General features: G+C 39.0%; 1 protein-coding gene and 2 pseudogenes across 2 annotated transcripts; 1 reads left to right on the forward strand and 2 right to left on the reverse strand.

Annotated features, from left to right (window-relative positions):
• Nucleotides 1-3431, reverse strand: part of LOC110288874 (vomeronasal type-2 receptor 116-like) — a 17284-nt pseudogene extending 13853 nt beyond the window's left edge.
• A 17427-nt stretch (nt 3432-20858) lies between these two features.
• On the forward strand, nt 20859-23965 carry LOC110287935 (coiled-coil domain-containing protein 77 pseudogene; annotated as a pseudogene).
• A 12117-nt stretch (nt 23966-36082) lies between these two features.
• On the reverse strand, nt 36083-54770 carry LOC110287934 (vomeronasal type-2 receptor 116-like). Of its 2 annotated transcripts, XR_015046967.1 has the most exons (7): nt 54481-54770; nt 51496-51778; nt 50139-50942; nt 47673-47897; nt 46432-46555; nt 42007-45272; nt 36083-36412 (listed from the first exon to the last, which is right to left on the reverse strand). XR_015046967.1 is itself a non-coding variant. In XM_085836998.1 (6 exons), exons 1-6 carry the CDS (start codon nt 54678-54680, stop codon nt 44368-44370), a joined length of 2541 nt encoding a protein of 846 aa, XP_085693124.1. In that variant the 5' UTR covers nt 54681-54770; the 3' UTR covers nt 41962-44367. The 2 variants fall into 2 exon arrangements, 1 of the variants encoding a protein (XP_085693124.1); XM_085836998.1 differs by lacking the exon at nt 36083-36412 and having other exon boundaries at nt 41962-45272.
• Between the last annotated feature and the right edge of the window lie 17319 nt (nt 54771-72089).

A 72089-nucleotide genomic window follows, 5' to 3' on the forward strand; every position in this document is an offset into this window, starting at 1 on the left:
AAACTTTATATGACCCAGTACAGGGGAAAGCAGAACCAAGAAGGAGTGAGAGGGTAGTAGAGCAGGGTTGGGGGAGGGTATAGGGGACTTTTGGAGTAGCATTTGAAATGTAAATGAAGAAAATATCTAATAAAAATATATTAGCCCAGAAACCTAGAATACCCAAGATACAACTTCCAAAACACAGGAAAATCAAGAAGGAAGACCAACTCTTGGATACTTCATTCCTCTCTAGAATAGGGAATAAAATATCCATGGAAAGAGTTGCAGAGACAAAGTTTGGAGCTAAGATGAAAGGATGGACCATTCATAGACTGCCCCACTCAGGGATCCATCCCATAATCAGCCACAAAACACAGACACTATTGCATATGGCAGCATGTTTTTGCTGTAATTACCCTGATATAGCTATCTCTTGTGAGGCAAGAAGGGCGAAGAAGTGGGAGTGGGTGGGTAGGGGAGCAGGGCTGGGGGAGGGTATAGGGGACTTTTGGGGTAGCATTTGAAATGTAAATGAAGAAAATTTCTAATAAAAAAATAGAAAATATTTTTTGCGAATTAAGCATAGTAAAAGAGCATGAAACATTTAGAGATTAACACTAAAAATATATTCAAAAGCCCTTATATGATACTATCTGATATAGTGTGAGAGTTTTCAACAACACATTATATACCTGTGTATATTGTCTACTAATCAGCTTACTTAAAAAAGATTATCAGTGTTTCTAGGAGAGAAATTATTTTATCAATAAATATTTTACAAATTTCATAATAGGAAAAACTCTTTGAAGTTGAACATGGTAGTTACAAGAGCAGTAAGAAATATTATCAATAACATTTTGATTGTGTTTGTAGAACATGATTTTAATATTCTCAACTATTAATATTCAATAAACAGAGTATTTTAAGATAAATTTCATTTAATTTTATTTGTCCATTTTAAAATATACATGATGATACAATATACCACATAAGCAGAATATTATCCTTTAGGCTCTTTTATACATCAATTCAATGTTAACTTTTAGTGTGTCGCTATTATATTAGTTTTGTAAAGGTATCAGATTTCTGTTAACATCACAGTCTCCTAATTATTTGAGATCCTTTAAGTGATGTCTAAGTATGGAAATCTTCTCTCCATATGAAATGTGTTCATCTGCCCCAACACAGTTGAAAGTTTATCTGTTACTATTAGCAATTACCTCTCATTAGAAGTAAAAACACCAAACATGCTCATTTGCATTTTTCAATTGAGGGTTTGGAGCTAAGTTATTTTTCTCTAAACCTGAAACATGTATTGACATGTTTTAAACCTTATTATGGCTTACAAAAAGGTCACCAATGAGAATTTTCACTATTTTTCCGATGAGGTATGGGGTAATACAGGATACATCAGAATTGAAATTCCTACTGAACTAACACAAAAGTATAATAATGTGAAGCAACCATCACTTTCAAAGTGTACACAGTTTACTGTGCCTAACAATTGGAAAATGTATTCTTTAAATCCCAAAGACATGAAAATTGAATAAGAGATGGGATGCGAGTCAGAGATGAAAAAGCACAGGAAACCTCGGTTCCTGAAAAAAGAAAAAAAGTCCCAGGCACATTGATTATCTAAAAGGTCAGTGATTTCAACAATCCTTTCTTCATGATCTGCAGCCACCAATGATGACAGCTCACATTTCAGATCTCAGAATTAAGTTGCCCTCTTTTTTTTTTTTACGTATTTTCCTAAATTACATTTCCAATGCTGTCCCAAAAGTCCCCCATACGCCCCCCCCCACTTCCCTACCCACCCATTCCCATTCCCCTGGCCCTGGCATTCCCCTGTACTGGGGCATATAAAGTTTGCAAGTCCAATGGGCCTCTCTTTCCAGTGATGGCCAAGTAGGCCATCTTTAGATACATATGCAGCTAGAGACAAGAACTCCGGGGTACTGGTTAGTTCATCATGTTGTTCCCCTTATAGGGTTGCAGATCCCTTTAACTCCTTGGGTACTTTCTTTAGCTTCTCCATTGGGAACACTGTGATCCATCCAATAGCTGACTGTGAGCATCCACTTCTGTGTTTGCTAGGCCCCGGCATAGTCTCACAAGAGACAGCTATATCTGGGTCCTTTCAGCAAAATCTTGCTAGTGTATGCAATGGTGTCAGCGTTTGGAAGCTGATTATGGGATGGATCCCTGGATATGGCAGTCTCTAGATGGTCCATCCTTTCATCACAGCTCCAAACTTTGTCTCTGTAACTCCTTCCGTGGGTGTCTAAGTTGCCCTCTTGAGAACAGCTTCTCATCCACATGAAGTTCATTTGTTCTCCTAGATTTTTCTCTAATGTTATTTCAAAATTTATTCAATAATTAAAAGAAATATTGGCCATTAATCTGACACCGATAATAAGCCTAACATGTGACTGAACATTTGTATAATCAGATGAAAATATTATTCTGATAAAAGAATATGAAGCCTTGAAGTCTTTTTCTACATTCAGTGTCAACTCCAGAATGGAAGGAGGGGCTCATTTGAAGACTATTTTTAAAAAGTCAAAGTATATATACATATATATATATTCACAAGTATATATAGAGAGCATAAGTATATATATATATGTATGTATATATGTATATGTATATACTTGTGTGTGTTCATAAGTATATAGAGAGAGTATAAGTGTATATATGTATGTATGTGTATATATGTATATATGTATATATATATATATATATATAATGTTATATATGTAATCAGATATAGTAGACTAACACATACACAAATATTTCAATCATGTATTTATGTCCACCTGGTTTGGAGACCAAAATAAGATAACCTTTTTTATAAAGGCATTTAGATGCATGCTCATAAAGTAATCATTGGCACACAATAGAATACAGGCAATGATGCAGTCTCTTTATATATAGCTCTTGCCACAGGTGGTAATTGTGAATTTAAGGCAGATGATGAGACTTCTTTCAACAGATGATATCCACAAAAACTTAAGATTGACTCCAGTCCCTCTCATTGTCTAGCATTGTGAACTGGAGTCTGATGTAGTAAAGCTAAACTAAACTGTGACACATTTGAAATTATTAAAATAGTGATTGGCACTATAATTAATTTTCAGTAGTTCTTAATGTTACAGGGGGAAGAATAGGATACAACCCCACAGTTTGTGTACACAGCTAAATACATCTAATATATAACTTTGGAGCAGGTATTAAAGTTAATGACTTACCTAAAATCAGAAATATTATAAATTTGGTCAATAGGTCCCTCAACTGCTGCAAGGAAAAAGACAGTCAATTCTCAAATCTCCATCATTATCTTCATTATTCTTTATCTTCCAAAAGCAAATGGGTTCAGTTAAATGGCACAAGATGAGAGAAAACTTCAGGAGCAAAAAGGATAGAATGAAAACACATAGCTTCTTCATGTTTGCTAGGATCTAAGATGGAGGAGTTGTGAAATCCGTTTCTTCTGCAGACAAACATCACACACACACATACAACTATGTGTTTGTTTTATGGCTACTGCTCTCTGAAGATCCACTTACTTATATTCAACAGTTCCTTTCTATTCATTCAATGTCATTTTCCCTGGATACATTGGAAAAAATCTGGCCTCAAGCTCTACATCTGAGGTCTGAAAACTTTTGATCAAAACTTTTCTGAAAACATGTCATGAAGATCATGTTTTCCATCCTCAGGTGCCATGATTTCATTCATATCCATGACATAATTCTTCCCAGGGATAATCTTCCCTGGACAGCTTGGAGCAGACCATGTGTCAACAGCCATATGTATAAACACAATGGATTTTATCAGAAACTCCATAGTAAGAAAAGAGTTGTGAAGGTCATAAATGTTCCATATCATTCAGACTTTGAGTTGAATCATGGGACATCATGCCTTCCATTTTACAGTGTAGGGAAGGGCAGTCTGACATGCAGCATTGAGGAAGGAGTTGAGTGTTCTCACTGCTATTCATATACTATTATATACTAGTCATGTTTACAAAATCTCCTTAACCTTCCTGTGATTCTTGTCATCTGGAGAACACGTCATTATGCTAAATCCAATAATGCCTGGAATTATAGACTCAACACCCATCCTGTCCTACATCAGTACCTGTGTGGACATTCACTGTGTTCCTTTGCTGATTTCTTGCCTGATAATTGGTCCCTGACACTCAGTGCCATTTGATGAAACATTTCTTTAGTTGATGTTTTTTCACACTTTATTAATATGATTAAGAACAATTTTATGCATTTACTCAAAGGAATGAAAGAATTTAGGTGTCATTTAGGAGAGTGAATTTTATTGCTAATGTTAGTATATACCTTATATTTTTCATTCATGTCTATTTGGTATTTGTTTTGAAATAGTTCTGTTTTGGCTTGCCCATTATGCTAATTTATATAAGTTGGATAGATTAATATGAGTGAAATGGATGATGCATTGAATTTGACTTGTATTTTTTGGACTACCTTATATTTTTTTCCCATGATATCCACACTGAATTAACTGGAGTTTTAAACTCCACTTTTGAAATGGTTGCTTTATCACTGGTTTATAATAAAACCTTGCTATGGACTTTATTTTACTAACTTACTTACTATGAATAAGAATTTGCTTCATAGTTTGGATAAATTATGACTGTCGGTTTAAAGAGTTTTCAGTAGTTTTTCAGACCTACAGATTGGGTAAATTGAGTATCTTGTTGTGATAGTCTCTACTTTTTGTATACTTGGTGGTAATTCGAACGTCTATCTGATTTAAGGCTCCTGAAACAAACAGAACTGGAGGTCTGTAAACAGACATCCTAAGCATACCCATCAGATTATGATCCACACCAGGATCAACAATTTACACGTCCCCCACAATACCCATTACTATAAGGACATCCATGGACAAAACATTCCAGATGGGTAAAGATCATCAAAAGAACAAAATTAACAATAGGCAAGAATAGATAACACCTCCAAAGAGACCTGAGCTAATACAGTAAGCTTTGGATATCATGAAATATAGGAAAATGACTTTAATGCAATATTGTAAAGGTGATAGAGGCCAGTAAATAGGAAATGAATAAATCTCTTAAAGAAATAAAGGAAAATACAACCAAACAGATAGAGGTCTTTAAAGAGGAAACAAATGATCCCTAAAGCTATACAGAAACAATACAACTAAACACGGGGAGGAAGTGAATAAATCTCTTCAGGACCTGAATGTCAAAATCCTGGGGACTGAAAACCCCAGTAATAGAACAGGAACAACAGAAGCTGCCATCACCAACAGAATACATTATATGGAAGACAGAGTCTTAGGCATAGAATATACAATAGAAGGAATTGATCCTTTCTGGTTTCTGTCTTGGCCTGGTGCTGATCCTTTGCCACAGCACTCCTTACCAAAATACCACTGGGAGGCAGCATGTTTTCCAGGAGTGCTGACAAGCTGTGAATAAAGGTAAGACTGCTACTTCCATTCAGACCTGCCTGGGGCCCTCAGGTCACAAGAACCAAGGAGCAGCCTTGGACAGGATTCTTCACGTTTCCATCTGTGCCAGGAACTGATCCTGTGCCACAGTGCATGGATCAGTGATTTGTGTATGGATCATACACAAATACCATAGGTAGAGAGCTGGTCTCTAAGGAGTGCTGACTCACCTGTGAGCACAGGTAAGACCACTACTTCTGCTCAAATTCCTGGCCTAATAGAGACCCACCTAGAGTCATCAGGAACCAAGGTACAGCCCAGGACAGGATCCTTGTTGTTTCAGTCTGCATCAGAGCTGACCCTCTGCCACAGCTGTCCATACTCAAAATCCTCTGAGAGAGAACTGGTCTCCCAAGAGTTGTGACACACAGGCTTACAGAAGGGACAAGCCACACCCAGAGTCAGCAAGACCAGCTATCACCAGAGATTACCAGATGGCAAGAGGCAAGGGCAAGAACCTAAGCAACAGAAACCAAGGCTACTTGGCATTATCAGACCCCAGTTCTCCCACCACAGTAAGTCTTGGAAACCCGAGCACACAAGAAACATAACAAACTGATTTAAAATTATATTTCATGATGATGATGATAAAGGACTATAAGTAGGATATAATAATTCTCTTGGAAAAATACAGTTGAACACAGGGATTGAACTCGTTAAAGAGGAAACACACAAAAAAAAAATCCTTAAAGTATTGCAGTTAATCACAATGAAACAGGTAAAGGAAATGAACAAAACCATCCAGAATCTAAAATTGGAGATAGAAACACTAAAGACATCACAAAGGGAAGACTTAGAAAACCTAGGAAAGAGATGAGGGGTCATAGATGCAAGCATCTACAGCAAAATACAAGAGATAGAAGAGAGAATTTCAGGTGCAAAAGATAGCATAGAAAACATTGATATGACTGTCAAAGAAAATGCAAAATGCAAAAAGCTCCTAATTCAAAACATCCAGGAACTCCAGGACACATTGAGAAGACCAAACTTAAGGATAAGAGGTATACAAGAGAGTGAAGATTCCCAACATTATAGGTCAGTACTCACCTTCAACAATATTATAGAAGAAAACTTCCCTAACCTAATGAAAGAGATGCCTATAAACATAAATCGATTTTTCTGGTTCACCACTGAACCAGAAAAGAAATTCTTTCTGTCACATAATAATCAAAACACCCAATGCACAAAACAAAGAGGAATGTTAAAAGCAGTATAGGAAAAAAAATCAAGTTACATAGAAAGGCAGACCTATCATTATTAAACCAGACTTCTCACCAGAGACTATGAAAGTTTGAAGATCTTGGGCAGGTGTCATAGAGAGCCTAAGAGAACTCAAATGCCAGCCCAGGCTACTATACCCAGCAAAACTCTCAATTTCCATAGACGGAGAAACCAAGATATTCCATGATAAAACCAAATTTACACAACATCTTTCCACAAATCCAGCCCTACAAAGGATAATAAGTGGAAAATACCAAAACAAGGAGGAGGGAAACTGTACCCTAGAAAAAGCAAGAAAGTAATCTTTTTCAACAAACCCAAAAGAAGATAGTCATACACCACACAAACATAAATTTGAAATTAAATGTAACAGGAAGCAACAATCACTATTCCTTAATATCTCTTAATCTCAATGGATTCAGCTCCCCAATAAAAAGACATAGACTAAGAGACTGGATACATAAACAGGGCTCAACATTTTACTGCATACAGGAAACACATTTCAGTGTCAACGAAAGACACCATCTCAGAGTAAAGGGTTATAAAAGAATTTTCCAAGCAGATGGTCCCAAGAATCAAGTTGGAGTAGCCATTCTAATATCAAATAAAAGCAACTTTCAATGAAAGTTATCAAAAAGGGTAAAAAAGGACAATTTGTACTCATCAAATTAAAGGTTTACAAAGAACTCTCAGTTTTGAACATCTCTGCTCTACATGGAAGGGAACCACCATTCACAGAAGAAACTTGACTAAAGCTCCAAGCACATATTATACCTCACACAATAATAGTGGGAGACTTCAACAGTCTATTCAGAGAAATGGTCAGATCATGGAAACACAAACTAAACCGAGACACATTGAAACTAATAGAAGTCATTGACCACATGGATTTAACTAATATATATGGAACATTTCATTCTAAAACAGAATATAACTTTTTCACAGCACCTTATGGTACCTTATGGTCACAAAACAGGCCCCAACAGATACAAGATTGAAGTAATCCCATGCCTCCTATCAGATGAACACTGACTAAGGCTGGTCTTCAATAGCAACAAAAACAACAGAAAGGCCACATCCACGTCGAAGCTGAACAACACCCTACTCATTGATAATTTGGTCAAGGAAGAAATAAAGAAATTAAAAACTTTTTAGAATTTAATAAAAATGAAGGTGCAACATACCCAAACTTATGGGACACAATGAAAGCAGTGCCAAGAGGAAATGCATAGCTCTTAGTGCCTCCAAAAGAGAGCATACACTAGCAAAAGTCAACATAAACTTATGATTTATATCTATATTTTCTTAAATACTGGTTAGCATTAAACTTTTTAGAGTTTTGTCACTACATGTTCATATGCTGCTTGTTATTATGATTTGCATTTTAAATGGAAAAGTATCACTTCATTTACTTCATTATTTACATTTTATAAACTATCGGACCAATTATTGTGTGCATTTTTCTATAGTAGCATTTTTATTGATTTATTGAAATAATTTGTGCCTAAGTCATCCTGTATGCTTCTAAATTTTTTATTTTGTTATTTACAATAAACATTGTAAATCAAAGAAAATAAATTGATATTTCAGTTAAAGAAAATGGTAAATCTAAAATATTCCTGATATAAATCTAAAATATTCCTGATCCAAACCATACATGAATTCTGGGGTATCATGAAAAGACCTAACCTAAGAATAACAGAAATAAAAATTGTTGAAGAGATCCAGTTCCAAGGCTCAGCTAATATTCTCAACAAAAAATATAAAGAAAGAGATGGCTATAAAAACAAAAGAAGCTCACAGACCACCATTTAGAAAATACTCAGGGAACATAATAATAAAAATACAAATTCTATAGAACATAGAAAGAATATTAAAAGTGGCAATGGGAAAAGGCCATGTAACATCCAACCTATGATAGGTCTGATAAGCAGATTGATCAGAATTACACCAAACTTCAGGAGTCATACTTTAAATCCTAGAGCAGCCAGGTCAGATATCTTGCAACCTCTAAAAAAACACAGTTGCCAACCTACACTACTATATGCCCTCTCAAAAATGCTCAGTTAGCACCATACAGGGCGAAAACAAGATATTTCAAGACAAATCCAAAATCAAACAGTATCTATCCTCAAACGGAGCTCTATGGAAAGTACTAGAAGAAAACCCAACCCAAGAAAAATAAAGACATCCACAAAAAGGACAGAAGATAAGTAATTCTATACAGTCAAAAAGAGAAAAGAAATGGAGGAAAATACACATGCCCTCATTACCACAACCACCACTACCACCACCACCATCACCACCACCACTACCACCACTAAGAACAATAACAGTATCATTAATCATTAATGATTAATTGATCATTAATATCTCTTAATATCAATGGACTCAATTCCCAAATAAAAAGACATAGGCTATCAGATTGGATGCTAAAACAGGATACATCATTTTTTAAAATTTATTTATTTATTATATGTATGTACACTGTAGCTGTCTTCAGACACACCAGAAGAGGGAGTCAGATCTTGTTACGGATGGTTGTAAGCCACCATGTGGTTGCTGGGATTTGAACTAAGGACCTTTGGAAGAGCAGTCAGGTGCTCTAACCTGCTGAGCCATCTCACCAGCCCAGGATACATCATTCTGATGCATACAAGAAACACTCCTCGGCGAATTGTGCGGGACCTGAGACTGCATTAGTTAGGGAAGCAGAAACCGGCCTGAGTAGGGCCACAGGCCTCATCCAGCCGGATCAGTGCCAGGGTAGCAGGAGCTCGCAGGGTTGCCTGACACCCGCCAGCTACCCACGACCCCCGCCGCAGGATTTTGGGACTGCTGGTGAGTGGAACACAGCTTCTGCTCCAATCCAATTGCGCGGGACCTGAGACTGCATTAGTTAGGGAAGCAGAAACCGGCCTGAGTAGGGCCACAGGCCTCATCCGGCCGGATCAGCGCCAGGGTAGCAGGAGCACAGGGTTGCCTGACACCCGCCAGCTACCCACGACCCCCGCCGCAGGATTTTGGGACTGCTGGTGAGTGGAACACAGCTTCTGCTCCAATCCAATTGCGCGGGACCTGAGACTGCATTAGTTAGGGAAGCAGAAACCGGCCTGAGTAGGGCCACAGGCCTCATCCGGCCGGATCAGTGCTGGGGTAGTGGGAGCGCAGGGTTGCCTGACACCCGCCAGCCACCCACGACCCCCGCCGCAGGATTTTGGGACTGCTGGTGAGTGGAACACAGCTTCTGCTCCAATCCAATTGCGCGGGACCTGAGACTGCATTAGTTAGGGAAGCAGAAACCGGCCTGAGTAGGGCCACAGGCCTCATCCGGCCGGATCAGTGCCTGGGTAGTGGGAGCGCAGGGTTGCCTGACACCCGCCAGCTACCCACGACCCCCGCCACAGGATTTTGGGACTGCTGGTGAGTGGAACACAGCTTCTGCTCCAATCCAATTGCGCGGGACCTGAGACTGCATTAGTTAGGGAAGCAGAAACCGGCCTGAGTAGGGCCACAGGCCTCATCCGGCCGGATCAGTGCCTGGGTAGCGGGAGCGCAGGGTTGCCTGACACCCGCCAGCTACCCACGACCCCCGCCGCAGGATTTTGGGACTGCTGGTGAGTGGAACACAGCTTCTGCTCCAATCCAATTGCGCGGGACCTGAGACTGCATTAGTTAGGGAAGCAGAAACCGGCCTGAGTAGGGCCACAGGCCTCATCCTGCCAGATCAGTGCCGGGGTAGCGGGAGCGCAGGGTTGCCTGAAACCCGCCAGCTACCCACGACCCCCGCCGCAGGATTTTGGGACTGCTGGTGAGTGGAACACAGCTTCTGCTCCAATCCAATTGCGCGGGACCTGAGACTGCATTAGTTAGGGAAGCAGAAACCGGTCTGAGTAGGGCCACAGGCCACATCCGGCCGGATCAGTGCCGGGGTAGCAGGAGCGCGCAGGGTTGCCTGACACCCGCCAGCTACCCACGACCCTCGCCGCAGGATTTTGGGACTGCTGGTGAGTGGAACACAGCTTCTGCTCCAGTCCAATTGCGCGGGACCTGAGACTGCATTAGTTAGGGAAGCAGAAACCGGCCTGAGTAGGGCCACAGGCCTCATCCGGCCGGATCAGTGCCGGGGTAGCAGGAGCGCAGGGTTGCCTGACACCCGCCAGCTACCCACGACCCCCGCCGCAGGATTTTGGGACTGCTGGTGAGTGGAACACAGCTTCTGCTCCAAGCCAATTGCGCGGGACCTGAGACTGCATTAGTTAGGGAAGCAGAAACCGGCCTGAGTAGGGCCACAGGCCTCATCCGGCCGGATCAGTGCAGGGGTAGCAGGAGCGCAGGGTTGCCTGACACCCGCCAGCTACCCACGACCCCCGCCGCAGGATTTTGGGACTGCTGGTGAGTGGAACACAGCTTCTGCTCCAATCCAATTGCGCGGGACCTGAGACTGCATTAGTTAGGGAAGCAGAAACCGGCCTGAGTAGGGCCACAGGCCTCATCCGGCCGGATCAGCGCCAGGGTAGCGCATTAGTTAGGGAAGCAGAAACCGGCCTGAGTAGGGCCACAGGCCTCATCCGGCCGGATCAGCGCCAGGGTAGCGGGAGCGCAGGGTTGCCTGACACCCGCCAGCTACCCACGACCCCCGCCGCAGGATTTTGGGACTGCTGGTGAGTGGAACACAGCTTCTGCTCCAATCCAATTGCGCGGGACCTGAGACTGCATTAGTTAGGGAAGCAGAAACCGGCCTGAGTAGGGCCACAGGTCTCATCCAGCCGGATCAGTGCCGGGGTAGCAGGAGCGCAGGGTTGCCTGACACCTGCCAGCTACCCACGACCCCCGCCGCAGGATTTTGGGACTGCTGGTGAGTGGAACACAGCTTCTGCTCCAAGCCAATTGCGCGGGACCTGAGACTGCATTAGTTAGGGAAGCAGAAACCGGCCTGAGTAGGGCCACAGGCCTCATCCGGCCGGATCAGTGCAGGGGTAGCAGGAGCGCAGGGTTGCCTGACACCCGCCAGCTACCCACGACCCCCGCCGCAGGATTTTGGGACTGCTGGTGAGTGGAACACAGCTTCTGCTCCAATCCAATTGCGCGGGACCTGAGACTGCATTAGTTAGGGAAGCAGAAACCGGCCTGAGTAGGGCCACAGGCCTCATCCGGCCGGATCAGCGCCAGGGTAGCGCATTAGTTAGGGAAGCAGAAACCGGCCTGAGTAGGGCCACAGGCCTCATCCGGCCGGATCAGCGCCAGGGTAGCGGGAGCGCAGGGTTGCCTGACACCCGCCAGCTACCCACGACCCCCGCCGCAGGATTTTGGGACTGCTGGTGAGTGGAACACAGCTTCTGCTCCAATCCAATTGCGCGGGACCTGAGACTGCATTAGTTAGGGAAGCAGAAACCGGCCTGAGTAGGGCCACAGGTCTCATCCAGCCGGATCAGTGCCGGGGTAGCAGGAGCGCAGGGTTGCCTGACACCTGCCAGCTACCCACGACCCCCGCCACAGGATTTTGGGACTGCTGGTGAGTGGAACACAGCTTCTGCTCCAGTCCAATCACGCGGGACCTGAGACTGCTCTGGTTGGGGAGAGAGAAATCCGGCCTACATAGGGCCACAACCCTCTTCCGGTCAGAAAAGCACCTGGGCAGCTGGGGCCCAGGGTCGGCTGACACTCACCAGCTACCCACAACACCCACCACAGGATCTTAAGACTTCTGGAGAGTGGAACACAGCTTCTGCTCCAATCCAATTGCACGCGGGACCAGAGACTGCATTAGTTAGGGAAGCAGAAAAACGGCCTGAGTAGGACCACAGGCCTCTTCCGGCTGGACCAGCACCTGGGTACCATCAGCTACCCACGACCCCCGCCGCAGGATTTAGAGACTGCTGGTGAGTGGAACACAGCTTCTGCTCCAATCTTTAAACAGTGACAACGATAACAACTAACCCCAGAGATTACCAGATGGCGAAAGGTAAACGTAATATTCTTACTAACAGAAACCAAGACCACCCACCATCATCAGAACCCAGCACCCCCACTTTGCCCAGTCCAGGGCACCCCAACACACCGGAAAAGTTAGACACGGATTTAAAAGCATATCTCCTGATGATGATAGAGGACTTCAAGAAGGACGTTAATAACACACTTAAAGAAATGCAGGAGAACACTGCTAAACAGGCAGAAGACAATAAAGAGGAAGCACAAAAATCCCTTAAAGAATTTCAGGAGAACACTGCTAAAGAGTTACAAATCCTTAAAGAAAAACACGATAACATAATCAAACAGGTAGAAGTCCTTACAGAAAAACAAGAAAACACATCCAAACAGATGATGGAAATGAACAAAACCATACTAGACCTAAAAAGGGAAGTAGACACAATAAAGAAAACCCAAAATGAGGCAACACTGGAGATAGAAACCCTAGGAAAGAAATCTGGAACCATAGATACCAGCATCAGCAACAGAATACAAGAGATGGAAGAGAGAATCTCAGGTGCAGAAGATTCCATAGAGAACATCGGCACAACAATCAAGGAAAATGTAAAATGCAAAAAGATCCTAACTCAAAACATCCAAGAAATACAGGACACAATGAGAAGACCAAACCTACGGATAATAGGAGTGGATGAGAATGAAGATTTTCAACTCAAAGGACCAGCAAACATCTTCAACAAAATTATAGAAGAAAACTTCCCAAATTTAAAGAAAGAGATGCCCATGAACATACAAGAAGCCTACAGAACTCCAAATAGACTGGACCAGAAAAGAAATACCTCCCGACACATTATAATCAGAGCAACAAATGCTCTAAATAAAGATAGAATACTAAAAGCAGTAAGAGAAAAAGGCCAAGTAACATATAAAGGCAAGCCTATCAGAATTACACCAGATTTTTCACCAGAGACTATGAAAGCCAGAAGATCCTGGACGGATGTTATACAGACACTAAAAGAACACAAATTCCAGCCCAGGCTACTATTCCCAGCCAAACTCTCAATTAACATAGATGGAGAAACCAAAGTATTCCACGACAAAACCAAATTCACACATTATCTCTCCAGGAATCCAGCCCTTCAAAGGATAATAACAGAAAAAAACCAATACAAGGACGGGAACCACGCCCTAGAAAAAACAAGGAGGTAATCCCTCAACAAACCTAAAAGAAGACAGCCACAAGAACAGAATGCCAACTTTAACAACAAAAATAACAGGAAACAACAATTACTTTTCCTTAATATCTCTTAATATCAATGGACTCAACTCCCCGATAAAAAGACATAGACTAACAAACTGGCTACACAAACAAGACCCAACATTTTGCTGCTTACAGGAAACTCATCTCAGAGAAAAGGATAGACACTACCTCAGAATGAAAGGCTGGAAAACAATTTTCCAAGCAAATGGCATGAAGAAACAAGCTGGAGTAGCCATTCTAATATCTGATAAGATTGACTTCCAACCCAAAGTCATTAAAAAAGACAGGGAGGGACACTTCATACTCATCAAAGGTAAAATCCTCCAAGAGGAACTATCAATCCTGAATATCTATGCTCCAAATACAAAGGCAGCCACATTCATTAAAGAAACTTTAGTAAAGCTCAAAGCACACATTGCACCTCATACAATAATAGTGGGAGACTTCAACACACCACTTTCACCAATGGACAGATCATGGAAACAGAAACTAAACAGGGACACAGTGAAACTAAGAGAAATTATGAATCAAATGGATCTGGCAGATATCTACAGAACATTCTATCCTAAAACAAAAGGATATACCTTCTTCTCAGCACCTCATGGTACCTTCTCCAAAATTGACCACATAATTGGTCACAAAGCAGGCCTCAACAGATATAAAAATATTGAAATTGTCCCATGCATCCTATCAGATCACCATGGACTAAGGCTGATCTTCAATAACAGAATAAATAATAGAAAGCCAACCTTCACGTGGAAACTGAACAACACTCTTCTCAATGATACCTTGGTCAAGGAAGGAATTAAGAAAGAAATTAAGGACTTTTTAGAGTTCAATGAAAATGAAGCCACAACATACCCAAACTTATGGGACGCAATGAAAGCATTTCTAAGAGGAAAACTCATAGCTCTGAGTGCCTCCAAAAGGAAACTAGAGAGAGCACACATTAGCAGCTTGACAACACACCTAAAAGCACTAGAACAAAAGGAAGCAAATTCACCCAAGAGGAGTAGACGGCAGGAAATAATCAAACTCAGGGGTGAAATCAACCAAGTGGAAACAAGAAAAACTATTCAAAGAATCAACCAATCAAGGAGCTGGTTCTTTGAGAAAATCAACAAGATAGATAAACCCTTAGCCAGACTCACTAGAGGGCACAGGGAAAGCATCCTAATTAACAAAATCAGAAATGAAAAAGGAGACATAACAACAGATCCTGAAGACATCCAAAACACCATCAGATCCTTCTACCAAAGGCTATACTCAACAAAAATGGAGAACCTGGATGAAATGGAGAAGTTCCTAGACAGATACCAGGTACCAAAGTTGAATCAAGATCAGGTTAATGATCTAAACAGCCCTATATCCCCCAAAGAAATAGAAGCAGTCATTAATAGTCTCCCAACTAAAAAAAGCCCAGGACCAGATGGGTTTAGTGCAGAGTTCTATCAGACCTTCAAAGAAGATCTAATCCCAGTTCTTCACAAACTATTCCACAAAATAGAAACAGAAGGTACTCTACCCAACTCATTCTATGAAGCCACAATTACTCTGATACCTAAACCACAAAAAGACCCAACAAAGATAGAAAACTTCAGACCAATATCCCTTATGAATATTGATGCAAAAATCCTCAATAAAGTTCTTGCTAACCGAATCCAAGAACACATCAAAACAATCATCCATCCTGACCAAGTAGGTTTCATCCCAGGGATGCAGGGATGGTTCAATATACGGAAATCCATCAACGTAATCCAGTATATAAACAAACTCAAAGACAAAAACCACATGGTCATCTCCTTAGATGCGGAAAAAGCATTTGACAAGATCCAACACCCATTCATGATAAAAGTCTTGGAAAGATCAGGAATTCAAGGCCCATACCTAAACATGATAAAAGCAATCTACAGCAAACCAGTAGCCAACATCAAAGTAAATGGCGAGAAGCTTGAAGCAATCCCTCTAAAATCAGGGACTAGACAAGGCTGTCCACTTTCTCCATACCTATTCAACATTGTACTTGAAGTCCTAGCCAGAGCAATTCGACAACAAAAGGAGATCAAAGGGATACAAATTGGAAAAGATGAAGTCAAAATATCACTTTTTGCAGATGATATGATAGTATATATAAGGGACCCTAAAAATTCCACCAGAGAACTCCTAAGCCTGATAAACAGCTTCGGTGAAGTAGCTGGATATAAAATTAACTCAAACAAATCAATGGCCTTTCTCTACACAAAGAATAAACAGGCTGAGAAAGAAATTAGGAAAACAACACCCTTCTCAATAGTCACAAATAATATAAAATATCTTGGCATGACTCTAACTAAGGAAGTGAAAGATCTGTATAAGAAAAACTTCAAGTCTCTGAAGAAAGAAATTATAGAAGATCTCAGAAGATGGAAAGATCTCCCATGCTCATGGATTGGCAGGATCAACATTGTAAAAATGGCTATCTTGCCAAAAGCAATCTACAGATTCAATGCAATCCCCATCAAAATTCCAACTCAATTCTTCAACGAATTAGAAAGTGCAATCTGCAAATTTATCTGGAATAACAAAAAACCTAGGATAGCAAAAACTCTTCTCAAGGATAAAAGAACCTCTGGTGGAATCACCATGCCGGACCTAAAGCTCTACTACAGAGCAATTGTGATAAAAACTGCATGGTACTGGTATAGTGACAGACAAATAGACCAATGGAATAGAATTGAAGACCCAGAAATGAACCCACACACCTATGGTCACTTGATCTTCGACAAGGGAGCTAAAAACATCCAGTGGAAGAAAGACAGCATTTTCAAAAAATGGTGCTGGCACAACTGGTTGTTAACATGTAGAAGAATGCGAATCGATCCATTCCTATCTCCTTGTACTAAGGTCAAGTCTAAGTGGATCAAGGAACTTCACATAAAACCAGAGACACTGAAACTTATAGAGGAGAAAGTGGGGAAAAGCCTTGAAGATATGGGCACAGGGGAAAAATTCCTGAATAGACAGTAATGGCTTGTGCTGTAAGATCGAGAATTGACAAGTGGGACCTCATGAAACTACAAAGCTTCTGCAAGGCTAAAGACACCATCAATAAGACAAAAAAACCACCAACAGATTGGGAAAGGATCTTCACCTATCCTAAATCAGATAAGGGACTAATATCCAATATATATAAAGAACTCAAGAAGGTGGACTCCTTAAAGTCAAATAACCCCATTAAAAAATGGGGCTCAGAACTGAACAAAGAATTCTCACCTGAGGAATACCGAATGGCAGAGAAGCACCTGAAAAAATGTTCAACATCCTTAATCATCAGGGAAATGCAAATCAAAACAACCCTGAGATTCCACCTCACACCAGTCAGAATGGCTAAGATCAAAAATTTAGGTGACAGCAGATGCTGGCGAGGATGTGGAGAAAGAGGAACACTCCTCCATTGTTGGTGGGATTGCAAGCTTGTACAACCACTCTGGAAATCAGTCTGGCGGTTCCTCAGAAAATTGGACATAGTACTACCGGAGGATCCAGCAATACCTCTCCTGGGCATATATCCAGAAGATGTCCCAACCGGTAAAAAGGACACATGCTCCACTATGTTCATAGCAGCCCTATTTATAATAGCCAGAAGCTGGAAAGAACCCAGATGTCCCTCAACAGAGGAATGGATACAGAAATTATGGTACATTTACACAATGGAGTACTACTCAGCTATTAAAAAGAATGAATTTATGAAATTCCTAGCCAAATGGATGGACCTGGAGGGCATCATCTTGAGTGAAGTAACACAATCACAAAAGAACTCACACAATATGTATTCATTGATAAGTGGATATTAGCCCAAAACTTAGGATACCCAAGATATAAGATACAATTTGATAAACGCATGAAACTCAAGAAGAATGAAGACCAAAGTGTGGACACTGTGCACCTTCTTAGAATTGGGAACAAAACACCCAGGGAAGGAGTTACAGAGACAAAGTTCGTAGCTGTGATGAAAGGATGGACCATTTAGAGACTGCTGTATCCAGGGATCCGTCCCATAATCAGCTTCTAAACGCTGACACCATTGCATACACTAGCAAGATTTTGCTGAAAGGACCCAAATATAGCTGTCTCTTGTGAGATGATGCCGGGGCCCAGCAAACACAGGAGTGGATGTTCACAGTCAGCTATTGGATGTATCACAGGGCTCCCAATGGAGAAGCTAGAGAAAGTACCCAAGGAGCTAAAGGGATCTGCAACCCTATTGTTGGAACAACATAATGTACTAACCAGAACCCTGGAGCTCTTGTCTCTAGCTGCATATGTATCGAAAGATGGCCTAGTCGGCCATCAATGGAAAGAGAGGCCCATTGGACTTGCAAACTTTATATGCCCCAATATAGGGGAATGCCAGGGCCAAAAGAATGGGAATGGGTGGGTAGGGATGTGGGGGGCGCTATGGGGGACTTTTGGGATAGTATTGGAAATGTAATTGAGGAAAATATGTAATAAAAAAAATAAAAAAAAAAAAAACAAGAAACACGCCTCAAAAAATAGAAATAGAACAATCTTGGATATGGCAAACAAGAGGTCAAGATGTTCCTACTAGTAAAGCCCTGTTTATTTGGGAATCTATTCCACACAAGAGGATTTAGATTTACAATGGCTTTCAAGGTTAGGATTCTAGTTGATGTGCCAAGTGATTGAGTCACCATTGATTCTGAACTAAGTTTTTGTGGTGTTTTCCTTCATGCAACACTTCCACTAGTTTCCAGAAGGAAAGGTATGTTGGCAAAGTGTGGGTTTGCCAGAAGTTCACCATGAAAGGTCCTTGGAGTTTTGAAGTATGGGGCTGGAATGGTAGTGACCTGCCAGTGGGAACTTAGAGAGCTGGGTGGAGACCTTTTGGAGCTCTGAGTCAGAGAGTCTCCATGATATAAGAACAGGCTGGCTATTGCCTGCCAGTGCCTGGTGGTCCAGCTTGCAGGAACCATGCCAGCAATATCATGGATTTAAAAGCATATCTCATGATGCTGATAGAGGATTTTAAGAAGGACATAAGTAACTCGCTTAAGGAAATACAGGAGAACACAGGTAATCAGGTAGAAGCCCTTAAAGAGGAAACACAAAAATCCCTTAAAGAATTACAGGAAAACACACCCAAACAGGTGAAGGAATTGAACAAAACCTGTAGGATCTGAAAATGGAAGTAGAAACAATAAAGAAATCACAAAGGGAGACAAGTCTGGAGATAGAAAACTTCGGAAAGAGATCAGGGGCCATAGATGCAAGGTTCTAATCTTTTAATAATTGGAAATGTTACCTTTGTTTTACTCTCTGATAATGAGTTCAATATTTCTTAACTCAATTTATCCAATTGTATTACTGTGCTGTATGATGATCTATCTTTAATCATAGTATATCAACTTGCTTTTACTATGATTCCTCTAAATTTATCTGAACCTTTGTATTGTAAAAAAAAACAACAAAAAAACCGCTTAAAGTATTGGAATCATTAGATCACACTCTGGCAAGTAGCAAATTTATCGTTGAGCTGGTCATTACTGTAGTTGCTGCTCTCATAAAACTTATAGCCAGTGCTACTACTTCTGTAGTAGAAAATGTAACCAAAACCCTGAGCATACCAGAGAATTTGGACAAATGGCTAGAACAAAGAGAATTAAACACGAGGAAGCCACAGTATTGACTGGAAAACCCTCTGTGATTTCTAACAGTGTTTCTAAGTTTTCTTTTCTATCTTTCCTATAGTCATTCTCATTGCCCCTCAGAGAACTGCTTGACTTAGTACCAACAGGGCCAGTGCATATCCTACATTTTCAGCATGTACAGATTGAAATTTAAGTTTTGACTGCAGAAAATGAGGTGATCACTGATGACATTAAAGTTTTAACAAAGCATGTCATAAAAGCCCATCACACAGTGACAGAGCTGTCAATACTCCTTCCCAAATACCTCTGATACATTCACAGTATAAATAAGACAGTTACCAATAATTAGGGGTTGAAAGGAATGACACTGGTGAACAAGGGTGCTGAGGACAAATACAGAATATTGTCCTTTTTGCCTGTGTTCTAGACACTGAGTTTGGATTTCTGTAGCAGGTATGTGACATTGCTAAGGGTCTGCACCTGAAAGTGACTTAGATGGCTTCCCTCTTATTGTACTTACTGTGGGTTTTGTATTTCCATAAAAGTCAGAGATCTCAGCTAATCATCATTGTCTACCCTTCTTCAAGTAGAACATAGGCATTAGGACTGGCTGTGTCTGCTCTATTTTATTTGAATGTTCCATAACTTCAGTACCACTTGTTCTATGAGGAAGCTCTTCTCTCCAATACATGTGAAGGTGAAAATAAAACAAAGTTAAAATGTCCACAAAATGAGCATTCACCAAACTTTAAAGATTTAAAGGATGGGAATGGATAGACTGAATTTCATTGGAGAAAACTGAAAAGGACACATGCATAGGTAGGATTTCATACATCGTGTTTCTTATAGGAAATGAATCAAAACATTGCTTTACTTGATATTCACTATCTCCTAACTTCTGTGATTCTATTTAGAAAGGAGCACCATGAGAACATGAACTTAGCTTGAAAATGTTACAAAAATTTAGTCAAGATGAGTCATAATGGAGCAACTTAGCTAGGCATATGGAATATACATGTGATCATAAACAGGCAGATGCTGAGACAGCAGGATTTTTGGTTCAATTCCTTTAAGTGCTCTCTAGGATATCCTGTCTTACTTTAAATTAGTCCCTTTTTTTAATGATAAATGTAACTTAGCCTGTCAGCACATTCCTTTAACTTCAGCAATCAGAAGGCACATATAGGGGTTGTGAGTTTGAGGCTAACCCTGTATTCCTTTCAAGTTCTGCTCTATCCAAAGTTCCAAAACAGACTCTTTCTCAATGGCTTTTCCCATGAAAACTGAGTATTTAATGTCAACACACCTTGGATGTCAACTCAGAAAATGAATGACTAAGAATCAGAGAACTAGAAGACAAGAATAAAACATAGATTCTGTTAGCTCTTGTGGGACCAGACACTGATGAAGTGACCTATTTTCATAAGGAACCTCCCCACAAAGTCAGCATTCTCTAGAAGACTATCTAGTTGTAGATGTGTGTTTTCCTTCCAAAGCAGATCCCCGAGTAAGCAAAAGACAAGCAAAAATAAAGGACAAGAAAGACATTTCTGTGTGTTATCAGAGAGACATAGAGACACTTCTGCGGGTGGAAGCATTTCAGCCTCAGCCGGGAGAGCAGACAAAGCTTTCTAGAGAGCTAGTTTAAGCGCTCATGGAGGACAGACAGATACAAGTTGTGGAGATCCAAGTTCATCACCAGAGAAATCAAGAGAAAATCAAGGAGCTGACCCAGAGTCTCCATCATACCCAAGAACTGTTCTGCAAAGCACCAAAGACTTTCTACAACTAAAATTTGAACACCAACATTAAGAGAACATAGTGATGCTTGAGAAACTTCACCTGATGTTGAAGATTAAGGAGTATAGAGTGCAGTATAAGAAGAAAGAAGACAAACTTGCAAAAGTTATTTCCACTTTACATAAAAGTCATCATGCTCAAAATGAATATATTAAGTCTTTTAAGGATAAGCTAGATCTTGGTCGTGATCTCGGAGGAGGGTCCCAAGGTCCCCAGAGGACTCTCCATGCTGCATGCAACCTATCACACCTAGGATCTTGAAATCACTGGTGAGTGGACCGCAACATCTGTTCCAAAAGACCCAGAGGGTCTTGTGCTAGCAGCAACAGGCTCAAAGGACAAAGGCAGGCCCAAGCACACCTAGAACCTTGGGATCACTGAGACCAGTCTACACAGGACAGTACGTGGATGGCAGAAGCAACAGAGCTTCTTGTACAGGGTCCCTTTGGGCCTTCATCCTCAGCCAGGAGACAAAGCTGAGACCCGGACCCCTGGGTACCTTCGAAACCAGAGGAGAGTCGGCCTCCAGGGAGGGCTCTGATCCCAGGACTCAGGAGGTGGACCTGAGGTCAAGACTTCTGTGCACCTTCCATGCAAGAGGAGAGCTTGCCTGCAGAGAGTGCTCTGACCACTGGGACTCAGGAGAGAGTTGGTCTCCCAGGAGTGCTAAAGGATCACAGGAGGAACAAGCTCCAGCCAGAGACAGCTAGAAAATCTAACACCAGAGATTACCAGATGACAAAAGGCAAACATAAGAATCTTACTAACAGAAACCAAGACCAGTTGGCATCATCAGAACCCAGTACACTCAACACAGCAAGTCCTGGATACCCCAACACACCCGAAAAACAAGATTTGGATTTCAAATCATATCTCATGATGCTGGTAGAGGAGTTTAAGAAGGGCATTAATAACTCACTTAAAGAAATACAGGAGAACACTGTTATAAAGGTAGAAGCACTTAAAGAGGTAACACAAAAATCCCTCAAGAAATTACTGGGAAACACTGCTAAACAGGTAGAAGACCTTAAAGAAGAAACACAAAAATCCCTTAAACAATTACAGGAAAACACAACCAAACAGGTAATGCAATTGAACAAAACCACCCAAGATCTAAAAATGGAAGGAGAAAAAGTGAAGAAAATCCAAAGTGAGACAACTCTGGAGATAGAAATTTTAGGAAAGAAATCAGGAACCATAGATGAGAGTATCAGTAACAGAATACAAGAAATGGAAGAGAGAATCTCAGATGCAGAAGATTCCATAGAGAACATGGACACAGCAATCAAAGAAAATGCAAAATGCAACAAGATCCTAACCCAAACCTTCCAGGAAATCCAGGACACAATGAGAAGACCAAACCTAAGGATAGTAGGAGTACATGAGAATGAAGATTTTCAACTGAAAGGGCCAGTAAATATCTTCAACAAAATTATAGAAGAAAACTTCCCAAACCTAAAGAAAGAGATGCCCATGAACATACAAGAAGCCTAAAGAACTCCAAATAGACTGGACCAGAAAAGAAATTCCTCCCAACACATAATTATCAGAACAACAAATGCAGTAAATAAAGATAGAATATTAAAAGCATTGAAGACATAAGTTCAAGTAACATATAACAGCAGACCTATCAGAATTATACCAGACTTTTCACCAGAGACTATGAAAGCCAGAAGATCTTGGACAGAAGTCATACAGACCCTAAGAGAACACAAATGCCAGGCCAGGCTACTATACCTAGCAAAACTCTCAATTACCATAGATGGAGTAACCAAAGTATTCCATGACAAAACAAAATTCACGCAACATTTTCCCCCAAAACCAGCTCTTCAAAGGATAATAAAGGGAAAGCACCAATACAAGGGTGGAAATTAGGCCCTAGAAAAAGCAGGAAAGTACCCAAGTAACTAAATGTGTCTGCAACCATATAGAAGGATCAACAATATGAACTATCCAGTGCTCCCAGAGCTGTGTCTCTAGTTGCATATGTAGTAGAGGATGGTCTAGTTGGCCATCAATGGGAGGAGAGGCCCTTGGTATTTCGAAGGTCATATGCCCCAGTACAGGGGAATGCCAGGGCCAGGAAGCACGAGTGGGTGGGTTGGGGAGGATGGTTGGGGGAGGGTATGGTGGGCTTTGGAGATACCATTTGAAATGTAAATGAAGAAAATATCTCATAAAAATACCTTAAAAAAAGGATAAGCTAATACAAGTGAAAAATCTGTCCAACCTGGACTAAGCACAGTGCATTTCTCTAGAAGAGGAACTTCCTCTTCTTCAGGAGGAAGGAGTGATGAGAGAGATCTTCACAAATCACTGCAACAAGATGGGCTAATGATGTCATATGATGACAAAACTGTATCAGGCCTTGGAGCATCGACGAATACTGGAAGTAGAAAGCTTCAAGACAGACATTAAGGTTCTCCAATAGAAGCTGAAAGATCTGGAACAAATGCTCTATAAGGCAAACATGAACACTCATGGAAATCAGGACCTGGCTATGCTGTATGAAGTCCATGATAGCAATAGAAGAAACCATAAGATACAAGGAGAACTGAAGAACCTCATCTCTAAAGTGTTTGATCTGTAGAATGAGTTTAGGCTGTGTTGATGTCTCCTTTCAGGGTTGGCTTCTGGAAATCTGAGACAAAGTTACCTCTTCCCAGATAGTAGAGATGGAGTTGTCCAGAGTAGTGGCATCAATTTTAATAAAGATGGTGTTAAGAGCATGAAAACTCATACCTAAAATCTCAGCACTTGGGAATATGAGGCAGAACTGCCACAAATTCATGGTAGAGACAGGTGGATCTGTGATTTATGGTCAGCCTGGTCTTCAATAGTGACTTCTAGACCATCCAAGGCTACTTAATGAGGTACTTAATTACTTCCAAAAAACAAAAATAAAACATCAAAACCACAGAGGAAGGAAGAAAAGCATTGGCAAATCTGACACTTGGAAAGCTGTCCTGGCAGAATTGAAACTGTGGTCTGAGTTACTTGGAGACTTTCCTACTTTTCTTTTATATATTGATGTGCTTTACTGTGTTTTTCACTGATGGGATGTAGCTTATCTGGTGAAGTGCTTGTCAAGCATGCAGAAAAGCCCTATCAGTAGCACCTCCTAAAGCTTGGTTTGGTGGCCCACCTGTAGTCAGCACTGGAGAGAGGTGTGTGTAGGAGAATCTGAAATTCTCATTCACTCTTAGCTATATGGTGAGTTCCAGGCTTGCCTGGGATACATAAGTGCCAGGAACCTACTGGCCTGGTCCAGTGGAGTCATAGAGTAGGACTCTGGTGCTGGCTTTAAAGTCTGAGGGTCTTGGGGCTTTCTTGATAATTTCTAAAAAAGTCCTAAAACTTCCTTGCTCTTTCTGGGGGTAAAAAACTTCTGGCTTAGGCCATTAACAGCTGTAGCCTAACAGAGGATGATAAAGCAATGCAGCCTTTGTTCTATCTCAGCAGGAACTGCTGAGCTCTAACTTTCAGCCTGCTAGTCAGAAGTCACAGGAAGAGAAGACATGTAGAGAAGTGATTATAGAGTTTATTACGAAGTTGTAAAAAGTTTCCTATGAAAGCTATCTAAGGGGAAAAGCAGAAAGATCCTAAGCCAGGAAAGGGAAAAATTCTCTAAGTGGCGAAAGGGAAAAGATTCTAGTCTAAGTGGAGAAAGGTAAAAAAAATTCTCCTCTATTGATTTCACCATCTCTTTGCCCTCAGTACTTATACATCTTTCAGAATACCTGATCACATGTTACAAAGTTCATCACAAGTTCTCAAAAAAGTCAAATCATAAATTGAAACAGAAGTTTACAATAGCGAATGTTTACATGCTTATCAATTAAGAGTAATTATCTCGCTAAACATCCATCACCTGTCTCAGCTTCAAAGCTTCACTGAAGGTTCAAAACCGTAACTAAGTTATTAGTGAAGTTTTGTATAGTTAAACCCAGTTAATACTTTATCTTCTGTCCTAACACCTATAATAAATCATTAGTTTCTCTCTCTCTCTCTCTCTCTCTCTCTCTCTCTCTCTCTCTCTCTCTCTCTCTCTCTCTCTCTCTCTCTCTCTCTCTCTCTCTCTCTCTCTCGTTTTTTGAGACAGGGTTTCTCTGTGTAGCCCTGACTGTAATGGAACTCACTCTGTGGACCAGGCTGGCCCCAAACTCAGAAATTCGCCTGCCTCTGCCTCCAGAGTGCTGGGATTAAAGGCATGTGCCACCACGCCCAGCTCGTTAGTTCTCTTTTTAATGACCTTTGGTTAATTGTTTTATTACAACCTCTTGGAATGTGCTCTGGGTAGGAGAAAGTCTGGTTACCATCTAAGAGCAATTATCTGGTGACACTTGGGAGACTGACAGAGTTCTCATTGCAGCTTTGACTACCAGAAATGGACATCGTAGCAGTGCCATTAATAAAAGAGCTTAATAATCACAGATATAATTTTAGGAATTAGCCGGGAGTGGTGGCACACGCCTTTAATCCCAGCACTTGGGAGGCAGAGGCAGGCAGATTTCTGAGTTCGAGGCTAGTCTGGTCTCGAAAAACCAATAATAATAAATAATAATAATAATAATTTTAGAAATTCTTATAAGACCATCAGTAAGACTTAAGTCATCTATTTTTCTATATAACATCACTACAAGCTAGTACATCTTCATGGATCTGCTGAGATCTGCTCCAAAGGGGTATGCTTCTACTCAGTGATTGTTATGAAAGAGGAAAATTACTGAACACCTGAACTTTTCCTGAACTCTCTTACCCCTCCCATCCGGAGACTGTTCCCGGAGCACTCCTGAACTTTTTACCCCAAGGTACCCCCTCCCAATTGGAAACTGCTCCAGGAACATTTTTTAGATAAGGGGTCTCCTGGAACAAACCTAGTCCTACCCCTCCTAACTGAAGACTGTTCCAAGAACATTTTTGAGATAGGGGCCTCCTGGTACTACCCCAGAATGTTCCAATAGATCGAGTACATTGCCAAAATATAGGACACGACCCCTTGGTTATGTAAAGCCCCTTGGCAGAACACCTTAGTGACGCAAATTTGTACTTTCACTGCCCTGCTCCCCCCTTACCCTTCTCCCATAAAAGCCTGTGAAAAGTTTGGGCCAATTGCCGAATCTCCTCTGCACCTTGCTGGCTGCATGAGTTTCGACCCCAGATATCTGGTATATGTGCTTTTTTTATGTGCTTTCTTGTCGTTGCTGTATTAAATCTTACTCTCTATACATCTTAAGTTCGGTCTCAGTGTCTTCTTGGGTGCGCAGCTGTCCCGAGGCTTGAGTAAGTGCCTCCCTTTGGGAGTTTTGGAGTCTTTCATTTATATATATTTAATAATTACAGGAAAAGCATATTAATAGCAGAATCTTTCCCAAAATGTGTCCCTCACAGCTTTGCTTAATCAGGGCTCACCTGTTGCAGATTATATAATAATCTTAGGCAGGCCACTTCAGGATGATCTCTTGCTAGTTATTAGCTTGTCCCATTATGGCTCCTGACACATAAGGCCATATCTAAAAATGAAAACAGGAAATTAACAAACAAGAAGATAAACACTTAGGGTGAGCTGTTTTGTTGACTTTAGCTAAGTGTCAGCAGGAGAACGTGTTTCCTGGAGGACCAAAATCATTCACTGAAATGCCTTCCTACTCAGCAATTACATACAGCAATTACTTGCCCGTAAGTAAAATTGGTCAACAAGAAAAGGGTGCTTCTTTACATACAGTGGGAAAATCCAAAATGATAATTTATGTGAAAAAGTTTTGACATTTTATCAATATTTTAAAAATTATTCGAATTTAGTATTTTCAATAAAATGTTAGTTTCTTTTGAGAAGTCAGGTATAATTCTGATAAGTCTGCCCTTATATGTTACTTGCCCCTTTCCCTTACAGTTTGTAATATTCTTTTTTGGTTCTATATATTTAGTGTTTTGATTATTATGTGATGGGAGGTTTTTCTTTTCAGGCCCAAACTATGTGATGTTCTGTAGGCTTCTTGTATGTCTGTGGCAGTCCCTTTCTTTAGGTTAGGTTAGGGTTTCTTCTATGATTTTCTAGAAGATGTTTTCAGAAATTGAGGAAATCCAAAAAACCAACAGATCCTACTACAAAAGTCTATACTCAACAAAACTGGAAAATATGAGTGAAATGGACGAATTTCTAGACAGATACAAGGTATCAAAGTTAAATGAGGATCAGATAAATGATCTACACAAGCCAATATTCCCTAAACTAATAGAGAGAGTCCTTAATAGTCTCCCAACCAAAAAAAAGCCCAGGATCAGATGGGTTTGTTGCAGAGTCCTATCAGACCTTCAAAGAATACCTAATACCAATACTCCTCACACTATTACACAAAATAGAAACAGAAGGTACTCCACCCAATTCTTTCTATGAAGCCACAATTACTCTGATACGGAAACCCCACAAAGATCCATAAAGAAAGTTCCTTGATCCACTTAGATTAGAGCTTTGTACAAGGAGATAAGAATGGATCAATTCCCATTCTTCTACATGATAACCGCCTGTTGTGCCAGCACAATTTGTTGAAAATACTGTCTTTTTTCCACTGGATGGTTTCAGCTCCCTTGTCACAGATCAAATGACCATAGGTGTGTGGGTTCATTTGCAGTTCTTCAATTATATTCCATTGGTCTACCTATCTGTCATTGTACCAGTACCATGCAGTTTTTATCACAATTGCTCTGTAGTACAGGTTTAGGTCAGGCATGGTGTGATGGTTTGTATATTCTTGGACCAGGGAGTAGCACCATTTGGAGCTGTGGCCTTGTTGGAATAGGCGTGACCCGGTTGGAGTAGGTGTGTCACTGTGGGTGTGGGCATAAGATCCTCACCCTAGTTGCCTAGAAGTCAGTCTTCCACTAGCTGACTTTGGATGAAGACGTAGAACTCTCAGCTCCTCCTGCAACATGTCTGCCTGGATGCTGCCATGCTTCCACCTTGATGGTAATGATCTGAAACTCTGAATCTGTAAGTCAGCCCCAATTAATTTTTTTTTTAAATAAGACTTGCCTTTTTCATGGTGTCTGCTGAGATTAGTAAAACCCTAACTAATGCACATGGTAACTCCACCAGAGGTTCTTTTATCATTGAGAATAATTTTTGCTACCCAAGGTTTTTTGTTATTCCAGATGGATTTGCAAATTGCCCTTCCTAAGTTGGTGAAGAATTCAGTTGGAATTTTGATGGGGATTGCCTTGAATCTGTAGATTGTTTTTGGAAAGATAGCCATTTTTACTATATTGATCCTGCCCATCCATGAGCATGGGAGGGCTTTCCATCTTCTGAGATCTTCTTTAATTTCTTTCTTCAGAGACTTGAAGTTCTTATCATACAGATCTTTCACTTCCTTAGTTAGAGTCACACCAAGATATATATTATTTGTGGCGGTTGTGAAGGGTGTTGTTTCCCTAATTTCTTTCTCAGCTTGTTCATCCTTTGTGTAGAGAAATGCCAATGATTTGTTTGAGTAAATTTTATATCCAGCTACTTCACTGAAGTGGTTTATCAGGTTTAGGAGTTCTCTGGTGGAATTTTTAGGATTACTTATATATACTATCATATCATCTGCAAATAGTGATATTTTGACTTCTTCCTTTCTAATTTGTATCCCCTTGACCTCCTTTTGTTGTCTAATTGCTCTGGCTAGGATTTTGAGTACTATATTGAATAGGTAGGGAGAAAGTGGGCAGCCTTGTCTAGTCCCTGATTTTAGAGGGATTGCTTCCAGCTTCTCTCCAATTAGTTTGATGTTGGCTACTGGTTTGCTGTATATTGCTTTTATTATGTTTAGGTATGGGCCTTGAATTTCTGATTTTTCCAAGGCTTTTAACATGAATGGGTGATGGAGTTTGTAAAATGCTTTCTCAGCATCTAAAGAGATGATCATGTATTTTTTTCTTTCAGTTTGTTTATATAGTGAATTATGTTGATCCATTTCTATATATTAAACCATTCCTGCATCCCTGGAATGAAGCTTATTTGATAATGATGGATGATTGTTTTGATGTGTTCTTTGATTTGGTTAGTGCGAATTTTATTGAGTATTTTTGCATTGATACTCATAAGGGAAATTGGTCTGAAGTTCTCTATCTTTGTTGGGTTGTTAAGTGGTTTAGGTATCAGAGTAATTGTGGCTTCATAGAATGAATTGGGTAGAATACTTTCTGTTTCTTTTTGTGGAATAGTTTGAAGAAAATTGGAATTAGGTCTTCTTTGAAACTCTGGTAGAACTCTGCACCAAACCCATCTGGTCCTGGGCTTTTTTTAGTTGGGAGACTATTAATGACCGCTTCTATTTCTTTAGGGGGAATGGGACTGTTTAGTTCATTAATATGATCCTGATTTAACTTTGGTACCTGGTATCTGTCTAGGAAGTTGTCTATTTCATCCACGTTTTCCAGTTTTTTGAGTATAGCCTTTTGTAGTAGGATCTGATGATGTTTTAGATTTCCTCAGGTTCTGTGGTTATGTATCTTTTTTCATTTCTGATTTTGTTAATTAGGATACTGTCCCTTTGCCCTCTAGTTTGTCTGACTAAGTGTTTATCGATCTTGTTGATTTTCTCAAAGAACCTGTTTTGGTTGATTCTTTGACTAGTTCTTTTTGTTTTTACTTTCTTTATTTCAACCTTGAGTTTGATTATTTCCTGCCAACTACTCCTCTTGAGTGAACTTTTTTTCCTTTTGTTTTAGAGTTTTCATATGTACTATCAAACTGCTAGGGTATGCTCTTTCTATTTTCTTTTTGAGGCATTCTGAGCTATGAGTTTTCCTCTTATGACTGCTTTCTTTACGTCCCATAAGATTTGATATGTTGTGGCTTCATTTTTATAAACTGTATAAAGTCTTTAATTTATTTATTTCTTCCTTGACTAAGGTATCATGGAGTAGAGTGATCTTCAGCTTCTACTTGAATGTTGGCTTTCTATAATTTTTGTTGTTATTGAAGATCAGCCTTAGTCCACAGTGATCTGATAGGATTGATGGGATAATTTCAATAGTTTTGTATCTGTTGAGACCTGTTTTGTGACCAGTTATATGGTCAATTTTGGAGAAGGTACCATGAGGTGCTGAGAAGAAGGTTTATCCTTTTGTTTTAGGATAAAATGTTCTGTAGATATCTGTTAAATCCATTTGTTTCATAACTTCTGTTAGCTTCACTGTGTTTCTGTTTAGTTTCTGTTTCCAGGATCTGTCCATTGATGAGAGTGGGGTGTTGCAGTCTCCCATTATTGTTGTGTGAGGTGCAATGTATTCTTTGAGCTTTACTATAGTTTCTTTAATTAATGTGGCTGCTCTTGCCTTTGGAACATAGATATTCAGAATTGAGAGTTCAACTTGGAAGATAACGTTGATGGGTATGATGTGCCACTCCTTGTATTTTTTGATAATGTTGGGTTGGAAGTCGATTTTATTTAATATTAGAATGGCTACTCTAGCTTGTTTCTTTAGACTGTATGCTTGGAACATCGATTTCCAGCATTTTACTCTGAGGTAATATCTGTCTTTTTCCTTGAGATGCGTTTCCTGTAAGCAGCAAAAAGTTGGGTCCTTTATATGTAGCCAGTCTGTTAGTCTATATCTTATTATTTGGGAATTAAGTCCATTGATATTAAAGGATATTAAGTAAAAGTAATTTTTTGCTTCCTGTCATTTTTGTTTTTACAGTTGGTATTCTGTTTTTTGCGGCTCTCTTCTTTTAGGTTTGTTGAAGGATCACTTTCTTGCTTTTTCTAGGGCGTAATTTCCATCCTTTTGTTGGTGTTTTCCTTTATTATTCTTTGAAGGGCTGGATTCATTGAAAGATATTTTGTTTATTTGGTTTTGTCATGGAATACTTTGTTTTGTCTTTATATGGAAATTGATAATTTTGTTTGTTATAGTAGCCTGGGCTGGCTTTTGGGTTCCCTTTGTGTCTGTATCACATCTGTCCAGGATCTTCTGGCTGTCATAGTCTCTGGTGAAAAGTCTGGTGTAATTCTGATAGGCCTGCCTTTATATCTTACTTGACCCTTTTCCCTTACTGCTTTTAATATTCTATCTTTATTTAGTGCATTTGTTGTTCTTATTATTATGTGTGAGGAGGAATTTCTTTTCTGGTCCAGTCTATTTGGAGTTCTGTAGGCTTCTTGTATCTTCATGGTCATCTCTTTCTTTAGGTTAGGTAAGTTTTCTTCTATAATTTTGTTGAAGATATTCACTGGCCCTTTAAGTTGAAAATCTTCATTCTCATCTATACCTATTATCCTTAGGTTTGGCCTTCTCATTGTTTCCTGGATGTTTTGAATTAGGATCTTTTTGAAATTTGCATTTTCTTTGACTGTTGTGTCAAGGTTCCATGTTATGTCCAAAAATGAAGTCACAGGTTTGCATTGTGTTAAAGCAAGGGCACATGAAACAGTTGCTTTGAACTTACAATGAATTTATATTCATTGTAACAGTGAAACACTGCTTCAAATTTACTACAGATATCCTTATATCACTCCTCTGTTGTGAAACATTTTATCTGTAAGGTAATTTTATAAAGAAATTTGTCTACGAATCTATAAAAATTCTAAGTGAAAAAATAAAGTTTGATTGTTGGGGCTCTGCTCCATCCACTAAATTTGTGTGTGTGTGTGTGTGTGTGTGTGTGTGTGTGTGTGTGTATGTGTTATGGGTATATATATATATATATATATATATATATATATATATATATATATATGTAGCTATATGCATGTCTATAAGCATGACTGTGAACTTGTGAAATTGATGAAACAAGTGGTTGGGCCCAGTCAGTTTATGTTTTCCTTCCTTCCTTCCTTCCTTCCTTCCTTCCTTCCTTCCTTCCTTCCTTCCTTCCTTCCTTCCTTCCTTCCTTCCTCCCTCCCTCCCTCCCTCCCTCCCTCCCTCCCTCCCTCCCTCCTTTCTTTCTTTCTTTCTTTCTTTCTTTCTTTCTTTCTTTCTTTCTCTCTTCCTTTCCCTCCTTCCTTTCCTCCCTCCCTCCCTCCCTGCCCCCTCTGTCCCCTTCCTTATTCCTCCCTCCCTCCCTTCTTTCTAGAATTGTGCATTTCCATGAGACTACCAGTGTTAAGATATGGAAGGAACAACAGCACACAGGTCACATTTGCTCTTGCTATATCTATGGGACCTTGCAACAGAGTGGAAAGTTTCACAGATTCGAGGACATTTTATGTGTTCATTTGCATTTTATTATTAATTTCAACATTAAGGTGGGAGTATATTTCTGATTATCACTTCTTTCCATGGTATGTTTGATACTGCCTTTGTGATCATTTATGAACTTCCGAAAGCTTAGAATTTTCACTGGCTTTGTAGGATTTTCATTTCAGTGGAACAAGGATGTGAGAACACAGAGATTTTGTTGACATCAGCCAAATAATATAGGCATATTTGAACTATACTTGGTGTGTTCAAACAGTAAATGGAACTAAAACTATATTTGGCTTTGAATAGATTTTAAAGGAGCTCATAACTTTCCATAACAAAAAATATGTATGATAAAATCTTATCATTAAGTGGATTTAAAAACCAAATGTTAACAATTATACTAGTACTTTATCTGGAATATCCAGAAATGCAGTGGTGATTAAAGAGAAGGCTCTGGTTTTGGGCCGTTAGCACTGGGATTGTGGTGCCCTAACTGTGGCTTCCAACAGCACCCTCCTCTGAACACACTGAAATCTTTCAGGTTCATATTCCCACACCACTTTTCATAATAATTCTATTAATTTTGTCTTTCCATGTGGGCTTCAGGTATAAGAATGTTCACCTGCCTGGTCCCTCCATGTCTCTGACAATCTTTCATTACGTTTTCTGTTGAGGCCTCTTCTAATTTTGTCCGCATTGTCCTCCACTTATTTCTTCTCTGCCTGTTCTATTGAATCCATTTCATGAGTTCCTAGTTTCAAATCTTGAAGTTTCTGATTCGTGTGTGCACATTTGTGTATGTGTGCTTTTAAAAGATTGCAATAGTTAAAATCTCCATTATTTTCATCTGTTTCCCTATTTTCTTTCAACAGTTATATTATTTAACCCCCTTGGTGAATTGTCTTTGGATGTGTTTGCCTGTTTGTCTTTGGAGTTTTAGTGTTTTAGTAATTTGATAATTTTCAAATCATTCCACCTGACACATTTAAAATTTTCCTTTAGTCAAAGTTGAGTTCAAGAACCTGAACTTAGGTGGCTGAGGAGATTGCTCAGCAGTTAAGAGCACTGACTGCCCTTCCAGAGGTCCTGAGTTCAATTCCCAGCACCCACATGATGGCTCACCACCATCTTTATTGGGATCTGATGCTCTCTTCTGGTGTGTCTGAAGACAGCGACAGTGTACTCACATATATAAAATAAATAAATCTGAAAGAAAATACTGTTAGAATATAGAAACTGAAGTTAGTCTGGATAGCTTAGTGGAGAGATGTCTGTAGGCAACGTAGTTGGGAAATGAGAGGTTTGAAGGTAATGGAAGTGAGTTCAGTTAGAGCGTAAGAGAAGCCAGCCAATATCAACAGAGGGTCTGTAGAACATCTTCTCATGCATCTGTAAGAGGACTGTGCTGGTCTTCCTTCTTTAACAACTCCAGGGGCCCAGTGGCTTTTCAACTCCATGCCGCCAATATACAGATCACATGTCTCTCCTATTTATTGGTACTTGACTTGTAAGTTTCAAAATTGAAGAGTTACCAGGAAAATCCTCATCTGTACTAGGATTTACCCAGGTATCCAGGTACTCACTGAGGACACAGTAAGCAGACACTGGTGTCTCCTTTGTGCTACAGCCATATCCTCATAATCCAAAGGAGTGTGTTCTGTTATATCTTCACAAGCACAGCAACAGAGGTAGATCTAGAGGGCTTCTGGGAGGTATCAGGGCTCAGGTCTGGAATCAGCATGTTTTTTAAACATCCCAGTCTCCAAAACAACTTCTTCCCTCAGTGGCTGCCAACATGGAGGGCTGCAGCACTGCTCAGTTTCTTACTATTCTACATATAGATTCTATAATGTAACTTTCCATTTTGTTTGCTACAAGCTCTGCCTTACATGCCTATTGAATTTCTTTAAAATTTTTCAAAACAGATTACTATTCTTGAAATTAGAACACTGAATAATGGTCAAGATGAACTGACTGAAATGATTCAAAATTAACCAATGAAAGACATAACCAGTATTAGTGATGAATCATGTTACATTTACCTTCTACTTTCTTATCTCATTAAAAATTACAAAATTTAATATTGATTCTTATTTACAAGTTAGAAAAATTGAAAATGAGTAGCTAAAGCATGAAAGAATTGTCTGAGTAGTACTCCATTGTGTAAATGTACCACATTTTCTGTATCAATTCCTTTGATGAGGGAAATCTAGTTTCTTTCCAGCTCCTGGCTATTATAAATAAGGCTGCTATGAACATAGTGGAGCATGTGTCCTTATTACCAGTTGGAACATGTGGGTATATGCCCAGGAGAGGAATTGCTGGATCTTCTGGTAGCACTATGTCCAATATTCTGAGTAATCACCAGACTGATTTCCAGAGTGGTTGTACCAGCTTGTAATCCCATCAACAATGGAGGAGTGTCCCTCTTTCTCCCCATCCTGGCCAGCATCTACTGTCACCTGAAATTTTAATCTTAGCCATTATGACTGGTGTGAGGTGGAATCTTAGGGTTGTTTTGATTGGCATTTCCCTGATGGTTAAGGATGTTGAACATTTTTTCAGGTGCTTCTCAACCATTTGGTAAAAACAATGAATTCATGAATTTCTTAGGCAAATTGGTGCATCTGGAGGATATCATCCTGAGTGAGGTAACCCAATTACAAAGGATATGCACTCATTAATAGGTGGATATTAGCTCAAAATCTTAGAATATTCAAGATACAATTTGCAAGACACATGAAACTCAAGAAGAAGGATGACCAAAGTGTGGATACTTCACTCCTTCTTAGAATTGGGAACAAAATACCCATGGAAGGAGTTACAGGGAATAAGTTTGGAGCTGAGATGGAAGGAAGGACCATCCAGAGACTGTCCTACCCTGGGAACCATCCCATATACAACCACCAAACCCAGACATTATTGCATATGCCAGAAAGATTTTGATGACAAGACCATGACATAGCTGTCTTGTGAGGCTATGCCAGTGCCTGGCAAATATAGAAGTGGATGCTCACAGTTATCTATTGGATTGAACACCGGGCCCTTAATGAAGGAGCTAGAGAAAGTTTCCAAGGAGCTAAAGGGGTCTGCAACACTACAGGAGGCCCTACAGTATGAACTGAATAGTACCCCCAGAGCTGTGCTCTAGGTCATATGTAGCAGAGGATGGCCTAGTAGGTCATCAATGGGAGGAGAGGTGCTTGGTTTGTGAAAATCATATGCCCCGGTACAGTGGAATGCCAGGGCAGGAGTGGGTCATTTGGAGAGCAAGGTGGGGGAGGGTATAGGGAACTTTGGTAATAGAATTTGAAATGTAAATGAAGAAAATATCTAATAAAAAAAGAGAGAGTTGTCTGAACTTTCATCTACAGCTTTAGGTACTCCAGTGTCCTTTTTTTTTTTTTTTTTTTTTTGGAAATAGACCAATTAAAAGTGAGTGATTATTATGTATTTGCTCTTCACTGTAATTTTCTAAATTTTATTTTTGTAAGACGCAACATTTGGTACCTACACCTGTTGCAGCTGGCCAGCTGCTCACATATCTGGGTTCTAGTCTTGGATGCATCTTGGAATCTGGAAGAGAAGAGGGAACTAGGCTGCGTGAGAAAGGTGAATCCAAGAGAATGGTCTGATCAAAGTTCAATTTTACTATTCCCAGACACTTGTTTATGAAGAAGGGGAAGGGGCCCATTCCCACCATATCATTCTTGGAGTCCAGTTTCAGGTGACCACGTGATAGTTCTGGAACAGCTAGGCAGCAGGCAGTAGCAGTGGGAGTGGCAGAACGATAAGGTGGCAGGCTCCAACCGGGATGCTCTCTTCCTGAAACCTGTTCAGCCAGGTTTCAGGCTGAGGGGGCCGGGGAGGTTACATCTCCTCCCTGTTGTTAATATAAAAAAGAAAAGGCTGGGCTGAGGCATAAAATTTATTTATGTTCTATAGTTGTGCCTGAATTTTTAGGGCCTAATGAAGAAACCTGTCTCAGTTGGATTTCCTAACTTTTGTCATGGAAAACCCTATTTGGATAAGTCTGTCTTTTCTGTCCTAGTAAACATCTTGTAGACTAGCCCTGAGCTATTGGCTCCGTCTTTTATAATGCTAATTAGTTACTGAATAGGTAACTTCCTAGTTGAATTTTTACTGAATCTCAAGTAGTCAGCCATATGGTCTTTCTAGGGCATTGGAACACTGGCGAAGACTAACTGTACAATTTTGAAAGGTACTATAGTATGATAACACTGAAGGAGAGGACATGGATCCTCCTCCTCAACAGCCTTGGATGACAGGCAGGGAACAGGGAGGAGGGGGTGACAACCAGCTCTGTAGCACAAGGCCATTTGGCTTGTTAGAGTGGGAGGCTGTGAAGGGTTTTCCCTTTTCACGGTATGGTCTCTACCATCTCTCCCCCCTTTGAATTAAGCTTAATAAGGCCATACTTAACTAAGGTGATCAAATGATTTCCTCATTTTTGCATGAGTGGTCTTTAACCATGGCTGGGGGAGTATTGATTCAATTCCTCCTGTGGGTGCTGTCATCACCCACAATCATGGCTCTTGGTATCTTTTGGGGAGAGAGGGCAGAGCCTTAGAAAGATATTTTTGGTTGTAACTGGAACTAGATACCAACCTCCATCAAAACTGGGTGTATCTCTCAGGGAACTCAGAAATGGTCAAGTTTGACCTTCCCCTGCAGTGCATTGCCTGCACCCACGCTGATGCCCATACTGTACTCGTATTATCACAAATCAGCATGCACAGTTCTGAGTACTGTGCTGCTCCCAAGGGAGAATTGTCAACCTCATATTCAGCAAGGACTCTACAAGAATTATGTCACTAGTAACACCACAATTTGTGGCTCTTAGGCTATATTAGGAGCTGGAGGTCACCTTCCTCATCTCTAATATTTCTACAACCTGAGGAACCAAGGGGACCTTGCAATAACAGCAAGGGTAGAAAACCGGAGACCAGCTAAGGGACTAAGCCCACCTTATCACAATAAAAGCCATATTCTTCTCATATCTAGGATTTCTGCCTTCCTAGCCCTAATAGTAAAGCTTAATCTCAAATCAGACTGAAAGCCACAATATGTGCTGGAATGCCTTTAGAATGAAAATTAGTAGCTGCCACCTGCATGCTCTTGGGGGCAGGGATGCATGCCCACCTGCTGCAGTCAGGTTGAAGGTGTTGATTGACCTGCTTGAAAGACAAAAATCTTAGACAGTGAAGACTAATATTACAAAGCTTCTTTTGGGGAAGTCCAGGTACTTTATTCAGTTGCAAATTAGCAAGGCTCAAGCTCAGTCTCCGACCTTCTTGTGGGGGAGCTGGTTTTTAGAATTAGTAAAGGGCCAGAGATTCTCTGGAAGAGGAGGCTGTGCTCTGAATTAACTTTGATAGGTAATTAAGAATTTTAGTTATCTACAATAGGAATCTCCAATAGTGGACTAAATATTAGACCAGTCTAAGATTGAATTAGAATAACTAGTCACACTGAAGAAAAGAGAAAAATCATTATGACTCTATTAAATGACTAATCTTACTAAGTCAGAATATACAGTCTCTGATGTTCTTTTGCCATAAAGTTAAGAGGTTTGAAGCTAGTCCAAACTGGAAAAATTGGCAAGCAAGGATGGGTCTAAAACATGTACCCAATTTAGTTTCTTAGTCACTTCAATCAGGGCACTGAGTCAACTCACCTGCCAGCTCGTCACAGGAATTAACTATCATGCTTCTGCAGTGTTCTGTGGAGAGAACCTATGTTTTTCCCTTCCCTAATAAGATAGCTGTTTAGGATCAAATCATAAACCAACAAGTAGATCCTTTTAAGATACTATAAAGCATTTATTAAATTCTTTGAGATCTAAATTTCAAAATTTGAGAATAAAAGTATGATTTAAATAGTGTGCACAGGAATGCACTAAATAGTATGCACGGGGATATATTTTCCCCCTTCTTTGTCTTTTAAGAAGTTAAAGTTTTAAAGTTTCACAATATCTAATCCTTAGAATTATTAACTTGTTGACAAAACATTTAAAATACCTGACTGTATTTATGTAAAAAGGGGCAGTGACTAATTGTACTTTCAATTGTTTCTCTTAAGGAGCAGTTGTAACTAGAAAGCTTGAAAAGTTATTAAGAGTCACATGTGCATAATTTATTTATTTATTAACTAGAAATAAGAGCATTTATTTGTAGCAATTTATTAAGTAAAAGCCCTCAAGAATTAACACTATTATGTGGAAACAAGTAGTAACTGAGGATACTAAAAGGAAAGAATTATACTTGCACAATTTTTAAGAATACTAAAATATTATCTTAAACCATAACTGTTATGAATATATAAAGAATGAGGTTATATATCTAATCTATCTTATATGGACGACCTATAGACTGCCTGAGATATAAATCTAGCCTGGCATTGTTTTAAAATGTCCAGGCAATCTAGAACAATTTAAGAAATGTCTAAAAACCGCCTTCTTAAAAGGACAGCATTTTTTTTAATGAGTTGTATATGCATAAGCAATTGCAAATTTGAGAATTAATAGCATCTGAGGGACGAACAATCTTAAGCAATTGTGAGCTCTGAGATATAACATTGACTATTAATATACAATTTAAGGTTTGATTGTTTAGTATTTTAAAACACCATCTACAGCACACAACTAGATTATCTGTGCTGAAGCAGGGGGAAACTTAAAAGAATAAGCATGTGATCTAATTCACATGTACTACTTCTCATATAGGGGTCATTTTCAAACACAATAATTGGGATGTATGCATGCATGAATTTAGAGAAGATATAAAAGCATGCATAAAACAATTTTTAACTCATCTTTGGGATATTGAAAATGATGGTATGTAATAGGTCAATTAATATTTTGTAATAACCAAATAAATTGCTGTATTGAACAAGGAACATACACTTAGTCAAGTTTTTAAGACACAGTTTTTGTTATAGGTTTTTAAAAAAATACATGAATATACTTTACAATTCTTTATTAGTACCACAGTGGTTCTAATAGGATGTTGAAACAGTTTTTTGAGGTGAAAGCCACCTCAGCCTAGTTGTGGCTCCGAGGCCTTGGGCCTGTCACCCACAGGGTACCTCAGAGGGGCCCTTATGTCTTAAGTCCTCCTTGGCCCTGGCTGCCTGCCACCCTGGCATGCTGAGTCACTCTGAAAAGGACTGTGGATTTTAACCCGCTGCTGAGCCCCGCATCTCTGAAACAGAGGCGGGGTGCATGATGTTAAGCAGCAGCTCTGCAGTCTTATGTGCCCTAAGGCCCCGCCCCACAGTAGCCAGCAGCTAGCTGGCTCTGCATGGACCAACAATCAGCTGGGAGGATGAGAAAAATGACTTTACAATAATGTTTTCTCTTGCCAAAGAATTGTTTTGGGCACAGCTAATATTTAATTACCATTGATTATAAATAGTAACAATTATAAAAGCTTTTTAAAAAAAATTTCTGCAAAACCTTCTGGAGTAAACTAAAACCCTAAGTACTAAAAAGATATTGCCTCTGAATCTTTTGGGTGAGAGCAAGGATTTAAAGTAAACTTCCCTTGAGAAGCATTAACTAATAAAATATTTTCCACTTAGAAAACACTATACACTGGGAGATTAAAACTCTTGGCTTCTTGTATAGAAGCAGAAATGATAAAATTTCTTACATAATGTAGATCAATATTTATCCATACTAGAGGCAAAATATTCTAGTTATTACAAACCTACTAGAAGCAAAACCTTTACAATCATTAAGATGCAAAGGAGAGAGAAAAGAGGAAACAAACTTTTGGATCTATAATAACTATATAAAAGGTAGGCAAGCCAGATTGTAATGCCTTGATAAATTTTACAGTCTGATTGACTTTTTATAAACTATGAATTTGAACTTTATTAAAACAGCATCTGGCTAGATCTGTAAAGAATTACTAAGTTTCTTTTGTAACATTAACTTTGGGAAAGTAAAACCCATTTTTAAACAATTTATCAGTTATAGAATCAATATTAGAAGCATTACTATCATATTATGAAGTTTGGCTACCAATTAATACTTATGGATACATGCAAGCTTTAATGCTTCATTAAAGAGACATTGCTTTAAATCTTATCTTTAATTCTACCCATCTGTTAGCAATGTAACACTTATTTTAATCTTAACCAATAACTTATGAGCTGATTGTGAAAACACAAGAGCACATTATCAATAAAAAATAAACAAACCAAAAACAAAAAACAAATGAAGCGGTTACATTTAGACCAATCAGAGAATATTAATTTTTCTAGTTACAATCATAGAATAAAAAGCACTTTATTATTTGCCAAACACATTAATCACGAATGTAGAGAATCCTCTAGGAAAAAACCATTTATCAGGTTCTTTTTTACCCCAAAACTAAGAAGCTGTAGACTCTCCTTTTTCCTATAAGGAACAGTTTTTCTAGCAGGGGCCCTCCTGCTGTGTGCCTGTTTCCTGGTTGAAGGGTATGGCCGCTCTCGTTTTTTCTTAAACCATCTTTATTATCCAACATAAAACAGAACATTCATTCATACAGACTGGACACAAACATACATGAATTGAACACGTGAACAGATTGGTGCACCAGACATTAGACAAAGACACAGAAAGGGCAGAGCACTTCTGCTGTAAAGCCCAGAGAGAACAAAGCAGGGCACCCCTGAAATTTCTCTCTGTTTCTGGGACATTTTCCTTCCACATGATGCAGTTTCTAACTGCGGCCATCTGCCTGATTATTAAATCTCTTTTATTAAACCCTTTCTTTTCTCACGCCTAAGAATGTAGCTTCTGAGAGCTCAACTGCCTGTTACATTTCTACCCCTGATAAACCTCACTGCTGAACCTAAGTGTGAAGAAGTATTAAAAAAGTATAGCAAAGTAAAAACAAAATTCGAGGCTTTTGGGCCCAGGCTTGGGAGTGTAGCCTTTGTGGCTTAGTGCTCCAGGTACTGGTCATAAAACAGATAGCGACATTCCTCCACCTACCCGCTTCCTGGGTTCAATTCAAAGAATGGCACCCTGACCATTACTGGAACCTGCAATGCAAATGTGCTATCTTTAGGGGCTCTTAGATTGTTAGGGGCTCTTAGAAACTGTCTTGAGAGATAACCTGACACTTGTGACTTTATACTTCCTTGTGACTCTTAACTGGTATTTTTGGTATTTTCCAACAACGCCCTCCCCACCTCCATGAATTGTGGTTTCTTCCTTTAAATACCCCCTTACTCAGCTACTCAGGGCGCCATAGTCCTCTACCCCTGCGTGGTGTATGACCATGGGCCCGAGAACGCTCTCAAATAAAAATCCTCTTGCAGTTGCAGCAAGATCGTTTCTTGTGGGTGATTTTGGGGTGTCGCCTCTCCTGAGTCAGAACGTGGGGAGAGTCCTCACGTTGTGGGTCTTTCAAGTGAATTAGCATGCAGGTTTAATGCTGTTTCAACTGAGCCCATACCGACCTTCTCTGGTATGAATTTCCTTTAATTATTTTTGTCTTTCATGAAGCTCCAAACCAGCAGTGCTTCTTCCAAATGTCCTCTGCCATTTTCCAGTCCCATGTTGTTTGGCCAAATCTGTGGCGGCCAGCTGCCCACATGTCTGGGTTCTAGTCTGGGAGGCATCTTGGAATCTGGAAGAGAAGAGGGAACTAGGCTGTGCGAGAAAGATGAAACCAAGAGAACGGTCTGATCAAAGTTCAATTTTACTATCCCCAGACACTGGTTTATGAAGAAGGGGAAGGCGCCCATTCCCGCCAAATCATCCTTGGAGTCCAGTTTCAGGTGACCACGTGATAGCTCCAGAACAGCAGGCAGTAGCAGTGGGAGTGGCAGAACGATAGGGTGGAAGGCTCCACCCCGGATACTCTCTTCGTGCTAACAGTGAAACCTGTTCAGCCAGGTTTCAGGCTGAGGGGTGTGGGGGGAGGTCGGTTACATACACCCAGGCAGATAAATGCAGGAAATTCCAATGAACCAGATTAAAAGAACACTTAGATTTTCGGTTATTTCCTTAGAAAATGATTTTGGAGTTCCATCTGATATTTTTGTTTTTAAAGATGTTGTGATAGTGTGATAGTCATTTCCAGAGTAGGTAGTTGAAGGAAACAATTCAATGTATCCTCTTACAAAATTTTCCCTCATCCAAGGCTCAGGGAAATGTAAAGAAGATGGTGGAAAACATCTTGTGAGTCAAAGGATGAGGAAACTGGCTGTGAACACAAATCTTCTATAACTAGCATAAGTAGACCATGAAGTTTTACCAATATGACACACAAAATATGGTCTGAAGAAGGATTACTGCACTGTGCATGGCAGCATGGAAGGAAGAAAGCTTGCAAAGCTTCTAGCCTACACAACCATTTACAGGAAACTTTAAATCTGGGAATGGAGGACGTTGTCATAGCCAGGGAAGGGAACAAATATTGGCCATGTATTACCAAATAATGATCCATCAAAACATAAAAACATGCAATTTTACATAGTATCTACAATTTATACTTCAAAATGTATATGTATATACAAATACATGTATGCATTCATTAAGCATTAATGAAATAATAGGTCATATGCATTTTAGGAGTGTATGGATGGGCTACAAGTGGTGTTCTTGAGACAGGAAATATAAAGAAAAAAACAATTAAATTATCCCATCAAAAATAAACTGTAAATTAACAATTAAAATAAAAGCAACAAACAATACTTTCAGAGAAAATTACACTGACCTTCAGCAACTGATGTCCAGAAATAATAATGTTCATGTGTTTGTATGTACATCTTTGTGCATGTAATATTAAACCAAATAATCCTTAGTTGTTCCTATTTTGCTAACATTTTTGAAGTCATTCATCTAGAGTGCTTTATATATTCTCAGATTTCACTGACCTCATTGTGATATAGGTCTTGTGTGTAAATTTTTCCACTACCAATTTTTCTCCCTGAATGAAACTTCTTCATTTCGTATTGAAATGGTATGTTTTCATATGATGTTCAAGAGCCTTATACAGCATGCATAATCTGAGCCCCAATGACCTTTTCATATATTGTACTTCTTTTAGTATTTTACCTGATATTCTGAATATTTTCATAGTACATTATGCACCAATTACAAATCTCAGGCCTCTGTGATGGCCATCAACAATATGCAACACTGTAACTATGCTCCACACTCTACAAATATTCAATCTTGTTTCTCTTTCAAATCAGTGCCTTCTATTGCATCAGTAATCTGTGGTATTCCAAATCCCAACCAAGGCAATTTAACATTTTGCTGATGTCTTAAATTCTGTTGCTGTAAGAAAACACCATAGTCAAAGGAACCATGTGAGAAAATTCTTATTCCCCTATGTACCTTGGTCACAGTTAATAGAATGAAGTCAAGGCAAGAATGTGGATGCAGACACTCAATGAGAGCATATGGAATAATGCTGATTATTGACTTCATGCCTGTGCTCTTTAAAGTCCTCTTTCTTATAGCTCCCAGAACATTTTGCCAAGAGGTAGCACTCTCATATACATTAGGGTCACCTTATTACATATTAAATTAGGTACATGGCTTACACACATACCTAGAGGTCAAAGTGTTGGTAGCCATTCATCAACTTAGATTCCCTATTCTCAATGTTTACATCGATGTTCACATCAATGAAACCATTTACCCCTAAAACAATAATTGGCATTATATTAGGCAGTGCTGTGCTGCCCTACATTGTAAGTACTAACTTTGTATATTACTTAATTTTTTGTATGATTTAGTGGTGCTTTTGTTATGACAAAACAAAAAGTTAAGTTGAGTATAATTAGCATTTTAAAATTAGTAAAGAATCAAGAAGGCAATTTATCTTTGTACTTAGGCAGAAAGTTTGAATCGTGTATACGTAATAGAACACAACATTTTGGGAGAAATATACAGCCTAGCAAGCCTGCACTAGAAGCTAAGATGGAGAAAACCTCCACAACCACCATGGCCGTTCCCCTGGTGCTGTGGTAGACAGGGAGGAAGGTGATCCAGACACTGCAGAACACCAGCATGCTGAATGTTAGGAATTTGGCTTCATTGAATCTGTCAGGAAGGTTCCTAGCCAAGAAAGCCACAGTAAAGCTCCCCAGAGCCAAGGCACCCAAGTATCCCAGAACAAAGTGGAAGGCAATGACTGAGCCTTTGTTGCAAATAATGATGGTCTTTCCATGTTCAGATTGCGTATCTCTGTCAATAAAGGGAGGAGATGTTCCTAACCAGATTCCACAGAGAACAAGTTGGATTAGGGTACAAATGGGAATGACCAAGTTAGGTGCCCCTGATGCCAGCATCCCTCTCATCCTTCTCCCTGGAGTAGTGAGCGTGAAAGCCATGAGTACAGTTATTGTTTTAGCCAACACTGTAGAAATAGCCACTGTGAAAAATACTCCAAATGTGGTCTGCTGCAGGATACAGGTGGCCTGGTTGGGATGTCCAATGAAGAGCAATGAGCAGAGAAAACAGAAGACTAGAGAGATGAGCAGGATGTAGCTGAGAATGCGGTTATTGGCCTTCACAATAGGTGTATCCTTGTACTTCACAAAAGTGACTAGTATTAGAACTGTGAGGGCAGAGAAGGACAGGGCCATGCATCCTAGAGCCATCCCCAATGGATCTTCGTAAGCCAGGAATGACACAGCTCTTTGGAGGCAGTGGGTTTTTTCTAAGTTGGCATACTTATCATCTGGACACCGCACACACTGTTCCATATCTGCTGGCAAACAATAATAGACCCTTATAAGATATCATACTTTTCTAGTTAATAATTGTGTATTTGTATTGTTTAGAGGATATATCAATAAATAATTTGGTGTTGAGAATCCACTCCATTCCTTATTATTGTAGGGACCAGTTACTCAACATTTCTCTCTATCAACCTATGCTTTCTGATGGAACAAAGCACCATTATAGGGAATTGAACAGCAAAAATTATTTATTAAACAAAAATAATGAAAAATATGATGAATATTTATATGTATAATCTCAGATTATTTAATTCCTCAAACCATAAATTCACTACTCACAGACAAGCGTATAGTGTAGACATAGTTACTGATGCCAGTAGATGAAATATGTTATGTACTTTGTTTACTTTGAGAGTTGTGTCCTTTATTTTTATCTACACATAGGCACCAGAGCATAAAATTCCTCATGCAAATATTTACATAGAGGAATATTTTCATTCTTGAATCTGTATGCATCATAAACATATGAATGTCCCGCTCATTGTGGGAAGATAATTTCTTCCCAGGCACACATTCCAAATTCTATTTAATGAAAGGTATGGATATTCACATTCATCTGTCTGTCCTTAGGTAGGCTGTGATTGATGATAAACAATCTCCCATCTCTTGTTTCATCCTGGAAATCTTCACTCATGTTCTAATTCTTTGACGGGAAATGCTTAATCTCTTAAGCCATCTAAGTTTTTAAAATGTATTTCATTAAACAACAGCTGCTATGCTGAGCATCTGGCCTTTGACAGGGACTATTTTGGGTGATCAAGGGACAGATTGTGAACTGATCCTATAGCTAATTTTCTTTGTAAAAAGAATCAAAGGAAAAGAAACATATGCATAGATTATGCCTAATATTACTGTTCAAAAATAGTTATAGAGGTATGACCCCCTTGATATTTTCTATATAATATAAAATTAGTAGCCATCATATTATGAAAGAATTGCATAGTTTGTAGAAAATATTGCAAGTTATTTGCTGGGTATAAAAGAAGTAGACATTACTTAACTGATCAAGTTCTGAAACATGGAAATTTTAAGTCTCCAGTTTCCACCTAGGCTGTATCATATTTCTAGTTTGGGAAGAGAAGGCATTTGAATCCATCAATTTTTCTTCTGTATGCAAGCATGTACCTGTTTCATTGGAAACCGCATTTTCTGGGCACTGATCACAATCAAAGCAGCAGTCTGCTATTTGTTTCTGATGAATTTTTCTGAATCCAGCAGTACATGATACACTACACAGGGAGGAGGGTACCTGAGGCAATACACAAGTATTATATAATATGTGAGGTATATAGTTTATGTATATATAATATGTATAATGACCCATAGATTGATATATGGGATATTAACAGATATGGCTATAAATATTTCTCTGATAACTAGCATTACTTAACAGTTTCAGGAACATTATTATTTTGTATAACCATGCAATGCACTGAATGTCATACAATATTTACTATATCACATAATATTTTATATGTAACATTCAGGCTGTAACAGTTTAAAAATTTTCCCTTCTAAACTCAATAATCCAAAAGTAATGTTCATGTAGTATCAGTTTCTCATGATATAAACTAGAACACTGAGCTGTATAGAGAGACAAGATAGGGTAAATCAAGAAAGAGTTTAATGAATATGAACAAAATATGTTATATATGACTCTCATGAAATTAATGAAGTTTTCCTAAGTTTAAAAGAAAATGTGGAAACCTCTATCCCATCCCCATATCCCCCTGCTTCTATAAGGGAGCTACCACAATCACATGCCCACTCCTACTTCAGCACCCTAGCATTCCTCTAGGCTGGGGCATCAAGTCTCCATAGGACCAAGGGCCATTCCTCCCACTGATGCCAGATAAGGCTATACTCCACAGAGGAGGGGAAACTAGGAATGGGAATAACATTTGAAATGTAAGTAACTAAAATAGCCAATAAAAATATATAAAAAATACCTTGATTCAGGAGAAATATTTCTGTTAATGAATACATGCTATACTTAATTAGTCTGTAAATATATTCACAAAGAATCAGAAAATTCCATGGTTTGTATAGAGTTACAAAATTATATATATATATATATATATATATATATATATATATACAGAGAGAAATATTACTAAACATTTAATAATTATACAACTGTATTGTGTGTTAGTAGGCATGTGGGCACTATTGAACTTGGAATTCATGGGACTTTGCTCCCTATAACTAGATTTACATGAAGATAAGAGTTATTAATTTTGGTGCTTATAACTGAGCATGGTCTTTTGCAAGAGTAGCAACTGTTCTTAACCACAGAGCTATTATTTCAGTGCCTCATAATTTAAAATTCAGATATCCTGAAAAAATTAAAATTGTAGTATACCCACTGATGATCCTCCTGTTGTCCACTCCAAATCATCAGATATATGAAGTTGTTGGCTCTGATGGAAACAAGGCAAATAGCTTCCTATTTTCACTTTTAATCCAAGGCCTTGTGGAAAATTCCAAATGATGAAAATGTCATAATCTGTACACTGATTTTCCCTATGCTTCATGTTCACCAGTTCTCCAACAGGGTTAGTAAATATCCTGGATTTCAGCATGGAAGACACCTAATTAAGATGCATCATTAGATGTTTACACATGCACATCAGTAAAGGGAATGACAAATTGAGAATTTATCATAATTAATTTATGAATTTCAGAAAAGACAGGTGAAATAAACAATTCCTTGTAGTAAAATGCAATATGCCTCATGGATGATTTAAAATTAAAATACTTCATATTAATGTTCCATTGTAAAATGTGCAAGAAGAAATGATTAACAGATAACAAGTAACACTGTGCATGTATGAGCATGTTCCTCAAAAATGGTAGTTTTAAAAACATGATGTCATGTATGTGCAAGTGAAGGGGAAGTCTGAATGTCTCTAAGTTGTGAAAAGAATGGTTGTGGGCCTTTCGTGTACATACAGTCTATATACATGAGATAAACATAATCTTAATAAAATATGAAGTCTTAATCATTTATGGTTTTGTAAATAATTGTTAATAAAATGAATAATTATTAATCATAGCTCATGTACCAATTCTTGCGAAATTATTCTTTAGAAAAATATTCTAGTCGACTCATCACTTAAGGGTTTTATGATAAAACTCTTGGCTTCTATTTTAATTTTTGAACTTATTTGGTGAAATGTTGAGACACATTTTCAGAAAACTCCCTGATATCATAAAAAAAATGTATTGTCTCCTACCAAATGTGATCCTTGTGCATGATATTTATCCATGTTAAATATTCATTAGGGAGATTTACAGTGAAGAAATCTTTCCTCTGACAGAATAATATCTAACAAATGTACAGTTGTTTCTCTGGGTATATTTAAAAGATCTCATTGATATATCTAAATATTATGAATACTGTCAATAAGACAAAAAGGCCACCAACAGATTGGGAAAGGATTTTTACCAATCCTAAATATGATAGGGGACGAATATTCAATATATACAAAGAGCTCTAGAAGCTGGACTCCAGAAATTCAAATAACCTCATTAAAAAATGGGGTACAGAGCAAACAAAGAATTCTCAACTGAGGAATAACAAAGGGATGAGAACACTTGAAAAAATGTTCAACATCCTTAATCATCAGGAAAATGCAAATCAAAACAACCTTGAGATTCCACCTCACACCAGTCAGAATGGCTAAGATAAAAAATACAGGTGACAGCAGATGCTGGTGAGATTGTGGAGAAAGAGGAACACTCCTACATTGCTGGTGGGATTGCAAGTTGTACAACAACTCTGGAAATCAGCCTGGTGATTCCTCAGAAAATTGGACATAGTGCTACTGGAAGATCTAGCAGTTCCTCTCCTGGGCATATACCCAGAAGATGTTCCAACTGGTAATAAGGACACATGCTCTACTATGTTCATAGCAGCCTCATTTATAATAGCCAGAAGGTAGAAAGAACCCAGATGTCCCTCAACAGAGGAATGGATACAGAAAATGTGGTACATTTACACAATGGAATACTACTCAGCTATTAAAAACAATGAATTTATGAAATTCTTGGGCAAATGACTGTATCTAGAGGATATCATGCTTAGTGAGGTAATGCAATCACAAAGGAATTCACACAATATGTACTCACTGATAAGTGGATATTAGCCCAGAAACTTAGAATACCCAAGATACAATTTGCAAAACACAAGAAAATCAAGAAGAAGGAAGACCAAATTTTGGATACTTCATTCCTCCTTAGAGTAGGGAACAAAATACCCATGGAAGGAGTTACAGAGACAAAGTATGGAGCTAAGACGAAAGGATGGACCATCGAGAGACTACCCCACCCAGGGATCTATGACATAATCAGCCATCAAACTCAGACACTATTGCATAGGCCAGCAAGATTTTGCTAAAAGGACCCTGATATAGCTGTCTTGTGTGAAGCTATGCCAGTGCCTGACAAATACAGAAGTGGATGCTCACAGTCATCTATTGGATGGAACACAGGGTCCCCAATGGAGAAGCTAGAGAAAGTACCCAAGATGCTGAAGGGGTCTCAACCCTACAGGTTGAACAACAATATGAACTAACCAGAATTCCCAGAGCTCATGTTTCTAGATGCATATGTAGCAGAAGATGACCTAGTCGGCCATCATTGGGATGAGAGGTCCCATGGTTTTGCAAACTTTATATGACTCAGTACAGGGGAACACCAGGGCCAAGAACTTGGAGTGGGTGGGTAGGGGAGCAGAACTTGGGGAGTGTATACAGGACTTTAGGGATAGCATTGAAATGTAAATGAAGAAACTGTATAATTCAAAAAAAAAAAAAAGAAAGAAACTTTACCTGCTGACAGTCAGTGAATGTTCCTTTGGGCACTGTAATTTGCTGAGATTCTACTTGTTGAAGAATGAGTTCATGGTAGGTGTGGGCCACAGCATACACAGCATTATACAAATTGTAGCCTTCCTCACTTAGGACAATGTCATATTTGTGCAGTGTTGTCCATTCCAATGTGTTGTTGAATGTAAAATGATCCTTTTTATTGCTGTTCTTAGAGATGGAACAATTAAAATAATTCCACCCCAGTCTAGACTCAGAAACGTTTTCTGTGTATTTTTCACTGTTCATTGTTTGCAAGAAATTTCTAAAGTTAGCAATTTCACGTACATGGTGTGCAAAAGTGACAGTCCCTTGGAAGAAATCGAGGCTGAAATCTTTTTTATTTGTGATGACATCCCATTGTGAGGTTGTGATCCAGATTCTCCTTACACCTAAATCTTCCCACCTTCTAAAGCTAACTTCTAAGGTAGAGTTCATTTCACCGTAAATGATAACAACCTTTGCTGTTGATTCCATAATTTGTTTATCATATATCTTAGCCCTTGTCATATATAACTGCATGTCTTCTGGGATCATATTAACAAAAGCTAAACAGATTCCACGTCTTTGCATTTCTTCTCTCATGTCTGATAGAAACTGAATACTCTGGTCATCATCTGAGATGACCAGTCCTATCCAAGTCCATCTAAAATGAAGCATCAAGGAGACCATTGCATGAGACAAACGTGTGTCCTTGGTGGCTACTTGATGGACATAGGGAAACTGGTCATGGTCACTCAGCTTAGGATTAAATGGTCCAAAGAAAACCTAAAGGATATAGAAGAGAGGCTAAAACATCCACATGAGGAATAAGATTGTTAGGATATTTGTACTTATACACAGGTAGTATTATTCACCTTTCAGAATTCATATTAAAGATATTAAGATTATACTATAAATATCATATATTATTCCTATTAGATTCTAGAGTATTCCTGACAAGTATGAATGTTCTAGAAAACAATTTTGCCTGTTTGCCCAGTAGAACTATGATCCTATTATGTAACTCTTTATTATTCGTGTGCGTGTTTATTTGTGTGTAACAGTGCACTCATAAATGGATACTCTCCAAGTTTTCTTGTAGGCACATGTAAATGGAATTTAAAAGTTGTTAACTTTGGCTAGAGAGATGGCTCAGTGATTAAGAGCACTGACTGCTCTTGCAAAGTTCCTGAGTTCAATTCCCAGTAACCATCTGTAATGGGATCTGATGCCCTCTTCTGGTCTGTATAAAGGCAGTGACAATGTACTCACCTACATTAAATAAATGAATATTTAAACACAAAAAGGTGTTAACTCATCCAGTGTCACATATTCTTACCCTTGGTGTCCCAGAATTAATTGACAGTTTTATTGATGTTTTCCATGATGGTCCTATAAGGGCTATGAAACAGGTTCCAAAATATGCACAGATATAATCAGTAAATTCCACAGTATAGCTCTTTTCTGAATATATTTTATCCAGATCTCCCAATGTTTTTTCACACTGACCATCATTAATGGGGAATATCAAAGACATGTTGGGTAAAAGATAAGGATTCTTGTTGATTTCATCAGTTGCAAAAAACAGTACTAGGAAAAACTCATATCTTCTTGCTGGTATTCTAAAACAAGGCATAATGATTAAGGGAGATGTTTGAAACATAAAATTCCAAGTCCTGTAAAGTTTGTAATATGAGACATAATATATTTCTGTCTAAATATCTTGAAATAAGCATAATAAATTAGAGATCTTTAGAGTTAAATAGAATTTAAGAATTCATAGAAATAGGGCACTATGTTATAAGTTTTATATTTGTGAAAATAAAGATTGTTTTATCTCTGAATGCCAACCTTGAACTAGATTACAGTCCTATTGAAGGAGATTAGTATAAAATAATATTGGAGTTGTAATTCCACAGGTACAAAAAAAAGCATATGAAGTATATAACACATTCTCCTTAAAATCTTTATTATTTAAATGCATTTTATACTGTGGAGAGTCAGAGTGCTGCCATGAGAACAGTGTGTATAACCAAGGCCATGAGAGCAGTCAGTGTAGCCAAGGCCATGAGAACAGTGAGTGTAGCCAAGGCCATGAGAACAGTGAGTGTAGCCAAGGCCATGAGAACAGTCAGTGTAGCCAAGGCCATGAGAACAGTCAGTGTAGCCAAGGTCAGAGAGTAGTGTGAGCAACCAAGAGGAACTCTTATCTATGTTTAGTCTGTAGAGGAACTTTCTCAAGAAGAGTTCTGAGTGCTGAAGTGCTTATAAGCTGAAGCTGCAGTAATAAACTTTTAGTCTTGATCAGAATACTGTCTTAGCTCCATGTTTCTTTTGCCCCACACGTTCATTTCCAGCCCTCCTTCCAGGTGAGCCCTGCTTGACTGTAAGCCACTGGATGGCTACATTATATATCACACATCATAATAATATTGAGTATTTTGAGAATCAAATAATACATAAAAAATTTGTTCAACTTTTATGTTCATATCCTTTCCTACCCTAAAAATATCATTAATGCATATTTATTAATGTCTATAACTGAGGATCCTATATCTAATGTTAGTACCAAATGGTTTCAAAATATACAAAATATTTTTTGGGGTATTAAACATAGTAAAAGTGCATAAAATATTAAAATATTAACACTAGAAATATATTTAAAAGACCTTATATGATACCACCTGATATAATATGAGAGTATTCAAAAACACATTATATATCTGTGCATATTGCCTAACAATCAGTTTACTTAAAAAAGATTATCAGTGTTTCTAGGAGAGAAATTATTTTATCAGTAAGTATTTTACAAATTTCAAAATAGGAAAAACTCTTTGAAGTTAAACACTGAGAAAATGCTAATTACAATCACAGTTAGAAAAAATATCAATAATATTTCCATGATGTTTCTAGTACATGCTTTTAATACTTTCAACCATTAATATTCAATACACAGATTATTTTAAGATACATTTTGTTTAATTTAATTTGTCCATTTCAAAATATACATGATGATACAATATACATAACCAGAATATTATCCTTTAGGCTCTTTGTATCAATGTAATGTTACCTTTTAGTGTGTTGCTACTGTATCAGTTTTGTAAAAGAGGTATGAGATTTTTCTTAACATCTCAGTCTTCCTAATCCTTTGATATTCTTTAAGTGATTTCTGAGTACAGAGACCTTCTTTCCATATGAAATGTGTTCATCTGCCCCAGCACAGTTGGCAGTTTATCTGCTACTATTAGCAATTTCCTCTCATTAGGAATAAAGACAGCAAACATGCTCATTTGCATTTTTCAATTGAGAGTTTGGAGCTAAGTGTTTCTCTCTAAACCTGAAACTTGTATTGATATGGTTCATATATTTGTAATTTTAATCTTTATTATGGCTAAAATAGGGTCACCAATGAGAATTTCCACTATTTTTCCTATGTGGTATGGGATAATACATGATACATCAGAAATGAAATTCCTACTGAACTAACACAAAAGTATAATAATGTAAAGCCACCATCACTAGACTTTCTCTAATGTTATTTCAATATTAATTCAATAATTAAGAGAAATATTGGCCATTAATCTGACACTAATAATAAGCCTAACATGTGACTGGACATTTGTATACTTGAATGAAAAGATTATTTTGTTAACAGAATATGAAGCCTGGAGTCTTTTTCTACATTCAGTGTCAACTCCAGAATGGCAGGAGGGGCTCATTCAAAGACTATTTTATAAAGCAAAGTATATATACATATATATATATATTCACAAGTATATATGGAGAACATAAGTATATATATATATATATATATATACTGTTATACATGTAACCATGTAGAGTAGACCCACACATACACAAATATTTCAATGTATGAATTTATGCTCAACTGGTTTGGAGATCAAAATTAGATAACCTTTTTATGAAGGTATTTAGATGCATGCTTATATAGAAACCATTGGCAGACAATAGAATATAGGCAGTGATGCAGTTTGTTTATATATATAGCTCTTGCCACAGGTGGGGATTGTGAATTTAAGGCAGATGATGAGACATCTTTCAACATATGTTATCCAAAGACTCAACAGATAGTCTCCAATCCCTCTCATTTTCCAGCACTGTGAACTGTAGTCCAATGTAGTAAAGCTATACTAAACTGTGACACATTTGAAAGTATTAAAATAGTGATTACATTATAATTATTTTTCAGTGGTTCTTAAGGTTACATGGGGAAGAACAGGACACAACCCCACAGTTTGTATACACAGCTAAATACATCTAATACCTAACATTGGAGCAGGAATTAAAGTTAATGACTTACCTAAGATCAGAGATATTATAAGGGTAGTCAGTAGGTTCCTCAACTGCTGCAAGGAAAAACCCACAGTCACTTCTCAAATCTCCATCATTATCTTCATTATTCTTTATCCTCCAAAAGCACATGGGTTCAGTCAAGTGGCACGAGATCAGAGAAAACTCCAGGAGGAAAAAGGAAAGAGTGAAAACACACAGGTTTTTCATATCTGCTAAGATCTAAGATCAAGCAGTTGTGAAATGTGTTTCTTATGCAGAAAAATATCACTCACACATATACACCTATGTGTCTGTTTTATGGCTACTGCTCTCTGAAGATCCACTTAGTTATAGTCAACAATTCCTTTCCATTCATTCTATGTCATGCTCCCTGGATACATCAGGAAAATTGTGGCCTCAAGCTCTACATCTGAGGTCTGAAAACTTTTGATCAAATCTTTTCTGAAAACATGTTGTGAAGATCATGTCTTCCATCCTCAGGTGCCATGATTTCATTCATATCCATGACATACTTCTCCCCAGGGATAACTTTCTCCTGGAGAGCTTGGAACAGACCAGGTGTCAACAGCCATATGTATAAACACGATGGATTTCATCAGAACTTCCATAATAAGACAAGAGTTGAGAAGGTCATAAATGTTCCATATCATTCAGACTTTGAGTTGAATTATGGGACATAATGTCTTCCATTTTATAGTGTAGGGAAGGGCAATCTAACATCCAGTATTGAGCAAGGTGTTGAGCATTCTCTCTGTTGTTCTTATACTATTGTATGCTAGTCATGTTTACAAAATCTCCTTAACCTTCTTATGATTCTTGTCATCTTGAGAACATGTCATTATGCTAAATCCAAAAATGCCTGGAATTATAGAGATTCAACACCCATCCTGTCTAATATTAGTACCTGTGCAGACAGACATTCACTGAGTTCCTATGCTGATCTCTTACCTTTAATCAGTCCCTGGCACTCAGTGTCATTTGATGAAACATTTTTTAGTTGATGTTTGTTCACACTTCTTTAATGTGGTTGAGAACAATTTTATGCATTTACTCAAAGGAATGAAAGAATTTAGGTGTTATTTAGGAGAGAGAATTTTATTGCTAATGTTAGTATATACCTTATATTTTTCATTCCTGTCTAGTTGGTATTTGTTTTAAAACAGTTCTGTCTTGGATTACATTGCAATGATACAGATGTATGCCTATTATACTAATTTATATAAGTTGAATAGATTACAATGAGTGACACAGATGGAGCATTGAATATGATTTTTATTTTTGAACTACCTTATATTTTTGCCCATAATATCCACACTGAATTAAGTGGTGCCATCAGGTCACAAGAACCAAGGAGCTGCCTGGAAGTGGATTCTTCTGGTTTCCATCCATACCAGAAACTGATCCTGTGTCATAGTGCTCCATACACAAATACCATAGGTAGAGAGCTGGTCTCAGGAGTGCTGACTCACATGTGAGCACAGGTAAGACCACTACTTCTGCTCATATTCTTGGCCTGATAGGGACCCACCTAGAACCATCAGGACACAGGAACTAAGGAACAACACAGGACAGGATCCTTCTTTTTTCAGTCTGCAACAATGCTGACCCTCTGACACAGTGTCCATACTCAAGTTCCTCTGAGAGAACTGTTATCCCAAGAGTTGTGACACACAGACATACAGGCGGGACAAGCCACACACATTGTCAGCAAGACCAGCTAACAACAGAGAAAACCAGATGGCAAGAGGCAAGGGCAAGAGCATAAGCAACAGAAACCAAGGCTACTTGACATTATCAGACCCCAGTTCTCCCACCACAGTAAGCCATGGATACCCAAGCACACCAGAAAAGCAAGACTCTGATTTAAAATCACATCTTATGATGATGATAGAGGACTTTAAGAAAGACATAATAATTCTCTTAGAGAATTACAGGAGAACACAGGTATTGAATTCGTTAAAGAGGAAACACGAAATCCCTTAAAGAATTGCAGGAAAACACAATCAAACAAGTAAAGGAAATGATCAAAACCATCCAGGATCTAAAATTGGAAATAGAATCACTAAAGACACACAAAGGGGAGACACAGAAAACCTAGAAAAAAGATCAGGGGTCATAGATGCAAGCATCCAAAACAGAATATAAGAGATAGAATTGAGAATCTCAGGTGCAGTAGATTCAATAGAAAACATTGATACAAAAGTGAAAGAAAATGCAAAGTGCAAAAAGCTTCTAATTCAAAACATCCAGGATATCCAGGACACAATGAAAAGACTGAAGCCAAGGATAAGAGGTATTGAAGAGAGTGAAGATTCCCCACTTTAAGGGCCAGTAAATATTTTCAACAAAATTATAGAAGAAAACTTCCCTAACTGAAAGAAGGAGATGCCTCTAAATGTACAAGAGGCCCACAGAACTTCAAATAGATTGGACCAGAAAAGAAATTCCTCCTGTCACATAATAATGAAAACACAAATGCACAAAATAAAGAAAGAATATTAAAAGCAGTAATGGAAAAATATGAAGTAATATAGAAAAGCAGACCTATCAATTATACCAGACTTCTCACCAGAGACTATGAAAATTACAAGATCCTGGGCAGATGTCATATAGACCCCAAGAGAACACAAATGCCACCCAGTCTACTGTACCTAGCAAAACTCCCAATTTCCATAGATGGAGAACCCAAGATATTCCATGATAAAACCAAATTTACACAATATCTTTCCACAAATCCAGCCCTAGAAAGGATAATAGATAGAAAATGCCACCACAATGAGGGAAAATACACCCTAGAAAAGGCAAGAAATTAATCTTCTTTCAACAAACCCAAAAGAAGATAGCCACACAAACATATAAAGTAACAGGAAGCAACAATCCCTATTCCTTAACATCTCTAAATCTCAATGGACTCAATTCCCCAACAACAACAACAACAACAACAAAACCCATAGACTAAGAGCCTGGATACAGAAACAGGACTCAACATTTTGCTGCCTACAGGAAACACACTTCAGTGTCAAAGAAAGACACCATCTATTAGTAAACGGCTAGAAAATAATTTTCCAAGCAAATGATCCCAAGAAACAAGCTGGAGTAGCCATTCTATTATCGAATAAAAGCAACTTTCACTAAAAAGTTATCGAAAAGGATTTTAAAAAAGACAATTAGTACTAATCAAAGGAAAATTTACCAAGAAGAACTCTCAGTTTTGAACATCTCTGCTCCACATGCAATGGCTCCACTATTCACAGAAGAACCTCAAATAAAGCTCCAAACACACATTGTATCTCACACAATAATAGTGGGAGACTTCAACAGTCTACTCTCAGAAATGGACAGATCATGGAAATACAAACTAAACAGAGACACATTGAAACTAACAGAAGTCATTGAACAAATGAATGTAACAAATATCTATAGAATATTTCATCCTAAAACAAAAGAATATAACTTTTTCGCAGCACCTCATGATACCTTCTCCAAAATTGACCTTATAATTGGTCACAAAACAGGCCTTAACAGTTACAAGAAGATTGAAATAATCCCATGCCTCCTATCAGATCAACATGGACTAAGGCTGGTCTTCAATAGCAACAAAAGCAACAGAAAGGCCACATCCACGCGGAAGCTGAACAACACCCTACTCATTGATAATTTGGTCAAGGAAGAAATAAAGAAATTAAAGACTTTTTAGAATTTAATGAAAATGAAGGTGCAACATACCCAAACTTATGGGACACAATGAAAGCAGTGCCAAGAGGAAATGCATAGCTCTGAGTCCCTCCAAAAAGAACCTGGAGAGAGCATACACTAGCAAAAGTCAACATAAACTTATGATCAATATCTATATTTTCATAAATACTGGCTAGCATCATGTGTTTTAGATTTTTGTCACTATATGTTGAAATGCTGCTTGTTATTATGATTTGCATTTTTGAAAAGGAAAAGCATCTCTTCATTTATTTCATTTTTTCATTACTTCATTACTTGTATTCTTTAGAATTATCTGACCAATTATTGTGTTCATTCTTCTATAGTAGCATTTTTATTGATTTATTGGAATAATTTGTGCCTAAGTCATCCTGTATGTGTCTAAATTTTCATTTTTTTTGTTTTTTATAATAAACAGTAAAAATAAATTGATACTTCAGTTAAAGAAAATGTTAAATCTAAAATATTCCTAACCCAAACCATATATGAATACTGGGATAGCATGAAGAGACCTACCCAAAAATAACATAAATAGAAATTATTGAAAATTCTCAGTTACAAGGCTCAGATAAAATTCTCAAGAAAATAAGCTAAAGAAAGAGATGCCTATAAAAACCAAAAGAAACCCATAGAACACCATTTAGAAAATATTCAGGGAACAGAATAATAAAAATTAAAAATCTATAGAGCACAGAATGAATATTAAAAGTGGCAAATGGAAAAAACCATGTAACATACCTCCTATGATAATTTTGATAAACAGATTAATCAGAATTACATCTATCTTCACAACTCATACTTTAAAACCTAGAAGAGTCTGTTCAGATCACTTTCAACTTTTAAAATACACACATTCCAACCTAGACTACTATACCACCTTCCAAAAATGCTCAATTACCACTGTACAGGGAGAAAACAAGATATTTCAAGACAAATCCTAATGCAGCCAGTGTCTTTAACAAATACAGCTCTACTTCCATACTAGAAAAAGCTCAACCCAAGAAAGATAAATATGTCCACAATAAGACAGAAAATAAGTAATTCTATACAGGCTTTAAAAAAAGAAAAGAAAAAAAAAGAAAAGAGAAGAAAAAGGAGGAAAATATACATGTCCTACCATTACCAGAACCACCACCACAACCACCACCAATAAGAATAATAACAGTATCTTATCATTAACATCTCTCAATATCAATGAACTCAATTCCCAAATAAAAAGACAGAGGCTAACAGAATGGATGCTAAAACAGGATATATCATTCTGATGCATACAAGAAACACACCTCAAAAATATAAATAGGCCAATCTTGGACATGGAGAACAAGAGTTGAAAATGACCCTTCCAGTATCGCCTTGTTTAGATGGGGACTCCTCGAGAATTCGATACAGGAGGATTTAGATTTACAATGGCTTACAAGGTTAGGATTCTAGTTGATGTGCCCAGTGATTGAGTTACCATTGATTCTGAACTAAGTTTTTGTGGTGTTTTCCTTCACGCAACAGCTCCACTGGGTTCCAGAAGGAATGGTATATTGGCAAAGTGTGGGTTTGCCAGAAGTTCACCATGAAAGGTCCTTGGAGTTTTGTAGTGTGGGGCTCAAGTAGTAGCAACCTGCCAGTGGGAACTAAGAGAGCTGGGTGGAGATCTTTTGGAGCTCTGAGTCAGAGAGCCTCCATGAGATGAAAACAGGCTGGCTATTGCCTGCCAGTGCCTGGCAGGCCAGCTTTCAGGAACCATGCCGGCTATAGCATGGGTTCATTTTAAATATTTCCTGCAACAGGTGGCAAACCAACATGTTGGACAAGAATCCACTAGAAATTTAAGATTATTAGCCCGAGAATTAGAGATTTATTTTCTAAGTGAGAGAAAGGTGGCTCTGGAATATGTCACATGGACTCAAGCATGGAAACCTTGAAACAAAGAAAGGGGACGCTGAGGTTCCATGCTGGGGAAAGAGACAAGATAGCTGCTCTGAGTCTGAGAGCCGGATAATGGAAGCTGCCTAAATCTTCGGGCAGATATTGATTTAACTGTGAATTTATAGTATATGGATTACTTCCTTTTAGAATAGATTTAAATACAGATTTGTCTGAATCATGTGGGGAATTCTGCACACAGTTCAGAACTAGGATAGGGAAAATTAGTCACTGCCTCCAAGCAGAGAGGGCAGTGCTAATTCCCTGATATGAACAGTTATTAATTAATAATGTCTGTGGCTCCAGATAAAGAGCCCAACAGATAGATGCTATTTCTGGATGGCTCCTCTAGGCAGAGAGATTAACAAGTAAAAAACCTGCTTCCTATAGGCAGATATTAGTGAAAGTTTAAATTAATTATTTTAAAGATGGTATAATGTGGCCTCCCTTCCCCCCAGCCTGGAACCTGCCTGCTCAAGGGTGGAGCTACCGGCTCATTCATCCTGCCACGCCCACTGCTGGAACCTGCCCTTGCTGCCTGGAGGCACACACGTGTTCGTCCTGCTACTGGACCCTGAGTTACTTGGCGGGAAATTGGGTTCCCTCCCCCTTCCTTTATAAACTGAGTGTCTGGAAATATTAAATTGAGTCTTGATCCGAATGTTGTCTTGACTCCATTGTTTCTTCCTCCCCGTCTAGATTCCTCTCTTTGCAGGGAACTGCCATTCTCAGTGAACTGTTCGTGTTGTGGACCGCGGGCGGGCCGCAACAGTTGGCGCCAGAACTGGGACCTGAAGAATGGCAGAGGGATGTTAAGAGAAACGACTGCTGTGTGGAGCTCCACAAGAAAGGAAAGAATCTTCGTATCGGAGGAGCATCGGAGCAACGGACAGGTACACATGCTAGCGCTAGCCTAAAAAATTTCAGTTTTGTAGAGTGTTGCTGAGGATGCGGTAGGATACGAACAAGTTTGAAGCAGTGCTGACCCAACACTGGTTCTGCTTGGGGTCAGCAGTTCGTAAATCGGAACTAGATACGGAGACAGGCGGTGTGCCGCAGTTTTTTAGAAAACTGCTTAGGTGGAAGAAAGAAGGGTTCAAAATCATGGATCAGGCGATTGTGTTTAGTTTTCAGGAGTTGCTTAAGGAAAAAGGAGTAAGGCTTGAAGTACAATTAGTAAGAAATTTTTTAGATAAGATAGATAGCTGTTGTCCATGGTTCAAAGAAGAAGAAACGATAGATTGTGGAACCTGGGAAAAAGTTGGTGAGGCCCTGAAGCGAGTTAAAGTTTGAGATTAAGCTTCAGAGGCTGAGTCTCTTTAGATATTTCTAGTTTAGATAATGATTAATGTGGTTCCTATCCTAAATAGTAAAATTTAAGATAAGATATAAAGCAATGCCTCTTTATTAAAGCGTTAAAGCTTGCTTTAATAGATATTCATAGGTATTAATTGATATCCAAACTTCGTAATATGATAGTAATGCTTCTAATATTGATTTTAACAGTGATAAATTGTTTTAAACATAGGTTTTGCTTTCCCAAAGTTGTAGGTATTATCCTAACCTTGCACAAAAACTTAAAAATTATGGTTAAAACTGCCATTGTTCCATTGACTGCAGCTTGCAGTTTGATTGCAAATTTAAGATTGATGCTCAGATTAAAAAGTATTTTACCTTTGAGTCAATACAGGGCTCTGGGCAGTCCCAGAGCGGCTTGTGGCCTTTTCTTTTGTTTTGCAAACAATGCCTAAAAAAGTTTTTCCCTGTGTTCAAGAAAATTTCTTTTTAACAGTGTTACAGATCTATTCAGATGTTTAAAATAATGCTTAAATTCAAAGATTTTTGCTTCTAGTAAACTGGTAATCACTAGAAAATTTTGCCTCTATGTATGGCTAATATAGCTTTACATTATGTAAGAAAAATGTTTATTGTTTCTGCTTCTTTACAAGAAGCCAAAAGTTTTAATCTTTCAGTATATATTGTTTCCTAAGTGGAAAGTATTTTATTAACTAATGCTTCTCAAGGGAAGTTTACCTTAAATCCTTGCTCTCACCCAAAAGATTCAGAGACAGTATCCTTTTGTTATTTGGTGTTTTGGTTTGCTGCAAAAGGTTTTACAAAAAATAAAGAAAGCTTTTATAATTGTTGTTAATTGGTAATTGAAAATTAGTTGTGCCGAAGACAATTCTTTGGCCAGAAAAAACATTATTGTAAAGTCATTTTTCTCATCCTCCCAGCCGATCGTTAGCCCACGTGGGCCCAACTAGCTGCTGTGGAGCAGAGTCTTAAGACACCCAGTTGCCCCTATTCCAGCACAAATAATCTGGTTGTGTGCTGTAGATGGTGTTTTAAAATGCTGAACAATCAAACCTTAATTTATATATTAATAGTCAATGCTATATCTCTGAGCTCATAATTACTTAAAATTGTTCGTCCCTTAGATACTATTAATTCTCAAATTTACAATTGCTTATACATATTTTTAGTTAATAAATAAATTATGCACGTGTGACTCTTAATAACTTTTCTAGCCTTCTAGTTACAACCGTTCCTTAAGAAAAATAATTGAAAGTGCAATTAGTCACTGCCCCTTTACAGCCAAATATTTAAAATGTTTTGTCCAAAAAGTTATTAATTCAAAAGGTTAGATATTGTAAAATTTTAAACTTTAACCTCTTAAAAGACAAAAGAGAGAAATTGTATCCCCATATATACTATTTAGTGCATTTCCATGCACACTATTTAAAACATACCTTTATTTTCAAAATTTGAGATTAAAATGTCAAATTTAATAAGTGCTTTTTAGTATCTTAAAAGGATCTACTTATTGGCTTATAGATTGATCCTAAAACAGCTACCTTATTAGGAAAGGGAAAAACAGGTTCTCTCCACAGAACTCTACAGAAGCATATTGGTAATTCGTGTGCTGAGCTGACAGGTAAGTTAACTCAGTGTCCTGATTAAAAGGACTAAAAGATTAAATTCATGTTTTAGATCCATCCTTGCTTGTCATTTTTCCAGTTTAGACTAGCTTCTAGCCTTTTAACTTTATGGCAATAGTACATCAGAGATTGTATATTCAGACTTAGTAAAATTAGTCATTTAATAGAGTCATAATGATTTTTCACTCTTCTTCAGTGTGACCAGCCATTCTAACTCAATCTTAGACTGGTCTAATATTCAGTTCAATTATTAGAGATTCCTATATTCTAAATTACCTAGCAAAGTTAATTCAGAGCATTTCCCCCAAGGTCACCAAAGGCTCATCTTGCCTTTACCTTATTTGTCCTAAACTTTTTGCAAACTGACATTAAAGGTCAGTGTACTGGCTATTTTTGTGTCAACTTGACAGAGCTGGAGTTATCACAGAGAAAGGAGCTTCAGTTGAGGAAATGCCTCCATGAGATCCAAATGTAAGGCATTTTCTCAATTAGTGATCAAGGGGGAAAGGCCCCTTGTGGGTGGGACCATCCCTGGGCTGGTAGTCTTGGGTTCTATAAGAGAGTAGGCTGAGGAAGCCAGAAGAGGCAAGCCAGTAAAGAACATCCCTCCATGGCCTCTGTATCAGCTCCTGCTCCCTGACCTGTCTGAGTTCCAGTCCTGACTTCCTTTGGTGATGAACAGCAGCATGGAAGTGTAAGCCGAATAAACCCTTTCCTCCCCAACTTGCTTCTTGGTCATGATGTTTGTGCAGGAATAGAAACCCTGACTAAGACAAATTGGTACCAGCAGAGTGGGGTATTCCTGTGACAACCTGGCCATGTTTTGGGGAGGACTGTGGAAGGACTTTGGAACTTTGGGCTTGAATATCCATTCATTGTTAAGAGCTCTGTCAGATGTTTTGTAGGAGCTTGGAAGATAATGTTGAGAACAGTGCAGAAGATGGAGGTCTGGTTTGTGAAATTTCAGAGGGAAAATTAAAGACTCTTTTCAGGGCCATTGCTGTTTTGATTGTGAAGATTTTGTAGTTCTGGTTAGCTGGGGCTGAAGAATCAGCTGTGATTAACAAGATACCAGAACTACTAAAGCAAAAACTTTGCATTACTGGGACTATTGATGCTGGTTAGCTGGAGCTAAGAAATTAGCGGTGATTAAGAAGAGACCAGCATTGTTGAGGTGACATCTTCTGGGAAGTGTTTTCTGAAAGCACAAAGAGACTGTGTTCCAGAGATAGGCAAGGTTTTACTCCTTCTGCAGCGGGACTTGGTAATGTGTAAGGGTCACCCAGGTGGTACTGGTTTTGAAGGCATGAAGGGGTCATGCAGAGGAGCTGAGGCTCGGCACTGTGAGAGGCCATGGAAGGCCATTGGTGAAGGTGCAGCCTCAGTTGTAATTGAAGGCCCAGGACTGAAGGGGTCATGCAGTGTTTTGGAGATGCCAGTACCATGAGATGACCACCAAGAGCAGCAGCAGCAGTGGAGTACAGGCATCTGGAGCCCAGAGGACGACGTGTGTGCTACAAAGGGCATGGCTGGAGAAGTGACCCAAGCCCTTGGAGGAGCCCAGAAGATCGTGAGTTGGATCCCAGACATTGGACGGTTGGAGAATGATTTTTGCTTTGATTGTGACTGTGCCCTGATATTTTCCCTCTTGAAGGAAGAAACTGTTTTAGTGGAGCCCACAGTTAAGAGACTTTTAATTGTAAAAAGACTTTGGATTTTAAAAGAGATGGATATTTTAAAGAGGTTGAAATTTTAAGAATATGTAAAGACTGTGGGACTTTTAAAGTTATTTAGATCTTGGGGATGAATAAGAATGTAAGGGTTGAGGCTTACTAGTGATGTGTTTGTGTGTCAAGTTGACAAGGGGTCAATTGTACTGGCTATTTTTGTGTCAACTTGACAGAGCTGGAGTTATCACAGAGAAAGGAGCTTCAGTTGAGGAAATGCCTCCATGAGATCCAAATGTAAGGCATTTTCTCAATTAGTGATCAAGGGGGAAAGGCCCCTTGTGGGTGGGACCATCCCTGGGCTGGTAGTCTTGGGTTCTATAAGAGAGTAGGCTGAGGAAGCCAGAAGAGGCAAGCCAGTAAAGAACATCCCTCCATGGCCTCTGTATCAGCTCCTGCTCCCTGACCTGTCTGAGTTCCAGTCCTGACTTCCTTTGGTGATGAACAGCAGCATGGAAGTGTAAGCCGAATAAACCCTTTCCTCCCCAACTTGCTTCTTGGTCATGATGTTTGTGCAGGAATAGAAACCCTGACTAAGACAGTCAGTCTGCAGCGGAACGCCACTGGCACCCAGTTACTTCTAATTCTTATGCATTGGTAAAATGGAAGGACGCCCTGACTAATAAATGGAAGGGTCCAGATCCAGTTCTAATCTGGGGAAGAGGCTCGGTTTGTGTTTTTTCACGAGATGAAGATGAAGCACGGTGGCTACCAGAGAGATTAATTCGTCAGGTAAACACAGATTCTGTCTCTCCTCGTAAGTATCATTCTAAAGACTAAAATTCCTCTTGAGCTGGGAGTGGAAGCTCTCAAAAAACACTGTTTCCTCTGAGCCAATTCCCCTACAAGAGGCCGGAGATTAACTTTAGCTTTACAATTTGCATCTAAATAAAGTACCTTGACTTCTCCAAACAGAAAATTTACATTACTACACTCTCATTGTTTAGTATTCTTCCTTCTCTCAAGCAGGTCAATCTACATTCTCCGGTTCTCCGCCCCGCCCCTAAGAGCAAACAGGTGGTTCTGCTAATCTCCCTTCCAGGGACATCCCAGCATGTGGCTTTTCAGTCTAAGATAAGATTTAGATTTACCAGGAGAGCTAGGGAAGTAGAAATTTCATATATATTTACAAAGATTAGTTCTTATTTTGATAGATATAGGCTTAGTCCCTTAGCTGGCCTCTGGCTTTTCACCCTTGCTGTTACTGCAAGGTGTCCTTAGTTCCTCAGGCTACTGGGAATAACAGGGATGAAGAGGAAAGACTTTCAGCTCCTAGTTTAACCAAAATTAATGGTGTTAATACTGACATAATTCTTGTCTAGGCCTTGCTAAATCTGAGGTTGACAAGTCTCATATAGAGACCTCGCAATAACTCAGAATTGCGATACTGATTCATAATCATATGAATACGGTATGGGTACCGCTTGGCGCAGGAGATTACTGCGGAGGGAAGGTGCAGTTTGACCGTTTCTGAGTTCCCTGTGCGACACACCTGATTTGAAAGAGGTTGGTATCGGATTCCAGCTAAAAACCAAAAATACTTAAGGCTCTGCCTCCCCTCCCCAAAAGATACCAAGAGCCACAGATGTGAGTCGTTACAATGCTCACGGGAGGAATCAGGCTAATGTCCACCCAAGTCAAGGTTAAGGCCCACTCATCTACGGATGAGAAAATCATTTGATCACCTCTGTTAAGCATTGCCTATTTAAACTTAATTAATAGGGGGGAGAGAGATTGGAGACCTTGCTGTCGTAAGGGCAAGCCCTTCACTGCCTCCCACCCAAAAAATAAAAAAGCCAATTGGCCTTGTACTAGGAGCCAGCCAGTCTTAATCTCTTCTCACTGTTCCCCTGCCTGTCACCCAAAATTGTGGATAATTATCAGTTCAGTGTTATTCTAAAATTGTTTAGTTAAACTCAGCAAGGGTTCCAACGCCCTACTTAAAAGGCAAACAGGTAGCTACCTATTCAGCACTAATTAGCATTATAAAGTCAGAGCCTACAGCCCAGTGCTGGTATTCAGTCAGTGCTTTTAAGACAGTCTCAGCCAGATACAGTTTACCATTAGAATAGTTAGGGAATCCCACGGAAATAGGTTTTTTCTTTAGCCCTAGGAACTCAGGCAGAACTATTGAACATAGATAATTTTTCTGCCACAGGCCACCCCCTTTTTTATTTTTGTTTTGTTATCTAATGGGGGGAAATGTGGCCTCCCTTCCCCCCAGCCTGGAACCTGCCTGCTCAAGGGTGGAGCTACCGGCTCATTCGTCCTGCCACGCCCACTGCTGGAACCTGCCCTTGCTGCCTGGAGGCACACACGTGTTCGTCCTGCTACTGGACCCTGAGTTACTTGGCGGGAAATTGGGTTCCCTCCCCCTTCCTTTATAAACTGAGTGTCTGGAAATATTAAATTGAGTCTTGATCCGAATGTTGTCTTGACTCCATTGTTTCTTCCTCCCCGTCTAGATTCCTCTCTTTGCAGGGAACTGCCATTCTCAGTGAACTGTTCGTGTTGTGGACCGCGGGCGGGCCGCAACAGTATAATGCCATGGACTAGCCCCAGTCGGCCTCTCTCAATCCGTGGGAATCAGGGGTTCCTGCAGGTGGGCATGGAGTTGGTGAGAAAAGGGGGTGGCAAACAGACAAAGACACAAGAGAGTGTACTGTATCTGATGTAATTTGTCATATCAAGCATCACACTTTTTATAGAGAAGAAAATAGGGAAGTTAGGTGGCACATCGGCAAGGTACAATGAGGTTACAGGGTGTTTAATGAGTCTTACACCAAACAGAGGAATGCAAACACAAAGACGGGCAGGAACTGGGCAATAAAACAACTGAGACAAAGTCAGCTCTATATAAGGTCAACAATATTTTTGTTTTCAATTTTTATTAGATTTTTCTTCATTTACATTTCAAATGCTATCCCAAAAGTCTCCTATACGCTTCCCACGCCCTGCTCCCCTATTCATCCACTCCTACTTCTTGGCCCTGGTATTCCCCTGTACTGGGGCATATAAAGTTTGCAATACCAAGGGGCCTGTCTTCCCAATGATGGCCGACTAGGCCATCTTCTGCTACATGTGCATCTAGAGACACAAGCTGGGGTTACTGGGTAGTTCATATTGTTGTTCCACCTATAGGGTTGCAGACCCCTTCAGCTCCTTGGGTGCTTTCTCTTCTCCTCCATTGGGGGCCCTGTGTTCCATCTAATAGTTGACTGTGAGCATCCACTTCTGTATTTGCCAGGCACTTTTATAGCCTCACAGGGGACAGCTATATCAGGGTCTTCTCAGCAAAATCTTGCTGGCATATGCAATAGTGTATGTGTTTGGTGGCTGATTATGGAAAGACCCCAAATGTCCTTCAACAGAGGAATGGGTACAGAAAATGTGATACATTTACACAATGGAGTACTACTCAGCTATTAAAAACAATGAATTTATGAAATTCTTATGCAAATGGCTGTATCTGGAGGACATCATCTTGAGTGCGGTAACCCAATCACAAAAGAAGTCACTTGATATGCACTCACTGATAAGTGAATATTATCCCAGAGACTTAGAATACCCAAGAAACAATTTGCAAAACACAAGAAAATCAAGAAGAAGGAAGACCAAAGTGTGGATACTTCATTCCTCTTTAGAATAGAGAACAAAATACCCACGAAAGGAGTTACAGAGACAAAGCTTGGAACTAAGATGAAAGGAGGGTCCATCCAGAGGCTACCCCATCCAGAGATCCATCCCATAATCAGCTACCAAATGCAGGTCAGCCACAGTCTTAAAAGCCAGGTGCTAGTTCTTCACACTCCTGGGGCAAGGGCTTTCACACCCAAGTCATGGTTCTAATTAGGGAGTTCTGCTCTAGCTAACCTTCTCATGAATAATGCAATACTCTAAACCCACAGGCCTATCTACTACCAAAACCATTGTAAATTCCTGTATATGGGAGTGACTTGGCTTTTATTCTAAGTGATAGTGTTTGGGGCCTTTCTACTAATAAGTAATATAATCTGCCATACATAAATATAATAAGAACGCTAAACTTACTTTGCTAAGTTTGCCCTGAGATTTCTAACTCTATGTAGTAGATAGTAATGCCTTATTTCTTTCACTATCTCTCTTACAATACTAGAGGAAATTCTGAATTTCAGTGAATAGGCAACATTCTTACTGAATTCCAAGCTCAGGATTGGCTCAGGAAGATGAAGATGAAGCCCAGGAAGCAAAGTTCAATTTTGCTTAGGTATTTGGCAAATCTTTGCTTGGAGACACCTATAACAAAACAATACTGAAAGAAAGCACACAGATCCATTTGCAAGGACAAGTTTGGAGCAACTGGAATTAGGTCTTTTTTGAAGGTATGATAGAATTCAGCCCTAAACCCACCTGGTCCTGGGATTTTTTTTGGTTGGGAGACTATTGATGACTGCTTCTAGTTCTTTAGGGGATATGGGACAGTTTAGGTCATTAATCTGATCATGATTTAACTTTGGTACCTGGTATCTGTCTAGAAATTTGTCCATTTCATCCAGGATTTCCAGTTTTGTTGAGTATAGCCTTTTGTAGTAGGATCTGATGGTGTATTCAATATCCTCAGGTTCTTTTGTTAGTTCTCCCTTTTCATTTCTGATTTTGTTAATTAGAATACTGTCTCTGTGTCTTCAAGTGTGTCTGGCTCAGGGTTTACATATCTTGTTAATTTTCTCAAAGAACCAGCCCCTGGTTTGGTTGATTCTTTGAATAGTTCTTTTTGTTTCCACTTGGTTGTTTTCAGCCCTGAGTTTGGTTATTTCCTGTCTCCTACTCCTCTTGGGTGAATTTGCTTCCTTTCATTTAAGAGCTTTTAGATGTGTTGTCAAGCTGCCAGTGTAAGCTCTCTCTAGTTTCTTTTCGGGGGACTCAGAGTTATGACTTTTCCTCTTAGGAATGCTTTCATTGTGTACCATATCTTTGGGTATGTTGTGGTTTCATTTTCATTAAACTCTAAACAGTCTTTAATTTCTTTCTTTATTTCTTCCTTGACCAAGATATTATTGAGGAGAGTGTTCTTCAGCATCCATGTGAATGTTGGCTTTCTATTATTTATGTTGTTATTGAAGATCAGACTTAGTCTGTGGTGATCTGATAGGATGCATGGGACAATTTCAGTATTTTTGTATGTGTTGAGGCCTGTTTCTGACCAACTACATAGTTGACTTTGGAGAAGGTGCCCTGAGGTGCTGAGAAGATGGTACATCCTTTTGTTTTAGGATAAAATGTTCTGTAGATATCTGTTAAATCCATTTCTTTCATAACTCCTGTTAGTTTCAGTGTGTCCCTTTTTAGTTTCTGTTTCTAGGATCTGTCCATTTATGAGAGTGGAGTGTTGCAGTATCCAACTATATTTGTGTGAGGTATAGTTTGTGCTTTTAGGTTTACTATAGTTTCTTTAATGAATGTGGATGCCTTGCATTTGGAGCATAGGTATTCAGAATTGAGAGTTTATTTTGGAAGATTTTACCTTTGATGAGTATGAAGTGACCCTCCTTGTCTCTTTTGAAATCTTTGGGTTGGAAGTCGATTTTATTTGATATTAGAATGCTACTACAACTTTTTCTTAGGACCATTTGATTGAAAAATTGTTTTCTAGCCTTTTACTCTGAGGTAGTGTCTGTCTTTTTCCCTGAGGTGGGTTTCCGGCAAGCAGCAAAAAGTTGGGTCCTGTTTATGTAGCCAGTCTGTTAGTCTATGTCTTTTTATTGGGGAATTGAGTTCATTGAAATTAAGAGATATTAAGGAAAAGTAATTGTTGCTTCCTGTTTTTGTTGTTGTTGTTGTTGTTGTTAGAGTTGAGATTCTCTTCCTGCAACTGTCTTCTTTTAGGTTTGTTGATGGATTACTTTCTTGCCTTTTCTAGGGCGTAGTTTCCATCCTTCTGTTGGTGTTTTCCCATTATTATCCTCTGAAGGGCTGGATTCATGAAAGATACTGTGTTAATTTCATCATGGAACACTTTGGTTTCTCCATCTATGGTAATTGAGAGTTTTGCTGGGTATGCTAGCCTGGGCTGACATTATGTTCTCTTAGGGTCTGTATAACATCTGTCCAGGATCTTCAGGCTTTCAAAGTCTCTGGTGAGAAGTCTGGTGTAATAATAACAGGTGTGCCTTTATATGTTGCTTGACCTTTTTCCCTTACTGCTTTTAATATTCTATATTTATTTAGTGCATTTGTTGTTCTGATTATTATGTGTGAGGAGGAATTTCTTTTCTGGTCCAGTCTATTTAGAGTTCTGTAGGCTTCCTGTATGTTCATGGGCACCTCTTTCTTTAGGTTAGGGAAGTTTTCTTCTATAATGTTGTTGAAGATATTTGCTGGCCCTTTAAGTTGAAAATCTTCATTCTCATCTATACCTATTATCCTTAGGTTCAGTCTTGTCATTGTGTCTTGGATTTCCTGGATGTTTTTGTTTAGGATCTTTTTGCATTTTACATTTTCATTGATTGTTGTGTCCATGTTCTCTATGTAATCTTCTGCACCTGAGATTTTCTCTTTCATGTCTTGTATTCTGTTGCTGATGCTCGCATCTCTGGTTCCTGATTTCTTTCCCATTGTTTCTATCTCCAGAATTTTCTCCTTTTGGGTTTATTTTTATTGTTTCTACTTCCATTTTTAGATCTTGGATTTTTTTTTCTATTCCATTGCTTCTTTGGTTGTGTTTTCCTGTAATTTTTAAAGGGATTTGTGTGTTTCCTCGTTAAAGTCTTCTACCTGTTTAGCAGTGTTCTCCTGTATTTCTTTAAGTGAGTTAGTAATGCTCTTCTTAAAATCCTCTACCAGCACCATGAGATATGATTTTAGATCTGAACCTTGCTTTTCAGGTGTTTTGTGGTATATAGGACTTGCTGTGGTGGGCTAACTGAGTTCAGATGATCTCCAGTGGTCTTGGTTTCTTTAGTAAGATTCTTTAGTTTGCCTTTCGCTATCTGAAAATCTCTGGTGTTAGATGTTCTAGCTGTCTCTGGCTCCAGCTTGTTCCTCCTCTGATTCTCTTATCCTCTGTCAGCACTCCTGGGGGTCCAACACTCATGTTTCCCAGTGGTCAGAGCACTCTCTGAAGGCAAGCTCTTCTCTTACAGGGAAGTTGCACAAAATCTGAAGCTCAGATCTACCTTTTGATTTCTGGGGTCAGAGTCCTCCCTGGAGCCCCACTCTTCTCTCGCTGGGAAGGTGTCCAGGTGTTTGGGTCTCAGCTCTGTCTCCTGGCTGAGGATGAAGGCCTGAAGGGACCCTGTCCAAGAATTTCTGTTATTTCTGCTGCCCACGTGCTCTCC

Source organism: Mus caroli, unplaced genomic scaffold (assembly GCF_978045245.1).
Source record: "Mus caroli unplaced genomic scaffold, Mus_caroli_1 scaffold_4, whole genome shotgun sequence".
Lineage (NCBI taxonomy): Eukaryota > Metazoa > Chordata > Mammalia > Rodentia > Muridae > Mus > Mus caroli.

Bases quoted from the DNA above. Each gene is read 5' to 3' on its own strand.
- LOC110287934 (XM_085836998.1), bottom strand. From the start codon at position 54,680: ATGAAAAACCTGTGTGTTTTCACTCTTTCCTTTTTCCTCCTGGAGTTT. The intron at 50,943-51,495 runs GTAAGAATATGT...TATATCCTTTAG, and splicing joins TTAATTCTGGGACACCAAGG to GTTTTCTTTGGACCATTTAA. The intron at 45,273-46,431 runs GTACATGCTTGC...GTTTGCCAGCAG, and splicing joins TGCGGTTTCCAATGAAACAG to ATATGGAACAGTGTGTGCGG.